This window comes from Camelus dromedarius, chromosome 25, assembly GCF_036321535.1.
Source record: "Camelus dromedarius isolate mCamDro1 chromosome 25, mCamDro1.pat, whole genome shotgun sequence".
Classification (NCBI taxonomy): Eukaryota; Metazoa; Chordata; class Mammalia; order Artiodactyla; family Camelidae; genus Camelus; species Camelus dromedarius.
The window spans coordinates 21,197,020-21,269,108 of NC_087460.1; the positions used below are offsets into that span (position 1 = coordinate 21,197,020).

The 72,089-nt window shown below is 39.2% G+C and overlaps 1 protein-coding gene and 1 pseudogene across 3 annotated transcripts; one reads left to right on the top strand and one right to left on the bottom strand.

Annotated features, from left to right (window-relative positions):
* The first annotated feature begins 19,099 nt into the window (after positions 1–19,099).
* On the top strand, positions 19,100–30,178 carry LOC105090579 (ALG10 alpha-1,2-glucosyltransferase). 3 transcript variants are annotated; one of them, XR_010377837.1, is made up of 4 exons: positions 19,100–19,419; positions 20,695–20,892; positions 22,576–28,032; positions 28,468–30,178. XR_010377837.1 is itself a non-coding variant. In XM_010981932.3 (3 exons), exons 1-3 carry the CDS (start codon positions 19,249–19,251, stop codon positions 23,629–23,631), a joined length of 1,425 nt encoding a protein of 474 aa, XP_010980234.1. In that variant the 5' UTR covers positions 19,100–19,248; the 3' UTR covers positions 23,632–30,178. The 3 variants fall into 3 exon arrangements, 2 of the variants coding, with proteins under 2 accessions (XP_010980234.1, XP_010980236.1); XM_010981932.3 differs by having other exon boundaries at positions 22,576–30,178; XM_010981934.3 differs by having other exon boundaries at positions 19,272–19,393; positions 22,576–30,178.
* A 12,829-nt stretch (positions 30,179–43,007) lies between these two features.
* Positions 43,008–45,004, bottom strand: LOC105090581 (MAPK regulated corepressor interacting protein 2-like; annotated as a pseudogene).
* Positions 45,005–72,089: the final 27,085 nt, after the last annotated feature.

Genomic DNA, 72,089 nt, shown 5'->3' on the forward strand with positions numbered 1-72,089 from the left:
AGAGAGTAGCATCTCCTGGAGCTTTATGACCAGATGGACCACGCTACTCAGCACCTACCGATTCTCAGGGGCCTCAGAGGGAAGGGGACACATGGGAGGGGATGCAGGCCCCATACTCATTGACGATACAAATTCCCCTTCCTGGATCCGCCTTTCACCCCCTCTTCATTCATGCAGAATGTGAGAACACAGTGATAAATTGTCAAATAATATCCATTTTGAATCAGCGTGATTTGTGGATTAGACAAGTAGTTTAAACAAATTAGGAAGGCTGGTTTAAAAAAATTGCAGTGGCCAAGGTATCAGATAATGAGGGAATAAATTAAAGCTGTGATGTAGGTCTGTGGAGGCCAGGATGAGTGTAAGAACTACAAAGAAAGATGAATCACAACTTAGAGTCAAATACGTAAGTGAGAAGAAAAAATAATAAGTCACTTTCAGACTTGACATTATGTAGCTCACTAAATATTTTGGTGTCATCTTACCTCTATGTTTTACAGAATTAAAGTAAGTGGTCCTTGAATATTTTAAATTAATGTCTTGAGAAATAAATTTTTGCAAAAGATGGCCAGTGGCATTTTTGTTTGATCAACTAATAGCCTAAGTAGAAAGAAAGGATTTGGGATTGAATGAGTGAATTATATACCTGCCCTAGGAGTTTTTTCCAGTCCAATAGAACTTGGGATGCTCCGGGTGGTAAACAGAACACGCTGACAATCTGGTACCTTGTCACAGGCTGTGAGCAGCCAAGTCCAAGGCCTGAGCTCCTCCAGACGGTGCACCAACACTACCCTAGCAAGCCTGTTACTCGTCAGCGCCCCTGGTTGCAGAGTAAGCAGAACCAAAACCAGAAACGGAAGCAGCGTTCAAGAAAACGCAAGAAGCCTGAGAGATAAAATGGTTGGAAGCCAAGTGATGGGAAGACATGTGTGAGACAGAAACGAATGAGCTGTTTGAACATCGATGACTCAATGAAAAGGATCGTTCCATGAAATCAGAAAACGTTTCCATAGCCTTCAGGTAAGAGGATCCTTCCGGACGTGCGTCTAAGTGAAAGAAAGAGAGAAAACAGTCATGGCGGACTGGCGGGCAAAGGAAGAAGACAGACCTTTTCCTGTCTTCATTTCTATCCGTAGATTTTTGGAATCATCCTACTGTAGTGGGCTTGGAAGGGAACTATAACTCGGAAGAAATGTGGAAGACGTGACTTTTGGGAAGGGAAAGTCATGATAGCACAGGTCAAAGTTACAGTACATCTTGAACAAACACAAAACAGAAGAGAAGATTCCAGCCTGTGGCAGTGGGAGGCAGGCGCTGCAGCAAAGGCCGGGAGGGGCGTTCCTCGCAGCCTCAACAAGCCGAGAACGGCAGTGTTGTAGGCGTGAAGGGCAGTCAGCACACAGGACAGAACAGTGTCTGGTGTCCTTGGTACATTCAGAATCTCAACTCCCAGTCCTAAAACTCTTAAGTTCTTCAGGTGCGGTGGATGCAGGTCATTGGACTCTAGACTTTGTACTCAGCCGAGTGCCGAGGGCGCTACAGCTGCCTACAGCTGCCAGTAGCCAGGGTGCACCTGGTTTCATCACTCACCCGAAGCCAGTTTGGGCAGCTCTGTGCCAATTTCAGTTTAAACGGTAATATCTTGGGAGAGGGAGACATTAAAGTCTACTTTGTAACATGTAAAAAGCTCTGCATAAAATATACCCAAATATCAAATATTGGCTATTTCTTTGCTTTACACATTTTGTGAGGATTGGTAATTGGTGATTTTTTTTTATCTCTCAACATCTAATTAAAACATAGCTGTGGAAACGTGCACAATTTGAGGTGATAATTCAAATATACTTTTTGAATTGTTAGTTAAATACTATGTCCCTCCAGTACTAATGTACTAATATACTAGAAGATAATGTAATGTAATGTACTGATACTGCCAATCAGTATTAGTGTGCTAATACACTAGAAGAGAGTTTATTCGAACTATGGAAATAAGTGAAAGTCTGAGAACAAATTTTAAAATCTGTCCTGTTTAATTTATTAGTATAAACTATTTCTCAATCATATTTGAAATCACTTATAAAAAATTAAAAGAAAGACTGAATAATGTTTTGAAGTGGTTGTTGAGCAGAATTACTGGGGAATATAGGGTGAAAAGTCTGCTGTAATTAGTCACAAAATAGCTCTAAGTTCTCTGGAGGCCAAGGGGGTAAAAAAAGAAAGTACAGCATTGTAACTTATAGACGTTTTTCATTCTGTAAAAGAAAACATATCCATTTGTTAAAAGATCAACATGCTTTTAGTTCTAAACTCTATAGAAGTTTTTATAAGACTATTATAAAAATAAAATGAGTAAAATTATAGTATATTTCATGTAAATTTTACAAAGAATGAATATTCAGTCTACTTGCATCTGTTTCTAATGGCAACTTCAAATCTGAGTCAAAAAGTCAATTTTGAATCTGTGCACTGTGAAGGCATTTCCTCAAAAAGCTAAATAAATACAATCTAGGTCATTTTCCAAGAAGTGTATGATTTAGAATATAGCATTAAACAGCATTTTTCAAACTGAAGGTAGCAACCTGCTAGCAGATAATGAAATTAATTTAGTGAATTAAATATCATTAAAATTAGATTCAAATACAGTAGAAAATGACATGGCTTTAAAATTTCTGTTTCATGCACATATGTAGTATTTTGAGTCATGGAGTGAAATATATGGCTGTAAGTCATAGCCATTAAGGTTGAATATCACAGACCAAAAATTTGGGATAATTCATTTTTCTTGGACTTCCTTCTCCATCTGACCAAAAGAGGTAATTAGGCTGGTAAGTTGTGATTTGATACAATAACCAGGAAATATTTGCTTACTTGTTTACAAATATGATAAATATTATAAATTTGAACTTTAGCTTGCTATGTGAATAAAATTGAAGCATAAACACTGATAAAATTTATGTCATTTTAAAACTTTGAAAGTAGAACAATAGAAAATTTTAAGCACCATAAAATTAAAGACATAGATTTATTTAGACTTAATTGCCATTGTAAACACAGTCAAATTAATTTTCCGTTATTTTATCCCTGAAAATTGTAGACATTTCAGAGCCATCATGGAATTTTGCTACCATGTTGCTAACTATACACATTTTTTAAAAAGGACAATCTTCCCAGAAGAACAGTATTTTTCAAAGGAGAACTAGGGATTAGCATATTATAATCTGTAGACTCATGAAATGTTCGGTCACACTGCGAAACAAACGCATTTATTTTATGGTTGAGTGAGCCCATTAATTAAAATTGTCTTATGAATTTCCCAAACTCCTGCCTGCAGAAAAGGGAACAGCTGTCTTACACAAAAACAAGCAACTTGGCTCTGAAATGTTTATAACTATCTAGTTTATTCCATAGGGAAAAATGATTTTCTCTCACCTATGACCTTACTTTATAAATTAGAAAAAAATAATGTTAATATTTAAGTTCTAACCTAAACTTGTTTCTCCACCTTCAGGCTCTTTTTATGATACTAATCACCTTTGAATGTTGAGATAAAGTGGTTAGTAACCAAAATTACTTAAATTAAATAAATTACAGCTTTGCAAAGACAGCGCTTGGCAAGGCTATTATTCAAGTAGAAACAAAGAATTTGGAACCATATAAAAATTTCAGAATTATGCTTTAATTGGTAAATATTAAGTTATGAGAAATTCTTATGTCAAAATTATTTAGAAACCAAAAGTTTTAATCTCCCGATCCATAAACAGAGATTTCAGCAAATCAGTGAAAGAGATTCTGCTAAGGTTTCCTGTGAAGGAAGGAAAGTTCCTGATGTGTGACCCTCTAAATTGAAATAAGTTGAATGTTAACGAATCTTACAACTTGGAGAAACTTAGAGGTGGTAAGAACAATGTTTTCTCAATCTTGGCTATACAAAATCATGGAATCATGTGGGGAGAAGAAAAAACAATGCAGTTGTCTAGGCCTCACTTCCAGAAAGTCAATTTTATTGGTCTGGAATAGGGCAGGGCATTGACACTTCTGTTTATAAACCTCTCCAGTTGATGTTAATAAACAGCTTAGACGGGTTGATGCAGGGATTCTCAAGCCTAAGTCCAGCCAACTGGTACCTGTGTGAGCCCATGTACCAGCTGTGCACAATAAAAGGGGAAAGATAAGGATGGTGGAGTGATTTCCTCAGTAAAGTTGATTTTATTCATATTGTGGGTATTCATTCTTTGAGAAGATATTGGTAATCATAAATAACACTTATTTGTTGCTATTTTGTTTGTTCACTTGTTTAATTTTTTCATTTATGCAAAATAAAAATATTTGCCAACACTTTATGAATCTTTCCAATTGATTTTTCTCTCTTTTGGAAGGACGAGTCTGTGAAAACCAGAACAGTAGGAAATACTGCTTTTACTAAAATCATTAACTGTATTAAACCCAGAGATATTAAGCACCCCATTAAGGTTACAAGTTCAGTTAGGCCTGCAGTTGAGCCCAGAATTCCATTCCTGTGACTTTTTCATCACTGTTTTGCGGTAGCCTTTAATGAGGATGACTCCTTTCTTTCTAAGGCTTAAGGCCAACAACAGGTTTCACTCAGACTTTCTCATCCTAGAGTTGAGCCCATACACCAAGCAGGCTATTTATAAAGACCTTATTCAGTTGTTTCAGTAAAAGATCTGTTCAACTTTGACACAAAAGTGGATTGGTCTGATTTTTGTTTTTAAACTAAAAAAAAAAAAAATCAATTAAAATAAAAAGAGAACAATCAAAAGTCCACTGAAATGACAATGGATGTTAACAATAAAGCAGACTTTTCAGATAAAATTGGGGGTTTTCAGTACTGTATTCCAGTCCCTCCTCAGTTTCCTCATTTCTTGTCTCCACGTGTCCTCACTCCAAGCATCTTAAACACTGGCAGTCCCACATGCTCACCGGGCTGCTTTCACACAGCTTGTTTTTTTCTGTACAAACTACCTTCACTTCCTTGATAGTCCTCGCTTCTCATCTTTTGCATAAATGTATTTATCACAGACTTATTTCTGATTAACCTTATGACAGGAAACATTTTTTGATAAGTCAGTGTTAAGTCTCTCCCCTATACTAACTTCCATAAAAATTCCTATCTCTATTTTCAATATAATGCATTGTAAGTCATCTATTTTCCAGTTGGACTAAAAGCATCTTGAGGTAAGCATGGATTCCTTCAGTACCTGGACAGTGCATTGCGTATTTTCCCATATTTCAATCCAGCAAACGTTTCTTTGTCAACTAATAGAGCAGTAAGGAAGTCTTCACACTTGACTTTGCCTGTGGATAGAAATCAAGCATCCCAAACTCCCAAAATTCTCTCCATCTTGTCACATCTTTTCTAACTGTTCCCTCTTCCCTCTTCAACTGTCTACATCCAACCCGTGTGTCAAACTCCATTTCTTCTAGGAACTTATGTCTAGAACAGGCTATCCCTGTTAATCTGTTTTTCCTCTAAACTCCAGAAACACCGAAGTCTCCTTGACTCATTGGTTATATAACATATAATGTTTTTCATTTAACTATTTGATGATTTTTTTCACTTCAGTGTGTCTAATATTTTCAGATAATTTTCAATAGTGAGAATCTGATAAAATTTGCTCCCCAGGAAAAAATGCCCTTAGGCAGACATATACAAGATATTTCGAACCCCTAAAATCCATTCATTTTTCTTCTAGGGGGTCCAGGCTGAGAGGAAATGCACTGGTATAAAAGATTCTTGAGGACTTAAAATTTATTACTAGCCAAGTTGCTCCAAAGCCTTATGCAAACACTTGATAGATACCTGTGGAATTAATTAAATGGATTCTCTCTGAACTGTAGGGACATAATTATTGTATGGAAAGCAAGTGCAAAAAGAGATTCTCTGTTATAAGAAAAGTTATCTCCTTTAAATGACTTATTCATTTGCTCATTTCTTCATTCAACAAAATTATCTTGAATGTTGTGTTGCCAGGCATCCTGATATGTACTGGGGATGATAGGGGGATAAAAGCAGAAGAAAGTCTCAGTCCTTGAAGAGTTTCCAATGGAAAAAGACTAAGACTGCAAAATAGATTGTAATGATGATGTGCCACAAAAGAAGAAGGAGGAAGAGGCGGGAAGGAGAGAAAGATGAAGAGAAAAAGAGAAAAGAAAAGAGAAAAGGAAGGAAAGCAATAGCAGAGAAAACCATGGAAGTTTGTTACAGTGGAATCAACCTGGGATTTCTAACCAAGAGAACTGGAAAATAAATCTCACCATAAAAAAGAATAAAATAATGCTATTTGCAGCAGCATGGGTGGAACTGGAGATTGTCATACCAAGTGAAGGAAGCCAGAAAAAGAAAGAAAAATACCACATGCTATCACTTATATGTGGAATTTTTTTTAAAAAAAGAAAAAGACACAAATGAGCTTATTTACAAAACAGAGACAGACTTACAGACATAAAAAATAAGCTTAACAGTTATGGGGGGGAAGGGGATGAGGAGGGATAAACTGGGAGCTCAGGATTTGTAGATACTAAAGACTGTATATAAACTAGATACTCAACAAGGTCCAACTCTATAGCACATGGAAATATATGTATTGCAATGGCCTATAATAAAAAAGAACATGAAAAATAATACACCTGTATAAATGAATCACTATGCTGTACACCAGAAATTAACACAACACTGTAAATTGACTATACTTCAATAAAAAAATAAGAAAAAAATCTCAAAAGGCATACATGTATAAGAAAGTGATTGTAGCATTTTTTTACCCTCTGATTTGTTTAGTTAATTTAGCAAATGTCTCAGCAGTATTTCCAGCTTGACTCTAATTATTCTGAGAACACCATCATTCTCAGCAAAATAATTTCAATTCTTTATTCATTGAGCAACTAATGAAGCTTTGTGTTTCCATATTGTAGAAGTGAAAATGTTATAAATTAATTTCAGTAATAGTTAAGGTTGTTTTGATATAAGCAACATCAATTGTCTTTGACTAACTTAAGCAAAAACAAAACTAACCAACTAAACAATAATATAGTGGCTATTACTAAAATATTTCAGTAAATATCTGTTTGCCTTGAAGAAATCAAGGAGGAACGTCAAGGCCAGATCTCTATCAACAATAACACAGGGGGAGGGTACAGCTCAACTGGTAGAGTGCATGCTTATCATGCTGAGGTCTTGGGTTCAATCCCCAGTACCTCCATCAAGTTAGTAAATAAATAAACCTAATTACCTCCCTCAAAAAAAAAAAAAAAACAACAACAACAACAACAACAACAACAAAATAAACACAACAGCTTGCAGAAATGAGATTGGAAGTTGGTGTGCAGAGGTGGCCAAGCAGGGAAGTGGATGGGGAAGGAAAGGACAGTTGGAAGCATTCTATTGTCTGAATGGGTAGAACTCTGAGGTGAATAAATCTGCCCAGAGGAAAACTAATGAGAGCTGCCTCAAGTCATCAGTATGGGGGACTATTTGAAATTATATTTAAGAATGTATTGCAGAGGGAAGATTTTAGTCTTGTTACTAGTTTATTCTCTATAAGTTAACCTTTAAAGTTGATAGTACAGATAGCAGCAAATATATTTCTACAGAATGAGGAGTAGTCATAAAAGCAATAACACAAGCCCTACCTAGAGCTGTGATTCTGTAATGCCATTTGCAGCTGTGTAATGGGAGAACTCAGCCAGTGGGGGGAGACAGACAACACGCACTCTGAGGATCAGAAAAAACTGGTTTATTCCACACTGGTGGTGGCCCAGTGGAGTCACCTCCAAAGGCTGAGCACGGCTCCAGCTTTGACCGCCTTTTATACATGTTAAGCTTTCAGGTACTAGGGACCTTCCGGGCTATGTGCAGTAAGTTTCTCAGCAGCTGTTGCTGGCTGATCCAAGAAGCAAGCAAGATTACAGAAGCCAGCGGTGTGACAGTGCAAGCAAAGGGTGTTTTATCTTTGCTTAACTCTTCCTCAGCTAGAGACTGCAAAGGAGAGTTTATTGAAGTTTCACACACACACACACGGTCTCTAGATTTTGTGAGGTTCCCCCGTCAACTGAAATAAACGCACAGCCTTCAAGATTTGCAGATACTGACAGGTATATATAAAAGAGATAAACAAGTGTATAGCACAGAGAACTATATTCAATATCTTGTAGTAGCTCACAGTGAAAAAGAATATGAAAATGGATATATGTATATTCACGTATGGCTGAAGAATTGTGCTGTGCACCAGAAATTGACACAATATTGTAAACTGACTATACCTCAATTTAAAAAAAAATTAAAATTTTAAAATAAATAAATAAATAAATAAAAAGTTGAGAGTTATGTTTATTTGGTGAACAATTCTGAGGACTCGAACCTGGGATGACAGCTTCTCAGATTACTCTGAGGGACTGCTCTGAAGAGGTGGGGGAGGAGCCATGATATATAAGAGTTTTACAACAAAGACCAGGTAGTTGGAACATTAAAAGATTACAAGTAAACTGAAGAAAACCAGACATCTCAAGTTAAAGAATTTAGTGATTTTCTATGTATGGGAAGTGAAGGAGCAATAATAAAATGGCTGCATTTAGGCCAACAAATTCTTGGCTTCATGCTTACTGCTTGCTTCTAGGATAATCAGCAAACCTGCCTGACCCGGACACTCTCCCAGCCCCAGGCCCAATGTTAAAGCTGAAGTTGTTGGTTCTACTGTTTGATTTGACCTTACTCTGATAATTAAAATTTGCAATCATGTTTGGCATCTGAGTCATTCCCCAGGAAGGGAGTCATGGGGTGATACCCTCAGGAGAATGATCAGCCCCTCCAGAGCTCCTCCGCAGCGCGATGAGTCTGACCAGATAAAGAAGGGCACAGGCTGGTGACCTTCCAGGCCACCGGGAGGTCCCATGATACCTGACCCACCTGTTACCACCTTTCATGCTCAAACCTGTTCATCTATGTAATCACTGAGCCCCAACCCCAAGACAAGTTCACAGTTGTGAAGGCACCAGTCTGCTGGGGGTCCCCTTTGCCCGGCAAAGCAATCAGCCTGCCTCTTTTCTTCTAAGCTCCACGACCTGGTGTCTGAGTTATTTGGCTTGTCAGGGACAGGGGCGGATATTTCAGCAACAGAGGGAGAAAACAGTTGGGCTCACTGAATTCATTCCTTTGACAAGCACCTAGCTATCCAGGGCCAGTGTCCTGTCCTTTCTCATTCTGAGTCCCCTCAGAGGGCACCACTGTGAGTGGCTGCAGAGGCTGGGCTGCAGGCCTGTCCTCACTGGGGGGTGGCGGCAGCTGCTGAAGACTTGATGGCTTCAGTGTTCCTTGTTTACTGTTAGGATTTGCAGTATTGTTCATTCACACCCTGAACAGCTGACTATGGACTGCTTCTGAAATAAACATATTCTCTAGCCTCACTGATACTGTGGAGAGAAACAGAGGACAGCCATGCCATGCTTTCCTTTTAGCGCTAAGCCTGAAGCATTTTCCCAAAGGATCAAAAAATTAGAAATTATATTTAGGTGAACTGAGAAAAACATTTTAGTGCTATATATAACCTTTTCTAATATTTCATCTCAAAAAAAGATAGAAATCCTAACTAAAAAGTACTATTTTAATGGTTTGGGGCATAAACGCAAAAAGTAAATTTACTTTGTTTGTTGATTTGTAGAAGTAACAGTGTATCTGAAGCCCATTTAAAATTTCTTGTTTTCAAACCTATTAGATAAAATTTAAAAACAAACAGCTAAATGTAAAAGGTGCTAATGAGAATTGATCATTATAATTTTAAAAACATGTTAATGGAGTGCTTTATTAAAACTGATGTGTTTATGGACTGAAATTTGATAAACACTGTAATTGTTTGCAATGTACTGTTGTAGGAAGAGTCATGCAGTTGAATGAAATAGAATCATTTATAATGGGAAGTAACATAAAATAAAATTGAATAGGGAGAAATATAGAGAACACATTATCAAAGATTGAGAATATTGGCTAGATATTTGAAAGGAAAAAATATTTTGTTTTTATAGTATTTCTTATACCAAAATAAGTTTAGGTGAATCAAAATTGGATTTTTTTTTTAAATGTATTACTTTTGTTAAGCATTTTTGCCTTTTCTTTCCTGGTGTAGAAAATAAATTTTACCAAATAATAACAAAACCATCTTTGATTCAGGATTTCTTTGGGATGCAGTAAGACTACTGCCTAAACACTGTGTGGCTTTGTTGCCAAAAGATCACCCCTGTCCCTCAGGAGCCAAATAACTCAGAGACAAGGTCTTGGAGCTTTGAAGAAAAGAGGCAGCTTTATTGCTTTGCTGGGCAAAGGGGACTTCCAGCAGGCTGGTGCCTTCAAAACTGTGAGCCCCACCTGGGGATGGGGTGGGGTGGTTATACAGCCAGAGCTCAAACAATAAAGCATCGATAACCATCAACAGAATCATTTCCCATCAGAAGACTCAGAGTGGCATCATGATGCCTCCAGGTGAACAATTCCATAGAGGCTAGTGGTTGTCACTTTTTCAGTCTCTTCATCTCGTAAGCACTCAAGGCATGGTCTTCTTGTTATTTAGCCTACTTTGTAAGGTTACAATTCTGTGACCCTCTCCCTGAAGATGGACTCAGAGACCAAGCATGATTATAGCTTTTCATCACTGGAATAAAGTAGAAACGGTAAAATCAATAGCTTTAGTTTTACCAATGGGCTTGGAAATGTGAGTAGCACCCAGTCAGTCAGGTCAGCTGACCCTTGTAAGGGCAAGCAGAAGAATAAGCAGTCTGTTAGCCAAAGTGTGGCTATTTTATCAACTCCTCCTTCACAATCAGCATTTCCTGATTGGAAACTTATGTTTTAGTTTTTCTTTTTCCTAAGAAGGCAAACGTAGGTAAACTTAGACCTGCCCAGAAATTACTGTTTTCATAGTTTATAAATGACACAGATAGACATTTCCCAAAATGTAATTACTCCTATAGAGTTTACCTCAAAGCTGTTATTTTGTTTATATTTACTTTTCTTGAAAGCATTTTTTACACCAAGTTCCTTTTCTTGTTGACAAACTTATGACAGGAATAGTAAAGTCTTATTTGACCTTGAGTAACGCAGGTAGAAATATTATACTTAACATCGCTGACTCTAAAGACGTGTTTATATTATTAAACCAACAAGATTAAGCTAGCTTCAATACCAATACTACTACTGAATACTTTTTAGATAATATGAACTTGAAATTCATTTGGGCCAGTTTCTTTTATATTTTTGAGTATATAAGCCCTTAATTTCCTTTAAGTCAATTAAATAGGGCCCTTTCATCATTTAACTTTGCCAATATCATACATCTATGGCACACAAACATGTGAAACGGACACCTTATCATTTCCATCTTAAACTTTTAGCCATGAATCACATATAACAATGTAAAACCAATTAGCTACAAAATAGGTTGGATTTAAGTTGGGCTTTTAGCAGACAGAACAAGTCAAAGTTGCCTGTCTAAATGGCTAAATGTTTTTAGTAATATTTATGAAAAAGAGAAAAATTTCTATCGGTCCTCAACAAGTTCCAAATTACTTATTTCCTCTTTTTTGAGATTTGCATTTTAAAAAGATGGTGAGATCAGAGTTCCTGGAGAAGACAATGTAGAATATTGGTATCTCAAAGGCATAGAAAGGCAAGTTTCTCCTAGAAAGACTTTGTTGCCTTAAGTCCAGGGGAAAACAAACAAACAAAGAAAACAACTCTTTCCTCAATACTCATCTCAAGACAAGCAGGGGAGGTTTGGAGGGAGGTGAAAGGATTGGTAGGTTTTGTGTTATTTCTGGGCCACACATCTGGTCCTGTAAAGGCTAGATTCATAAAATAAAGACAGTTTTGTTTTTCCTCATTCAGCTTAGGGAAAGAAGGCTTCCCCCCCAAATTTCTATCAGGCTCCGAACATCAGCCGTGGCCAGTGTCGTCCCACTGATGGCTATCTACTCACAAACACGACTGAGGCGCCTTCCTGGGTTTGAGAAGTTTTTTAATTATGGCTCTTGATTCAGCCTGCAGCCCCATGCGGTCTCATTTCTAATGGTAGCCTGACAGTCGTAGCTCTGTCAGGGACCTCAGCTTCCCAGACAGCAGGGGCCACTTGAGAAACAATGTGTGGTGGAAGGGAGACCTCCTCTGGCTTGGGAGCAGACATTTTTCCTGGCAGGGGTCTTTCGTGTAAGGATCTCTGAATTGGCTTGTTGCCTGGAATTAATGAGCAAGTAAAAGTCCCTTCCCAGTGAGGAGATGGGGTGCTCAGCCACCAGCAAAAACTGATGCAGGAAAAATGGATGTGAGGTGTGAGGAGGGCCGTGTCCCAGGCTTCGGCTGAGCCCCTGGGATGTGCCCCACCAAGTGTGGGTCCTTGGCTTCACACAGGAAGGAATTCAAGAGCGAGCCACAGCTGAGGAAAGGCAGATTGGCTTAGAGAGATACACACCGCACAGGGCGCAAAGCAAGAGAAAGGCCACGAGGTGTAGGGGTTGGGTGCTCGGATTAAAAGTAGGTACACACTCCACAGACAGAGTGTGGGCCGTCTCTGAAGAGGGAGAGAGATGTGCGGGCACCGTGTTGCTGGTTTTTATGGGCTTGTGGCTTCCTATGTTAATACGTGGAAGCCCAGTCTAAGTCTTCTCCTGGGGGAGGGACTGGGGTTCCCAGGAAGTTGGCCGTTTCCCACCCTGTGACCTTTTGTGGCCAGCCTCAGGACTGCCATGGCGCCTGTGGGTGTGTCATTCACCATGTTAATACATTACAAATGGCTGTTAAATGAAGCTCAAGCTCTGCTAGAAGTTAAATCTCTACATCCTGAGCCTCAAGGCCTCCTGGGGGTTGAATCTCTCACCGTTTTGATGTGAGTTGCTGTGGCAATCCTTGAGTGGCTGTGCCCTGCCCCTTTCCTGTCTCAGCACAACCACTTTGGAAAACCCTTTTTCAGTATTTAAACTAGAAAATACAGAGACTTAGGAAACAGCTACTGCACTCCTCGGTGTAGACTCTATGGAAACGTGTGTTCAGGTTATCTAATCAAGACACACACACATACGCACACATGAAGGTATGCTGTAAGCTTCAAACTCTAGTAGAAGTCTGTTTTTGCCTTGTGCTGAGCATCGAACCATGGGTGCCAAAGGTTTTCTCCCAATATTCCTGCTCCGCCCTCAACTTGCAGCCGTCCTTGCAAGCCTGCACTTCAAAGGCTTCTGTCCCCGGGCCTTCGCCCCACTGCAGCAGTGAACTGCCTTGTCACTCAGTGCCAGTCTCAAGCGGGAAGTGAGCAGGTGGGCTCAGTGTTCGCGGCCCGTCTTCTGTGTGAAGAGGGCCCTGTATCATGAGGCCTCAGAGGTCGACTTTCACGTTGTTCCTGTCACTCCATTCTATGGCCATCAAACTCTGCTTTGCATCTGTGGCTCCAGAGCAAGGGAGAGTCTCCATCCCTCCTGGTGGCAACAGACCTCTGCTTTGAATTAGTGCAGGATGCTGGGCCCCTCCATCAGCAGCAGAAAGCTTTTACTTTCTCCAGAGTCAGTGGGACTTTGCCTAGGTCATAGGATGCGAACATGTCACCTTCCCTGGAGGACCAAGGCTTTCACATCACTTCATTAAAGGGTCCAGGAAAGTGTGCAATGTCTTTATGTTCGTCCCTGAGTGGCGGCCAGTCAACCTCCACGCACATGCATGCCCGCAGGCCCAGTCTCTCACCTGCCGCCAATATTTCTTGCATGATGATATGATTATTGTAAGGATTCATCAATACAAAAAATAACAGCAATGAATTAGTATTGGAAACAAAGACTTTTGAAACTACAAATTCATCCATCCTGAGTGACAGTCTTGTTAGGCTTATATTTGGGTGCCAATCAATAAACAGGACTAAAACATTACTGGAAACAGCTTAGGAAAGGTTGAAAATTGGTCCTGATTTGGCTGAAGTTGTCAGCACCCTCTAGTGGAAAGAAGCCTTTGAAAAACCATTTCCTTAATGACACAGACGTACCTCAAATGTTTGCACAGTTTTCATTATCAGTTATCAAAATTTGATAGTTACAGAAAGTAAAATTTTGAGACAGCAATAAACAATGTAGTATTTCATTTTAGTGTTTTAAATATTTATAAATCCTTTAATATAGTTTGTTGTCTCTTTCAGAAAAGCAATATAAAACACAAAATATCTCTACCTTACTAAAAAATAAAATCTAAATGAAAGTTTCTATATTTAAATTTTATTAATGGAAATTCAGATTATTCTGTTCTCAGTAAATCAATATCATGCAGATAATTAAAGAATAATACTTTAAATGTATGCCAAACTTTCAATTTGCTGCAGGGCATCGAATGGTCAGCCTGAGGGTGCCCTCACGCCTTCTGGCTCTGCCGTGAAACCAGCAAGCAACCTGAGACCCTCTTCAATATTTCACACTAATTTGGCCAAGCATATCTTCAGTAATAATAATTGTGTCACAAATCTCTGTCCAAACTCTGAAATGTTAAAATTAATAAGACCACATTACTGTGCTTATTAAAAAGGTAAAATTATAGATTAAGTGAATGTCTTTCTTTCTAAATAACTTTTCACTTTGGTTGATCTAATGGTACTACAATTTCATTGACATACTAGCCCAACTCATTTAATAATCGATTCGTGATGCTCTTAAATTTTGCATAATTTAAGGGTGAAGGTCTTCATGAAGCTTCTTTTCCTTGGAATGTTTCTCCTTAACTGGTAGCAATAAGGGTAGGACCATTGTTCCAGCTACTCATTTTGTTTTCAGATGAGGAGTAAGGAGTCTCTATGTTGCTTGGAACTAAACAGTGTCTTTTCATAGAGAAAGCATGCAGATGAAGAACTGAAGAAGCCAAAATTCTCTCCATGAGAAAGAAAGTGAAAAAAAAAAAAAAAAGAAGAAGAAGAAAAGATCCTAGAGAGGGGACAAAGTAGGATGGGTGGCCAGAAAAGCAAGGACAATGTTGAGAAATGCAGCGTTCTCTAACTTTAATGTGCATCAGGTTCAACTCGGAATTCAAGAGAATCATAAATTGATTATTAAATAAATATCAAAGTGCAGATTGCTTAGCTCCACCCCCAGAGTATCTGTTTCAGTAAGTCTAAGACAGCGCTTAACAATTTGCATTTCTAACAGGTTCCCAGGTGATGCTAACATTGCCAGTTCAGAGACCACACTTTAAGAACCAGTATTATAAGGGATATTCAGGGAGTTTTGGTTTAGGGTGTATGGTGTGACTTTCCAGATGACCATCCATCCCTGTTTGACAGAGATTAAGGGATTTCTCACAACTTGCAAGGCTAAAACTGGGAAGTCTCCAGTAAACCAGGATGACTGGTCTTCCTACATCATATCTCCAAGATATTTTCAGGAAAGAGCTAAAGTATTGGCTAACACTTTTGTACCAAGATTTTGTGTGTTTTCTTTTTAATTAATTGGTTGATTAATTTATTAATGTTAATTTTTTTTATTGGAATGTTGAGATTGACCTCAAGGCTAATTGCATTTTAGAGGTTGTCATCTACGATTTTAGCCCAAGGTGCAGTATCCTGCTATAGCTAGAACTGGTTGGCACCTAAAACTAAGTAAACCATCACCGTGACTATCACGTGGACAGTATTTTGATTCGGTAGAAAATGAAAGAGCTCAAAAAGAGGAAGAATGTTACTTGGACTATCGCTTCAAAGTGATGGTACTCTGACAAATTTCTCAGTTATCACAATTCCAACTTTTGGGGAAACACACTGTTATGGAACGAGTGTTTCACACAGAGTTATTTATATACAGTATTATGTCAGTTCGAGATGGGCCAAGTTTTAATGGCAGTAATAAATGCAAAACCTATTAAGCTTAAGTTAACAAACATTTATTTCTTGCACATACTGCCTAGTCTTAGAACTCCAAAAGAAATTGCTCTTTTGCCGTAACTTGTTATATCATAATTCAAGAGACAGCACAAAATTTAAAAAAAAAAAAATTCAACTGAGGAGCTATGATAATGGGATTGCCCATCTTAATGATGACTCTTTTTCACAAAATAAGGACCTACAGAAAATAGGGAACATAAGGGGAATATTAATGGTGATCTAGTTTTAAAACATGGCTCTAATAAGTGAGGAGGGTGTAGCTCAAGTGGTAGAGTGCATGCTTAGCATGCAGGAGGTCCTGGGTTCAATCCCCAGTACCTCCTCTAAGAATAAACAAATAAATAAATCTAATTGCCTCCCCCCAACAACAACAAAAAAAACATGGCTCTAATAAAATGTAACTTCATTAAAATCCCCAGAGGTGGCTATGTTAATGTTAGGTCTTGATCTAGTGACAGACCTTGGAAAAGTATTTATAGGTTATCAAAGATGTCATAATCCCAAAGTGGACAAGTGGTAACAATTTCATTAATTTTGTAGACAGTAAAAGTAATTTACCAACAAACTAGTGGAGTATTTTATGATGACCTCTTAGTGCTTCTTAGCATTCTTAGGTAGTATGTTTTCCACTGATGATTATTGTCTGAAAATTATTATTCAGTTATGTGAGATAGTGTCCTGGAATCTAGTTTTTTATAAAGCTCCCCGGCAGATTTTGATGCAATTAGCCCACACCATGGACACTTAAAAAAAAAAAAAAAAAAAAGAAAGCTGTATTTTTGACTTGGTGAATGGAAATACAAAGGAACAGAATGTAAATAAAAGGTTAGTGGCACTAATAAAACATTCAATTCAGTATAAATTGAAGATGATTTTAAACCATAAGCCTATGGTGTTATTTTATGACTCAGTCTGAAGTTCTAATTTCTACTCGTGGCTCTGCCACTAACTTCCTATGCAATTTCAGATAAGTCACTTATTTTAACTTCAGCTTCTTCTGTAAAATGAAGGCAAGTAGACTATTAGTGAAGATCCCTAGTTCTTTAGAATATGGGGTTTTAACTCCGTATTTCCTTGAAATTTCCCAGTTATCTTAATGTGTGGGATATGTATAGGGGTCAGATGTTTAACGTAAGATCTTGGTGGTAATTATCATGGAGAGAAATGTCTGGCCTTGTCCAAAAATGCTTTGCCTTAAAAAAAATGCCCACTATTTCTAGGGAAGGTCAGTAGCCTGCAGAGTACTGACAGGGGTTCAGGACATGCTAGTGCAAAATATGGTGCCTTGGCACATTGAATATTTCGAGTAAGGAATTTGAGAAATAGCATGTGTGGGAAGGACTATCTGATCTTCCAATTAAGCAGGTCACAAAACATAGGGAGGACATTCTTACCTTCCCCTGAAATAGGTCACAAAATCCTTACGTAAGAGGTGACCTTTCTATACCCAGAAGAAAGATGCATCCTGATTTCTAAAGACAAAGGAACACAGAAATCTGAACAGGCCTTGCTAGGTTTCCTTCAGTTTATTACACTCACTTCATATCCTTTGTCCCACCCATGACTTTCTGCTCTCCATCAAGTCTAACAGAAAACCCCTCAGGTTTAAGTATTCCTTCAGGTCTTTATTCCTTATGAAGGCTCCTGTAGCACATAAAACTTACATTAAAGAAGCTTGTATGCTTTTTACTTCTTAATCTGTGTTTCATGATAGATGCCCTAGGTGAGAACTCAGAAGGGTAGAGTAAAAAGGTATTTTCCTCCTGCTACAGAATGTGTATCATGGTTGAGCAAGTCATGGGGTCTGGGGTCAGATATTTGCAGAGAATATCAACCTGTTGAAGACTAGTTCATCTGAACATGATCTCAGATAGATTAAGTACAGCATGGACTAAATGATAAAACAGGAGAGTACAGGGAAAGCAAAGCTACGCATCACATCAAAGTAGGATCCTGACACGCTTTTATTCCAGTGGTTTATATACGGTCATATCACGTCACTTATTCGTGTTGTGCCCCTCATATTAATAAGAAAATGGCAGAGAGGTATTAGGGAACCACTCAGTTTGATTTGGGAAAGTTTCTTAAATTGGAGAGTGTGAATTAGCTTTGACCCAGAGAAAGAGCTGAACTGAAAACCCTGAGGTTTGCAACTCTGAACAAACCCTTGATGTATTCCTACCAAAGACAACATGACTGAGGTTACCCAAGAGATCACTTTGCTACAAAACACTGCCAGCTATGCACAAGGTAAAATTACAAGACATAATTTATCTGCAGCACTCTTCAAATACTTTCACCTCCAGCTTCCAACTTGATACTATACTGGAATTGTGTGATGTCAACGCAGGCTATAAAAGCCTTCAAATTTAAGTATCTAATATGTGAAAGCTATCTGGGGGACTAAAAATATAAACGATACAGAGTGCCACCCATTAAGATGGTCATGCTCATTATTTAGTGGGAAAAAAAAAGAATGCTGCAAGAGATGGTAACAACAATCAAACTTACAGGTACAGAGAAGCCTTCCTTAACTAAAATACCCCAATTTCTAAAATAATCGCTTTCCCCAATTCCCATAGAGTACTGCAATCTATCTTCCAGAGTGCACTAAGAATATTGATTTTTTAAAAATCCTCTTTGAGAGTGGCGTTATTTGAAGTTCTCTTTAAACCTAAAAATTCCTTAGCAAAGTTCATTCAGCAGTAAAGGGCCCCTCTGGACCTTCAAGTTTTAATGTGAAAGTCTCAATCTTTGCTCCACAACCAACGGTCGCTCTCCCACCCTCCAAAGCTGAGGAAATCAAATGCCTTGGAACAAAGTGTTTTAGTAATTCAGAACACTTAAGTGAAAACAGAAATAACCTGGGCAGGAAAATGCGCACGTTTTTTAAGAGCTTGGGGATTGCAAACATGGGGAAACGCCGCCACCTATAGGTAAGGGATGGTATCATCAGAGGGGAAAAAAAACAACAACCCTAGGGAAACCTTAAGGATAAGCAGCTGCTTTCATTTCGAAGCATCAAGCTGCGCCACTCCAGCGTCCGCAGACGAGATCGGCCCCTCCCGGCTGTTCCGACCACTCAGCGCGCCCTGCGCAACGTGATTGACAGGGCAACAGCCCAATCCGTTACCTAAACTCATCCCTTGGGAAACAGTGACCCGATGCTCCCGGAAGCTCGGGGTCCGCGCTCTCCCAGCATCCTTTGCCTTCCGGCTCTGCTCGGGCCCCGCGGGCCAGTCCCGCCTTGCGCGCCCATTTCGAGCCCGAGTGTCAAGCGCGACTCTCCGGATTGAGCCTCCCGCGCACGTTTTCCAGGACTGGGTTCTTGGCCAGGGGGCCAGAAATGGCGCAGCTGGAGGGTTACTACTTCTCGGCCGCCCTGAGCTGTACCTTTTTAGTGTCCTGCCTCCTCTTCTCGGCTTTCAGCCGGGCGCTGCGAGAGCCCTACATGGACGAGATCTTCCACCTGCCGCAGGCGCAGCGCTACTGTGAGGGCCATTTCTCCCTCTCGCAGGTGGGGCCTCCAGCCTGTCCCGCCCAGGACACGCTAGAGAGGGCGGCCCCGGCCCAGCGCCACTGTCGGGGCCGTTTCTCCCTCTCGCAGGTTGGGGTCGCCAGCCTGTCCCGCCCAGGACACGCTAGAGAGGGCGGCCCGGCCCCGGCGCTGGTTTCTCCCACCCTCATCCTTAGCTCCTGCCGCTTCAAACAGGAAAGAAACTGGGTTCTTTATCTCTGTTCCTGTCTCTGAGATCTGTGAAATACCTGCTAAATAAATGAGTAAACAGTAGATCTGTCTCTAGGAAGAAATGCTCTGGGAAATTAACTGATGGGGAACTGAGTTACTGCCCCTCTTCTTGGCAACGGATAGCCTAGTTTTTCTTAGCCAGTTCAGGGGTTAAGAGACATTGGATTACTCCCAGGAAATACAAGAAAACTTCGGTTTAGCTCACCTGTCAGGCACCTCACTGTGCATTTTAGGAATTGGGTAGGAGGGGCAGGGGGGAATCCACAGCCTCTGAGAAGTGATATGTTACATTAATTCCGTCCTTGGTGTTTTTAGCGACCGTCTGTTAACCGGATTAACTGGCAACTAGTGAAGTGCCAGGATGTTTGAATATATATTTTGCTACGTAGATATATAGGTACAGGTACAAAAATAAACATATTATCCATCCCTTTTGGTAAAAGGTATTATAGAGTAGTGGTTCGAAATACAAAATCTGTAGTTAAACCTGCTTTTAAATCTTGGCGCTGTAATTTACTAGTCATGTGGCTTGGATATTTTCTGAGTTTCAGGTTACTCTCATCTGAAAATGACAGTAAAAGGCTAAGTACTTTAGGGCTTGTTGCAGGATTGAATTCAGAGGGCTTAGCACAGTTCCGGGCTCAGTACATGGTAGCAGTCATGGAGCCTGTGGTTTAATCCCTTCAAACACTTTGATCTCTAAGCCCGTCAGAGTTCCAGTGGATGTTTCCAGCCTTTCTAAAACTGGAGCATTTGCAATTTAATCGCCAAAAAATACAGGCCCTCTAAAGAGTATGTCTTGGAAAATAGAAACTGAGTTCAGGTTGTTGCCTACTGGTTGCTGGTACCTTAAGAATCACAGAGCAAGTACAGGTGCAAAACATAAGCAACGCTTCTCTTTAGAGGAGGTATCTGATTTGTCGTAGGATAACTTCCCCAAATGCCTGATCGTTGGTAGAGATGTGTTTGAGCTTAATATCTTTATGTCTGTCTTACTGGTATTACCTCTTGCTCTTGCTTCATTATCGGCCTTTTATTTTTAAGTGGGACCCCATGATTACTACATTACCTGGCTTATACCTGCTGTCAGTCGGAGTGGTCAAACCTGCCAGTTGGATCTTTGGATGGTCAGAACATGTTGTCTGCTCCATTGGAATGCTCAGATTTGTAAATCTTCTCTTCAGTGTTGGCAACTTCTATTTATTATATTTGCTTCTTCGCAAGGTGCAACCCAGACACAAGGTTTGTGTTCAGAATAATTTACTGTAAGCTTATGTACAGTCATCGACAGTTATGATGAATTGGTTTTATGAAATTGATGAAAAATGTATTCAATCCTTAGTATTTGTGTATCTTTTGTAAAGATGAAGCAAGTTCCCTACCCCCATTTTAGAAGATATTTCTAAAATACTTGAATTTCTTAAATACTTGAATAACTCATATTTACTTATAAAATCTATAAAGTAAATTTTCATGAATTAAACCAGTTCAGTAACTATTTACTGAGCTTATTTCGTGTGCTAAGCACTGGGACTACAGACGTGTAAGTAGGGCAATCTCTTTCTTATAAAACTTTTATCTTCGTTAGGGGAAACAGACTTTACCTGAGGAATTTTTATGTGGTTTAAGAATACAGACCGTGGAGATGAATTACCTGGGTTTGAATTCTGTCCATTTACTAATTGTGTAACTTTGGGCAGTTTGCCCCTTAGTGACTCTATGTTTTTGTCTGTTAAATGGGAAAAATACAGAGTCTACATCATAGGACTCTTATGAAGAGTAAAGGAGCTTAATCAATGGAAGGTGCTCAGAATACTGCCTGATGTAATAGTAAAGACTCAGTAAATGTTAGTTATAATAATTATTTTTAACTTAGGTGATTTCAATGGTGTAAGTTATGAGAGAGGGATAAATGTGAAAGGTTATGAGGATACAGAGAAGGAGCAGAGGAGCACTTGTTGCAGCCTAACTGGGAGGGAGAGGTGTGGGTGGCACTGGGTGAGGCTTCTCAGAGAAGGTGGCACCTGAGCTGAATCGACAGATAGGGCTAGAACTGGAATGACTGCCGGCAGGAGAAACAGCATGAGCAGAAGCAGAAAGGCGTTGAGCAACAGGATGCAGGGAATTGCTATCTGAAACCATAAGATTATAAAATACAGAAGTCGTAGGGGAGAGGTCATGAATATCTTTATGTTATAGAAGGTTTTTTGGCCTTTATCTGGTAGGTGATGGACAGCTCTTGATTTTAATTAAGGGAACTGCGTGATCTGGCTTGGTGATTTAGAGTAAGTGGAGGGTGGAATTCAAGGGCATAAGAATACTTTCAAACTCTGAAGTAATCCGTCAGGGCAAAAGAAGATATTTAACTTTAGACCGGGCCCACTATTTTCAGGAAGATCTCTGTAATATCATCACAGACTAGTAAGATCACTGGGTATGGTGGTATAAATGCTATATGCATACGTATATTCTCTCTGGTGCAGAGTTTTGAAGGGATATCTTTAAAAGAAATTGGTGGTGATGGCTCAGTGAATGCTTATGGACGGCACTAGGACATAAGCTCACCGAAACGGAACCACCCACACTGTGTCCCATTCATGCCCGTGTTCCCCGTAGAATTGCATTCAGTGTCTTGCAGACAGTAACTCCTTAACTACTTGTTGAACGACTCCAAGTATTTTAATCCGTAGAATTTTGACAGACACGTGCAATGTTTTATTGGCTTCCGAGCTAAAAAGTATCAGAAAGTGCTCTCATAAATACATACTGTGTTTTTGCAAAGTCAGAAATTAGATTAATACTGAATAATTTTATTTAAGTAAGTAAGATTCAGGCCTTTTTTTTATATATATATATAGTAAATGTCTTCTCTAGCTGAGCAGAAGTAGCCTGTTTATTGTGAACTGTGTTTTCTCTTCCTTGTAGGCCACCTCAAGTGTCCAGAGAATCTTGTCCACAGTAACGTTAGCAATATTTCCCACGCTCTATTTTTTTAACTTCCTTTATTATACAGAAGCAGGATCCATGTTTTTTACTCTTTTTGCCTACTTGATGTGTCTTTATGGAAATCATAAAACTTCAGCCTTGCTTGGATTTTGTGGCTTCATGTTTCGTCAAACAAACATCATCTGGGCTGTCTTCTGCGCCGGAAATGTCATCGCACAGAAGTTAACAGAAGCCTGGAAAACTGAGCTGCAGAAGAAGAAGGAAGAGAGGCTCCCCCCTGTTAGAGGGCCGTTTTCAGAATTCAGGAAAATCCTTCGCTTTCTGCTGGCCTACTCCACGTCGTTTAAGAACCTGAGTGCACTCTTGCTCCTGACCTGGCCCTACGGCCTCCTCGCGCTGCTCTTCTGCGCCTTTGTGGCCGTCAACGGCGGGGTGGTGATTGGCGACAGGAGCAGCCATGAAGCCTGTCTGCACTTTCCCCAGCTGTTCTACTTTTGCTCTTTTACTCTCTTTTTTTCCTTTCCTCACCTCTTGTCTCTTAGCAAGATCAGGGCTTTTCTCTGCTTGGTGTGGAAACGGAAACTTCAGTTTTTGGCAGTGACTTTAGTCTCCATATTTTTAGTTTGGAGATTTACTTATGCTCATAAGTACTTGCTAGCAGACAACAGACATTACACCTTCTACGTGTGGAAGAGAGTTTTCCAAAGACACGAAATTGTGAGATATTTGTTAGTTCCGCTCTACATATTTGCTGGTTGGAGCATAGCGGACTCACTGAAGTCAAAGCCCATTTTCTGGAATTTAATGTTTTTTGTGTGCTTATTTGCTGTTACAGTACCTCAGAAATTGCTAGAGTTTCGTTACTTCATTTTACCTTATGTCATTTATAGACTTAACATACCCCTGCCGCCCACATCCAGGCTTGTCTGTGAGCTGGGCTGCTATGCAGTCATCAATTTCCTGACTTTTTACATCTTCCTGCACAAGACTTTTCAGTGGCCAGACAGTCCGGACACTCAGAGGTTCATGTGGTAATAGCAGGGTTATCTGGAGCTCCAGAAATAGATTTATTATTTAGACTATTTTCATAATGAAAACTGAGTAAGTAGAAATTTTGGAATTTCTTTTGGGCACCATGGTAAGCCTCAGATCATAAGACTTTTTTTAATGTTTTAAATATCAAACATTTTAAATATATGTATATACACATATATATGTGTGTGTGTGTGTGTGTATATATGCATATATATATAAAATCTAAGGCAGTGAAGTGATAAAAAACAGAAAAACTTTAAGACATGCTCCATAAGCCCAAAAAATGATGGGAAAATAAAATTATTTGCAGCTATCTCATGGTATTTCTTTGATACTCTTGGCCACTCAAAAAGCTTGGAAGCTTTTTACACCAAATTTAAGAAACCTGGGTGTGCTTTGTGGTGCTGGAACTTACTCATTCTCTTCCAAAAGAAGTAGCAAAGCCTTTGAAGAACATTTACAGATGATGAGATAATAGTCTTGACTGAAAAGTTGTTTAATATTTTAATGAATGTAATTTTAAGCGTCAGGCAAAACAGACTCACATCGATAGTGCATGTTATAAAGTTAGAGGCTCTTCTGTGTTTATCTAGGAATCAAGTTGCTGATTTTTGTTAAAAATCTAGGAATGATGGAAGTCCTCTCACTGTTCCTACTGTGAAAATATGATGGCCAAAGATAAGTTGTGTTGATGATAACACTTTTTAAAGTGGATTTTCTTCCTGAAATACATCACTGTATTAGTTTCCTATGGATGCCATGGCCGTTAAAGATTACCACGTATTTGGTGGCTTAAAAAAATGTCTGTCACAGTTCTGGAGGCCAGAAGTCTAAAATTAAGATGTCAGCAGTGTTAGTGACTCCTGGAGGCTCTGAAAGGTAACCCATCCTGTGCTCTCCTGCCTTCCGGTGTCTGAAATGCTTGGTGGTCCTTGGTTTACAGGTGCATCATCCCCATCCCTGCCTCTGGCTTCACATGCCTTCCTCTCTGTCTTCTTTCTCTTACAAGGACAGTGTCTTTGGATTTAGGGCCCACCCTGATCCAGGATGACCGCGTGTCCAGAGCTTTAACTTAATAATATCTGCAAAGACTCTCTTTGCCATATGAGGTCATATGTTCAGATTCCGAGTATACCTGTCTTTTGGGGGGCACTTTTCAACCCACCAAAGTTACCAAAGTAGATTTTTATGATAAAACTCATAAAATGTATAGGAAAGAATTTCTTTGCTGAGATATTTTAAATAAAATTGTATCTTTTCTGAGAGGTTAAAAACAAGTGACTTCCAAGGTCACATAGTTGTAAAACTAAAAATAACTGATACTTGATTCCATGATCTGAAAATAGTTCGAATTTAAGGGAAGTTTAGAAATTATTTGATCTAGTCTTATTTTCTAGGTTAGGGGTTGGGGGGGGTTGGTTTTGGATTCCATGTCTGCTATTTTGAGTACATTCTTTGGGTTTTCATCCTATTACAGAAAAGTATTATTTGAATATGTTAACTTTGACATGTAAACTTAGAACTGTGAGTAGAATTTATCTTTTAATCCAGTTTTACGTTTGTAAACTTTTTAATCACTGTGTGAACTGTCTTCAGTGTTGAATTATGCTTTCTTTGGGTTTGACACAATGAGTGGATTTGGAAAACACGCTTCATTTGCAAATATAAAATTGTGTGCAGGTGAAAATTACAAGTGTAGTCTTGAGTAATAAATACAAAATCTTTTATTGTATAAACTCTGTGGGGCCAAGTTGTGCTCTATTTAGTGCTCAGAAAGCAGATTGATTGATTTTTTAATAATAACAGTGACTGTACAATGGATATTTCTACCTAAATTTTTTAAATAAGACAAGAAAGCACGCTCAGACAAATTATGATTTTATAATGGGAGACGGGAGTTCCAGGAAGTCAAAATTCTCCCCAAAATGTGTAAGTTAGGAAAAACAACTTTCTTATCTGATACTCTTGGTGCAAGGCTTTTATTTTTAGGCATATTTCTGGGATGAAAACTTTTTCTCTCTAACCTAGCAAGAATGAGGAGACTGTTCCACCCCATGGACTGAGGGAATCATTGTTCCTGTTAACTTTGAAGTGTTGAGTCCCTGTCTTTTAAGGGATCTTTTGGAATTCTGTGAATTAAAAGGTGCTGTACAGTGTTGCTTTTAGGAACATCCTTAAGTTATGTGTGTTTTGAACATTTTTCAAGACTTACCAAATAGATATTTTTGATATTAGACTTGACTGAGTTTCTTAATTACAAGGTAATTCTTTGTCAAAAAAAAAAAAAAAAAGTGTTTACAGGCTGGGGAGCCTGTGGGCCCTTACAATTATTGTTCTTAAACCCTGTAAGTGGGATTATTCTAAAGAATATGATAAAAATATTTGGTCCATACATTTTTTAGGCCCAGTAATACATCTTTCTGAAATTTTTCTACCTTATATGAAATTGTATAGATACAGAGTATTACTGTTGTAAATGTAGAGTATTGTATACATATAAAGTGTTAGATGGCATTAGTGAGGTTCTGATATACTGTTTCTTCACAATTATTTATATTTCCTTTTAGCGGATACCTATAAATCTTTTCTGATACATCTATATATTTAATTTATTTTGGAAATACACTCACTCCTGAGCTCAAGCATAGCATGTCCTTTTGGCAATAGAAATGGTGTTAGCTGTCTGACCTCTTCCTCCTCCTCTTAAAGTTATTTCTGGAATGTACTTAGCCTATCATAAAGTATCTAATAAAAATAGCTTAATGCAGTGTATTTATAATAAATAAATAGCTTAATGTAGTGTATTTCTAGTTTGAGTTTAACCACCACTGGGCTTTACAATTTTTTTTCTGTATAATTGTCTGAAGACCAGGTGTGGAGAAGAAAAGAGAGCCTCAGTTTTTATTTATACCCTCTAAATGGTGGACTATTTTTTTAGACTCTCTTTTAAGTAAAATATTTCTATAAAGAAATCCATGTTCATTAGATTAGAGAGCATTTATTATCTTTAAAACAATTAGAATTTCATTAAAAAGTGAAACAAGAAAGTAACATCATGCAAATAATATGAAAACATTTTTTCTAATGAAAATGTAAGTACAACTTAGGACAGTGGGCTGTAGAAAAAGCATTTAACATGGGAGTTAGGAGTTCGTTATTTTACTGTGGTTTGGGAGTCAATAAGGCACGTGGTTTAATCTTTGGTCCTCACTTCAAATGAGAATAGTATTTGTCATAAGTCAGTGCCTGGCACCTAACCTTATTTCAAAAAACAATTCAGCCCCTGCCATACATCCATAAATTTATTATTATATAATAAATATTGAGTGGATGTATGCTGAATGAAGTTTTTTAGTACAGAATGAAGTGAATATCCTAGTAAAAGTATAATACATGACCATAAGCTAATTTCAGGAAATAAATGACCTGTTTGGTAATGAGAGCCATTCTAACCCTTTTTCATCTTAAGTCTCCTGACCTATGTTTAAAATTTTTTATTTACTGTGGTGTTTGGTAATTACACAGGTATTTACTTGAAAATATGTGTTGTTTTTATAATAGAATATGATTTCAAAACTTTTGCTGTTTATTTAAAATAAGAAAAATAATTAACTGCCAACCATTAAATTGTAATAGCAGCAGAATTCTTGATCATTAACACAGTTTTAGGGGAAAAGGCAAATTACAACCAATTACAAATATTTCATGTTGTCTCAGGCCGCATTTTACTAATTTAGAGATAACTGTAATTTAGGGTAATTTTTAACATATTTAAATATTGACAAAAAGACAAATATTTCCAATATAATAAAACCTGCATAGCTAAGAAAATTATCATAAAAATGGATAGACTGAAGACACATTTTTAACATGTATCTGTGACTTCAACACTAAAGTATTTACTATTTGGAAATTATTTCTAAGATAAGAAATTTTGTCAGAGAGTAATCCAATAGTATCTTTATAATCATGCTTTTTAAAAAAAGAGTATTTGATTAATTTAATATTAATTTAATTTGAGTTCTGCATCACCATCAGCCCAAAATAGAGAAGGTATTTTTCTGATGAGAGAAATACTACACATTGCATTGATTTTTCACAATGACTGAAACTTAGGTTGATTCAGTTCAGTTGAACTGTATATGTGTACGGGGGGCACATACAAAACGAGGGAGAGAGATGGAAAGTAATAGTAACAAAAATCGCTGTTATTTACTTAGCTCCTACAGAGCTGTAGGCACTGCACAGACTGCTTTACAAACACTGTCTCGTTTGACCTTACTCGTGTTCCTGTTAGGGAGAAGTTGGTTTCTGTTTGACTGCTGGAGGAAACCAAGTCAGGCTGATCTGGTAACTTGCCTGCAGTCAGCTCCTTAAGAATGCGGTGTGACCTCCAAGCCGGTGAGTCTTTGATTGCTACTCTGCCTTGCCGTGGAAGTTCTTCATAAAGAGCAGTAGGGGGTGCAGAGAGAGGTGATAATCTGCCTTCATTTTGCCTTAGCTGTACCATTCATGGCACGTTATTTTTTATATTGGATGTAGTCACTTTTAGGCATGTTATTTTTTATATTGGATGTAGTCACTTTTAGAAATGCTAGAAACTGTTTAGAAGAGAGTGAGCAGATCATGAGTGTTTATAGTTCTGTTGAAGAGAAATGGCTAGAAGAATATATAGGATGTTTAACCTGGAAAAGCAGAGATCCCTTAACTTGATAACATCTCAGAGTTGAGGAATAATTATTTGCAAGGATCGGACTGTTCACACCTGTAGATCAAGGGCCAACAGATTTAAACTTGTGAAAAGCATACATTTTCTAATTTTTTATTTTTCTACAGTGGAATGGACCCAGAGAAAAGTAAGTTCACCTGCTCACTGGAGGCAAGATTCTATTTAACAGGGGTGCTACAGAAGGGATTCATACAGCAAGTAGGGAGAGTAAAATGGCTTTTTAAGATACCTTGCAGCCCTGTGACTTGACATTCCTAAGCTTGGTATGGCTGATATTTTGTACATGAATTGCTGAGTCATGGTGAAGTATTTCTGGTGACTTGCATAGTGACTTTGATACATTTTAAATTTCTGAATAAAAACTACTTTGAACTCTGTTCCCTTGTTTCAGAAACAAATTGGAGGTACAGAATTAGTAGGAGATATTTTAAGCTATATAGTGTTAGAGACTGCTGCTATTAAAGTGTTTAATTGGTTTTTTATTTTGTGATTCCTTTTACATTAATGAAGAGAATGTGCTTTTCCCCTATGGATCCACCGGGCAAGCCCTAGCTGTAAGGTTTTTAATGCAGTGCCCACTAGGTGGTGCCACTGTGCTATATTTCTAGGTGTTTCTGTACTTCAACTTTCTTACGGTCTCAGTTAACATTTTTTAGTTTTAAGTTTTGACCCACAAAGTATTTTATAGCATTCATGTCTGTTTATTATAGTGGTTTTTAAGCTGTTTCCTGAATTGTATGAAGCTAAGGTAAATGTTTTAAAAAATCATGTGTTTTGTCCTCACGTATTAGGTGATTTAACTTAGTGTATCTTCCCATGTGACATTCTTTTCTTCGTGGCTTAGTGGTGTAAATCAAGGTCTTTTCCCAAAAGCAGTGAGTTATGATGATGACAAATTTGAAAACTCATAGAGCATCATGTTGATCACTGTTCTAGGTGTTTTACCCATGTTGTCTTACGTGCCCCTCACAGTAACTCTGTGGGACTAGTACTGTTCTATTTCCACCCTGCACGTGAGGGAACTGAGTAGGGTTCAAGTAATTTGCCCAAGATAACAAAGTAAGCTGGCTGAGCTGGGATTCAAACTCCAGAATCCATGTTCACTATTCTCAGTGGGTGGGGGTGGGGGAAGTGGGAGGAAGGGCACAAAGTCTACCTGCAAGTTTGTAGTGTTTTAGAAAGAAAAATAACCCTGGTGAGTGTGGTTATACTATCTTATAGACGAGGAAAACGAGGCCCATGCTAATTTCGGCTGTTCCAGAGGCAGGTCGTCTTCCCTCTGCCGCTGTGTCTTCCCTTTCTGTTCTGTGATGGTGCTGCAATGTGATATGCATGCGTATTTAAGAATTTAAGGGAGAAAAAAAGGAAACAACCCAGGAGCGGAGTCTTTAGACACGTTAATTTACATTGAAATAAAGACCTGTATTTTAATTAGAATGATTGCAGCCACCAGATGGAGGAGCACAGTTGTTTGAAAATTGATACTTAGTTTCTCCAAGGAAACTCCTATTTGGAAGCAAACTGTTGATTAAATATGGCATACTTTGGATTTTTTTAATTTTGACTGAAAATCTTAATTTTTTTTAATCTATAAATATATGTTTTAGGTACTTTAATGTTTTGTATTCTTTAAGGTATTCTGTAAAATGGAGAGGTTTTTGACTTCTCAAATTATATTATGGGTTCATGTCTTTTAAAACTGATTTTGAAGTAAACCTATTCTTTATAAGAGTAAAAGACAAGCTTTTTTTCCTTTTTAAAAATTTGTTCAAATGTCATGGTTTTATTTTGTTTGTAAATAAATGTGTTTTTTAATAATATTTTAGAATTTATTGTGCCTATGTAACACATTCTCTTATTCTAAACTGGGTACTAGAACATTTTTCTTTCACTCACTTTGTGCTAGCAGCCATTCCACCCTGTGTAGCACACACCCAATCCTACACTTCATGACAGTCTTCTTGAAATAATAGAACTGAATAATATTTTTAAGCTTCTATAATGAGTGCCCATCATTAGCCTGGATGACTGCCTTCATTTTATTCTCACAATAGTGGAAAACAGTTAAACTATGGGCTGATCACCTTGAACTTGTGGGTGCTGGGATTTCTTTCTTAGTGCAATGTTTTCCAAACACTTTACTTGGAAGTACTCAAATCCCAAATTTTGATCCCCGGTGGTAAACAGAAGAGACCCCTGCTTGCCTTTCAGACTTCCAGGTCTTGCTTCCACTGGGCTCTCCCTTGCTTATATGCAGCTCAGAGGTCAGCTGAGGACTCACACACAGATCTAGGGGTTCCTCCTCTGTGACTCCTCCTTTCTGGGATTTCCCTTCTTAATTTATAGCTACTCTTGCAGCCCTAAGCTCCATCCTCTCACGCCTCAAACCAGTGATACTGCAGTTTTCAGACTAGGGTGCGTCCTCAGGGGAAAAGGTATAAACATGGATCGCCCCCAGTGAGATCTCGCAGTCATCAAATCCTGTCCGTTTCTTGCCTGCTTTTGTTTGCTCTTCAGTGCCTTCGGATAGATTTTTTTTTTCCTTTTTAAGTTACTCAGTCGGTAGAATGGTTAATTTGATAAAAGTTCCTCTGCTGTTACCTGCTTAGGAATTGTGTCTTGATTACAGTTGTCACATGTTCTAGTCTCTCTGTTTATGTATGGGGAGTTGGGGTTGTTATATTTGAAGAACTGAAAGGGAGAGTTCCTAAAATTAGTGGGACAAGTAAGTTTTTAGAATATTGACTTCTAATATGGTCCTCTAGTAAATCATAATATTTGTAATTAAACCCATTGACCATTTAAGGGCCCATTATGTGAAAATATTAGCAAAATGTACAAAAGAAACTGACTTCCGGCAAGAAGAGCTTCCCTTCCCGCTAGGGGCTAACGAATGCCAAATGCAGTGTGATGACCACTGAGGAGGGGCGTGGAGCGGGGCAGTTTCCACGGAAGCAGAAGTTGTATCTGGCTGAAATGGCGAAGAACTATTTCATGGGAAAATTGGCGTGTGAGTTTATACTTTATGGAGATCTGTGAAGACACTGAAAAACATTCCTAGCAGAATAAAAGGATGTGAACTAAAATTGCACAGTAAAACTCGCACACTTAGGCAGTAGGTGGCAATAACAGTGGACACTGATGTAGTGTTTGCTATATGCAAGGCACTAGGTCATTTAAAAATATTATTTAAGCCTCAGAATAACTATAAGGCAAATATTATTATGATTCCCATATTATGATTGAGGAAAGTGAGACACGGGGAATTGAACCCATTTTCAAACTTAAGTGGCTTGGCTCCAGGCCCTGCCCTCTTAGGAAGGACACTGTTGCAACTCCATGTGAACGTGTGTGCGTGGCAGCCTACACTTCAAAGGCCCTGAGGTGACTTTCAGGTGGAAAATAGAAAAAGAACGATGTCCTGCCACACACAGCGAGAAGCAAGAACACACGCCCCACACACAGCCCCTGTGGTAGGAGGGCTGGGGGGAAAGATGCTGCCGGGGAGAGGATAGCCGGTGTGCGCTGGAAAGATGAATTTCCCTGCACTCCCTCACTCCCTTAAACCTTGTTGTGGCTGGTGCAGGGACCAGGGAGAAGGCGGTTCCTAATTAGGAACATTAGGGGTTTGAGGCGGCCCCCTGACACATTTGGCCTGAAAGGTTTTGAAGCCAAGAGAGACGAAGTCTTCTCAGGAGAAGCAGCAGGCACCATGTCAGGCTTCAGCAGCAGGTACTATAATGTGTCATGTTTTACACTAGTTTCTTTTATAACCTGTCAGTCTCTAAAAACATGGTGAAAGAAGCAAATTTAAATGAAGAAACCCGTCCTGATTTGGAATGTTAACTCCTGGTAGTGCCTCTGTGCACGTCTGGTGCTGCAGCTGGATGAAGGGGAGGCCTCGGCCTCGGGAGAGCCACGGGGAGGAGACGCCTGCCGGGTCTAAGGCAGGAACTGCAATTAGCCTCACCTGGAGATGTGTGTCTTGGTCACTGGGCTTTGTCCCTTTTTAAAATGAAGGGGAAAGTGACACACGAAGGCTTACCAGGCATTAGCATTCTAGGATCGTATGAGAATATCTACGTATGTTTCCTCCAACCCCCCAATCAGCACCTCCCCCACCTCTGCCTCCCAGCCTGTGTGCAAGCACTGCTGGGGCTGATGAGCATAGAACTTCAGGGACATTGTTAGGAAAAGAAAGAAGAAAATGAAATAGGAAGACTGAAGGGAAAAAAAGGCTCAACAAGAACAAGTAACGTGGAGAGGAAACCTGTACTGATGACTCATATATCAACAATTCACTCTCTCCATTAAAATATTTCATTTGGAAGACTCATTGCTTATGGAATGCCTACAGAATACCGATATGAAAAGAAAGAATATAATTGGATCAAAGTGAGGCAGCATGGCACTTGAGTTGAGCTTTGGAAAAGGAGGTGGTGTCCCCAAAGCCATAGATGGGCAGACCAAAAACGGCTTCACGAGAGAAACTCCAGAAATAATGAAATACCAAAGAAAGACAATCAATTAGTTAAGAAAGGCCAGGCAAACAAGCGTGTTCATTCACAAATTCCTAGGATTGGCCCCATCCAATGGGGAGTTAGGTATCATATAATACTTGTAGGAACTTGGATTTAAAGCCAATTCCTGGAAATCTCAGGATATCCTTCCATTAAATAGAAGTGGCAGGGCATGCTTTCTTTTGGGGTCAATATCTATGAAACAAGGTGATGCAGCAGCACTGATCCATGGGCTGATGGGCCCCAGCACATTATAATCAGAAAAAAAATATGTATTTAAGCAGGCAACTTGCTTTGCTTTTCTTTTCAACTATTATATATGCAGGTGTGTGTGCGTGTGTGTGTGTGGTTTTGTATGAAGCACTTACTTGAAATCCTAGAGTTATGTAGAATTTGGTTAGAAAACCATCATTCTTGTTCTCTATATCAGAAAAAAAGCTTACACTCAGAGAAGCTGCTCATTCTAATTCATTTCACAGTCTGCTGACCCAGAAGTCACTAGATTGTCCACTGCCTGACCCCGTTGGCCTGACTCCCATTGTCATGTTCCACCAGCTCTCCCCCAGTGCCCCTCTCATCTTATTATTATTGATGTTGTTGCTGTTCATATCCTTATTATGATCAAGATGAAACATCCAAGAAATTATATGTTCCTGAAATGCTAGCCCTGCAAGAAGCTTTGGAGTTAACCGCTAACACCATCATTTCCCGGGGTTGTAAGGGAACATGAGAGACCTGCCTGAAATCACATAAATTTTCTGACACTCTGTCCAGTGTTTCTCTTTGTCTTGTTGCTTCACAGTTCAACAGGAGTGTTTTGGAGAAACAGGTTTAAGGAAGAGAACTGTATCACAGGAAGTGATTGCACTGATTTTTGATAGTGTTCAGTTCACTCCACTGAGAGACATTATAGTCTGTCGATCAGGTTAAGTGTTAAATCCCACAATGAGAAGTTCTGATTTAAAATCTAAAAAAAATCCTTATCAATTTACTCTGAGAATTAAATAGGCATACGACCATTGTAAAACATGCATTCCCCAAATTAGACTTAATGTTTATCATAACTAGCCCAATTTACTGTACACCTGTTGCTCAGAGGACTGGACATTATTTTAAATGTTGGACAGATGAATTATTGCTCTATAGACATAGATGAACCAACATTATATCTATTTTCTGTTCTTCAACTTTCAGATCTCTGTCCTCTCAATAGGAAAAATGCACAGCATGTGTACAATTTCCATTGTACTTAAAGATGTTGGCTTTGTGACTCATCCAAGGCTTTAACTTTCTTTGATTTTACCCCAGAAACAGCACAGCACCTATTAAATGTCCCTCAGCACTACTGAGTTGGCAGTCAAAGTGGAAATACAATGCCTTTTCTGGGTTTGAATACCAAACGGAAAATTCATAAAGTAAAAGTTACATTGTAATTTGGCTTCTTTAATGAATGTCAACTAGATATACTGAGTTTGCAATTAAAAGACTTTCTGTCATCTGGGGGACCCTAAATATTGAGTGATGTCTGTGCTGTATTTATATTCACTTTCCTCCCCATTAATAATAAAGTGTTTCCAGCTGGGAGTGAGTGTGGACACAACTTTTGCTTGGTTTCATTTGGGATTCCAGGATCTAAGGCTTTTCTCTCTGGCTGTGTGTGTGTCTTGTATTACAATCTCATACTGTTCTGTCTGCTTTGGGAAGATACTTTATCCACAGTCTTATTTATTATATATTCAATTTTTAGAAAAAGATGTGAAATATGAAGAATGTCAAATAGATGGATTGTAATGTTTGGGAGGCATTTAAAAATTTTAAAGAATACATGTAGGTTTTTTTGTGTGTATGACAAAAAGAGTTATAAATTAAAAGAGTCAGTTGTTTTCAACTGCCACATTGATTCATCACTTGAAAACTGAGTCTCCTTTAAGCCTGGGATTCTGTGAAGCATCTCTAGTAGACTTTAAAAGACGTGACCAATGAATTTTTTCTACTCTGTTCACCTCCAGGTCCATTACCTCTATAGGTTAGTATTCAGATGCATGAAAGACAACCCCCCAAGTTTCCATGACCTCACAGTGTTGAGCCTTCTGTACAAATAAAACGTGAACCTGAACACAATGCCCTAGGGAAGGTCTTGAGTCTCAAAAGCAAAAGAAGTGGCTTCCTTTCTCTTAATGTCTTTTCCTGTAAGTCAGGGATGAAACAGCACATCCCGTGCAGAAAGAATGAAAGCCTCAAACTGTATTCAGGAAAAGATACACACACATACTATATGTATGTAGGTATAGATAGATAGATAGAAGATATGGGTATATATAGATATATATAATATCAGAACATTCCTCTTCTTTTTTTAACTCTTGTGAATTATTACTTAAAACTGGTATATCAGTTATGCTTATTCCATTTTTGTTATGAAAGTTTACCCAATGGACTGTGTTTTATGTTTCTTTACTAAATAGACAATTCAGTTAAGTTCATCTAGATCTCTATTTATCCAAAATCAATTTTCTCTACTGAGATTAAATAAAAATAAAAAATTGAAATATATTTAACTATACTTTGTCATAGAGAATAAAAAAGTTGGCATCCGCCATCATCTGACGGGTTTAGTGGCCACTCCCTGTCCACATTACCTGTTTCTACAGTCTTTATACTTCCTGCTCTGAGGGCTGTCGTCAGGTGAAGGTGGTGCCTTGGTTACAAATGCATTGGAAAAAAAAAAGAATGGATAAAGATGGGGTTTTTTTCCCCCAAATGCGGTTACATAAAAATTTAGAGAAAAAGTCTTTTTTTTCAATAAAATATATAACTCTTTATCCAAAAAAAAGGTCGATTGATTGCATTTCTTCCCTCACCATAGGTAGGACATGGGCAAAGAGAGACAATCAGAAGCAAGAATAAAACCTAAGTACAGCGGCCCCTACTTTCATTTAAAACATCAAATCATATCACTCTTTGTTAATTAATCAACCTCATTTGTGTGGTTTCCAGGAGCTGCTGTAATTCACCCGACCACTGGGAACCTGGACGGGCTGCCTGCAGTCCACAGCCGAGCTTCTTGGGCACCACAGAGTCACTGCTTCAGAGGCAGGAGGATGGCTTCGCCCCCAGCAGCTGTATTCAACACCTCACTGGGGTACAAATGGCGATTCCTTGATGACACACTTTCATAATTTTCTAATTGTATTTGAAGCAGTTTCATGGTGACATATAATCACACCTTTCTAACTCTCCGGGACATCACGGGCAAGTCCTTCTTTATGCCCTAAAATGTAGAGTCAAAAAGCTAATGCCTTATTTCTGGGCGAGGAAGGAATTCAGGAATTTGGTGCACACTGCATGATTCTACCTTTGCTGCAATCTGCATAATTATATTTTCTGTGAAGGAATACACCTTGCTTAAAAATAATGGTCATAGATTATTAATCCTGTTTGTTTCCTGTGAAAAGAAAGGAACGTCCCAGGTCAGAGCTCAGTTGTCTCTACTTTGAGGGCTTCTGAGGATTTCCCCCAACAGCAGGAATGTCCTTGCCTTGGGGACCTGATGCTCACCAGCCTTGGTGTCCCTGAACGAGACCCCATCACAACCTGCACTGACACTTCATTTTGTTGCCTTCATTAGTGTTTCCTGTTAAGAAGACTTGATGCTGCAGTCCCATGGCCTCATCAGGCTGTCACCTGCGGAGAAAAGTTAGTGATCACATTTAGGTTCAGTACAAAAAGCAGAGCTTAGGTGACAGCTGGGTTTACGTTCTAGGTCTGCCACCTACTAGACACATTCCTAGGCCAGTCACTAACCCCTCTAAGCCTTCAGTTCCTTGTCTTTTATTGAACTGAAGTATAGTCAATTTATGATGTTGTGTTAATTTCTGGTGTGCAGCATAGTGATTCAATTATACATAAATATATATATATATATTTATATATTATATATATATATATTCTGTTTCATATTCTTCTTCATTATACACTATTACAAGGTGTTGAATACCGTTCCCTGTGCTTTACAGTAGGACCTTGTTGTTTATCTATTTTATATATAGTAGTTAGTATCTACAATCTCGAATTCCCAATTTATCCCCCCTGATCCCCATTTCCCCCTAGTAACCATAAGTTTGTTTCCTATGTCTGTGAGTTTATCTCTGTTTTGTAAATAAGTACATTTGTGCCCTTTTTTAAAGATTCCACATATAAGTGATATTATATGGTATTTCTCCTTTTCTTTCTGGCTTACTTCATTTAGCATGATGATCTCCAGGTCCATCTATCTTGCTGCAGATGGCATCATTTTATTCTTTTCATGGCCGAGTAGTATTCCATTGTATACATTTCCTTGTCTTTAAAATGAGGATAATGCCTGTCTGTGGTACAATGAGGGTAAATTATTACCTAGTGTTTCTCAAGTGTTAATCTGCATAATAATCACTTGGTAGATCTTTAACAAGCTCACAGTTGATCCCTAACATTGCTGGGTCATGGATCACACTTTGAATGGTGGCAAAATTGTAACTGATGACTGAATATACAAACAGCCAATAGCCAACTATATATAAAAATAGAACTTTGACTCACAACCTGCAGCAGCCTGCCCAGGAGACCAGCCCCTTATCTTCACTAGGCAGCCCAGGAAGCCAGCCAACAAAGTCAGGCCTGGAGGAAGTCAGAGTGCTATCTTTAGTAATAATTCAGGAAGCCAAACAACAACTTCTGCAGCAATCAGACCAAAATGGTTAGGACTTGATCAGTAACTGATAGCCTCTGCAGTTTTTGCATAGACTTCCAATTTAGAACCTACCAGACAAAGCCAAATACACATCCCTAACCAATCACGTGGGTGCGCCATTTCTAGTTGGCCCACCTACAGCATCCATGTGCCAAGAGCCTCCAGTCAGGCCACCCCGAAGCCTTCCCTGTTTCCCCTATAAAGTGTTTCTACTTCTCGACCTGCCTTTGAGTTTCTGCCAAAATGCAAGTGATGGTGGCCGACTCCCTTGCAAGCAAGCTCTGAATAAAAAGCCCTTGCTCGTTCTCATTTGGTTGGTCTTCATTTCTATACAAGTGATACATGAAAAGTGCCTGCTACTCAGTGCGGGCACAGCAGGTCACAGCGCTGGGCTTTAGAAGGCAGTGGAGCTGGAAGCTTCTCTCCTCACCTTGGAGGAGGTCTTCACCCTCCAGCTTTTCACCTCCTACTTTCCCAGAAGGGTGGCTTCCTGGTCTCATTAAAGTTCACACAACCTCTGCCTAGTCCTCCTTTCTGTGGTGATTCCTTCTCTTGTATTGGAAGGAGCTCATCTGTTTTGTTTTGCTTTGCTTTGCTTTGCTTTGCTTTGCTTTGCTTTGCTTTGCTTTGCTTTGCTTTAGCCTCTCCTTTCATTTAGTCACAAAGAAGCCCAGAAAATCACCAATTAACCTCTTTCCCTTTCTTTCTAACAACGGTGGTAATTGGTTGATTACATCTTCCACCCAGGGGAAGGACAAGTCATTTCTCATAAGTGAGCCCATTTCTCCATGACCCTGCCCCCCATGTCCTGGCCCAAAGGTGGTAAAATGGTCAGATTTAGGTTTTGGCTGGAAGGAAAGGAAGGAGAGATGCCAACATCGTGTGCTCCATCCTGGGTTTTTAATGACAGTTGCTTTTGAGTTTGGGTCACTGCTCACAAAACCTCCAGTGGCATTTTGCTTTATTCCAGCACTCTCCCTGTATTTATGACTCCCTTGGGGAATTCACTTGGAAGAAAAGTGGCTGGGGCAGGGGAGAACTTGGATATTCTTGTCTTTCCTAGCCTTGAATTTCCCCCATAGCATTCCAATCTCACCCCCTTCTTCCTACTGAGCATTACTGCACATAAACATGATGACCCTCGAGGTGTCTTAACAGAAGGAAGATAGCATCCAAGGAGGAAGAGAAGGGAAACGGTGACTTGGATTTTCCACAGTCCAAGCTCAAGTGCAAATCCCATGACCCACACTGACATCTGAAAATTTGACACAGTATAAAGAACAATGTAGACACGGCTGTGCAAAAAAAGAATATTTCAAACATAAATATAACTGGAAATGGTTGCCAAGCATGGGAACTGTTAGAAGTGTGTTTGCCTTTAAATGCTTTCATGACAAAGGAGAAAATATATTTTAGAATTTGTATCTTTACCAAGCATTTCCCCCACATCTTGGAATAATTTAAGGTGCTATCAGTGTACTTTGTTATTTGATAGACTCAACATTATATGATCACTCACTGCATTTGTTTTGTGAATGCTTTTCAAGCCACCCTACTTCCTGGCAGGTTGTCCTTTGAAACAGAAAAGGATCTGAGATATTCCTAAGGAGTATCTCTCCATTTCCTTAATAGCACAAAGACAGGCAAAGGGTTGGACTAAAAGCTGTGGTTGAGAAGAGGTTTGGCATTGCTGTGGAATTTTCTGAGAAGACCATTTCCCAGGCTGCTCTGCAGCAGATTCTGATCCAGCTATTCTGGGCTGGGGCCTCTGAATCTGTCTTTCTAAAAGTTCTCTTAGTGATTCTGGAGCCTGCCCAGGAATGGTTTAGGAGCCCCCACAGAAGGATGCCAGCTGGCATGACTGAAATACAGTGGGGCTGGAAAAGCCTGTAGTCCTTTGTAAAGCAGAGCACTTTAATTCAGTTCCACAACACTGAACACCTACTCTGTGTCAGACAGCTGGGTGTGTGCTGCAGACACAAAGGTGAACACCACACAGCTCCTGTCTTCAGTTGGCTCAGAGACTAGAGGGAGAAGGACGAGAGTGAGAGAGAGAAACAGAGAGAGTGAGTGAGAGGGAGGGAAGGAAAAAGAATAGGAGGGAGGGAGAGAGAGAAAGAATAAACCAAACTACCCGCAGAGCGTGGCAAGAAACACGACAGTAAATCCTACTGGATTTAACAGAGGAATAAAGAGGAAAGAAAAAGCTACAGAAGAAGGGGGAGAGTCTAGCTCAGTGGTAGAGCATATGAGGTCCCAGGTTCAACCCCCAGTACCTCCTCCAAGAATAAATAAATAAACCTAATTACCTCCCCCAACCAAAGGAAAAACAAAAAAGAAAACAAAACGCAAATTGGTCGATGTAAATCCAACTATAGCAATAATAATATTTAAATAAAAATCAGTTCCTCTAAATCAAAAGGCAGAGATTACCTGGCTTGATTTTTAAAGTATCCAACTATATGCTGTCTAATAGAAACACATTACAGAGTCAAAGATACAAATACTGAAATATTTATGAATATATTTTAATAAGAAAGAATGCAAAATTTTAATAAATAAATGTTGTTTGAGAGGGAAGAATATATAAATAGTTTAAAGTTACAAAATATGAAAAAGAATATATCTATACTCATGACCGGGACGTTGAGCTGTCCACCAGAGACTGACGCATTGTAACTGACAGTACTTCAATTAAAAAAGAAAAAAGAAAAAAATATAGTTTGAAGTTGGAAAAGCTACAGAAGAGAAAATGGCTTAGGACCTGCCTCGGGAGGGTCACAAGAAATACGGTGGTGCGATTCCCAGCCACCGTGTGGAGCCATATGTAGGGGCCACCGTGGTCGTGGTTGTGGGGCTGTGACCAGCATTTGGGAACCACAGGTGTTCCTGGGCAGGGTGAGAAGCCCCCTGCGAGCTGATGAAGCAGACAGGAAGTAAGATCTCTGGCGATCGCAGGGCAAGGGAACGTACGAGGGGAACGTGGGCTTGGGTCCCCATCGTGGGACCTTTTTAACAAGAACAGTAACAGAAGAAGCAGGTTGTGTGGAGGGTTTTAGATGACAGCTTTTTACTAGTCTCACAGTTGAATCCATATCACTGTTTCAGTTTGGAAGTACAGAGTTGATACCAGTGGCAGGGAAAACACTAAAATGTAACCAGACTGTATTTATCAGGAAGCAGGGTACAATGGTGCCTTGCCTGGGAGCCACATGGCCCCTGGAATCTGATCACAGCCTCCCGGACACCTCCTTCCACATCTGCCCTCTTGAGTCAATCCTCAGCCTCGAGGACGGTAAATGGAATGTCAGAGCTCATCAGTCTCCTCTCACAGCCCTTCACTGCCCCCAGCCACTCAGTCCCCACAAGCCCTGCTTCTCAGGTCTCTCCCCTCTGGGACCCCCTCGCACACTGGCCTCCATCTCCCTCAGCTCCAGCCCCAATGGCTGGCTGCCCGGCTCTTCATCCAACTCCTCCATCAAGCTCCTGGCTCTGGCCTTTGCACTTGCCTTTTTCTCCATCTGAAACTCTGTCCTCCAAATAACCATGTGGCTTACACGTTCTCTCCTTTGAGTGTCTACTGAATGTCACATTGTCACTGAGACCTTTCTCAGCTCTCTGCCCCACTGGATGCTGCACTTTGCTCTTTTCTCACCCTCATTCCCTGTCCTCCCTCATTGCCTTCATTTTCTTCTCATCTAATATTATTTATTTGATTTCCTATTACGCCCCCTGGAAAAGAAGCTCCACAGAGCAGGAACTTTTTTCTTCTGCTTAGTTTTCTGAGATTTGCTAGAGCCTAGAACAGTTTTTGGTCTATGACAGGACTCAATTATATATGTTGAAGAAACACACAAACTCATGCTCTAAACTACTTGAATGGAGAGACCACATTTGACTCGATTCCATGATTCCATCTGGGAATGATTCCTGGCACATAATCAGTAAACTCACAAGAGTTTTTGATGAATAAATGAGTATCTTTGTCAACCCTTGGATACAATGTAGGAGAAGCTGCTTAAACATGCAGCAGAGTATTTACTGGATTTCTTCCATATAAATATAGTTACTTAAATGGCTTCTCAGCCTAAGGGGAAAAATGATCAACTGTTTTTATTGGCGAGTGATGGAAAAGTTCCTTGTTTATCTGAAAGAGTATTGAAGTCAGTCCACTAGTACAAGTCGAAGGGATTTTTGTTGTTGTTCCTTTGTATTTTACCCTTTAATGACTTCCTTCTTTTAGGCTGTTGAAAGACAATGTTACTGCCCAACTCTGGCTTTAAGGTAGAACACTAGAGCTTACAGGAAATTCCGATGCCTGGTGCACAGAACCAGAAGTCCTCATTCAATTAGTTTGGGTGCATCCTGAGCATTGATAGTTTCCAAAAAGTCCCAGAGAAATGGGAATGAGGAAGCAGGATGAGGAACCACAGTTTCAGAATGATTGTGTCTTCCTGCATCCCAATGTTCATAGCAGCACTAGTTACAATAACCAATCTATTGGCTGCAACCTAAATGTTCATCAACAGATGAATGGATAATGACGATGTGGTGTATATACAATGGAATATTACTCAGGCATAACAAAGAACAAAATAATGCCATTTGTAGCAACATGGATGGACCCAGAGATTATCATACTAATTTAGTTATGTAATAATTAGTTAAACTAAAGTAGTAACTAAATTAGTTAAAGTTAGAAAAAGACAAATATCATAAGATATCACTTATAGGAGGAATCTAAAAGATAAATGATACAAATAAATTATTTACAAAACAGCAAAAGACACACTGACATAGAAAACAAACTTTTCGCTACCAAAAGGGAAGGCTGGGGAGGGATAAATTAGGAGTTTGAGATTAGCAGATACAAACATCTATATATAAAATAGATAAACAATAAGGTCCTACTGTATAGCACAGGGAACTATATTCAATATTTGCAGCAACATGGATGGACCTAGAGATCGTCTTCTGAGTGAAGTAAGCCAGAAAGAGAAAGAAAAATACCATATGGTATCACTTATACGTGCAATCTAAAAAAAAAAAAAAGACACTATGAACTCATCTACAAAACAGAAACAGACTCACAGACATAGTAAACAATCTTATGGATACCAGGGAAAGGGGGTGAGAAGGGATAAATTTGAGAGCCTGAGATTTGCAAATGTTAGTTAGCTATGATACATAAAAATAGATTTAAAAAAACAAACACGTTTATTCTGTAGAGCACAGGGAACTATATTCAATATCTTGTAATAACCTTTAATGGTAAAGAATATGAAAACAAATACACATGTGTATATGCATGACTGGGACATTGTGTTGTGCACCAGAAATTGATACATTGTAACTGACTGTACTTCAGTTTTAAAAAAATTTATTGGTTGGTGAAATGTGAATGCCTGGAAATCACCAGTTCACAGGGCCAGCAGACAGCAAGAAAATGAAACTTTTGAGAGAAGAGAACTGATGGATCAGGGTCTTGGAGGATGAGCTCTAGATCACAGGGAGCGGTCAGACTTGAGGGGCAGGGCAGGCACTGAGCATAGATAGAATTATAACCACATTTAGAGATGAGAATGAGGAAAGGTTCTCTGGTAACTAAAAACCAAGGCCATCTGACCCCAAAATAAGCCTGGTGGTATCGATTAGAAGACTTAATAAGCAAATAATATAGAATGGTAAAGAGTTGGAGCAACTTTTGTGATGAATGGGAAAAAAATTAATCTAGGAATGGACTGACAGATTAGAAAAATAGAGATGGTTTCAACACTAAATACTTTGAAGTTGAAGAATCAGGTTAGTGGGAGTAAGGGAGTCGACGATGTACAAACACATACGTGAAGCTGTGGTCAGAAGGTAGGACTCCGGAATTTAAGATCTCGGAGCCAGAGTAAATGCTCATTCATTGATGAGGATAAAGATGATACTGATGATAACAACCATTCTTTAAGCCCACTAAAATGTTAACTATATCTTGTCATAACAACCATTACTGTCAGCATGTTCCAGGGGAGCAATTGAGGCCCTGAGGAGTTTTCTATAACACTCTTTAGGTTTATCATAGAACTTAACAAGAGGACTCTGAAATTCACATAGAGTAGGAAAGGGCCTGGCATTCCCAAGAAAATTTTGAAGAAAACTTTGAACAAGAAAATTTTGAACAATGGAAAAGAATAAACAATCCATGGACATGTGAAAACCTAGTCTGACATTAATGACATCGTGAACCATAAAAATAAAGTTAAACCAGTCAGTAAATGCTGCCAGAACAATTAGTTGTTCACACGTAAAATAAATAAAAGCAGATCTCTACCTCATGCACAAAAATAGTAGTCTGATTTAAAAAGACTAAAATATGAAGAACTAAATTTTTAAACTTTTAGCAAAAAGACAGATGAATGAATATCTTTGTGGTTTTGCGGTAGGGAAGGATTTTTTTTTATTTCTTTAGGGAAAGATTTTTATTGATTGATTGATTGATTGATTGATTGATTGCAGTGTCTCAACTTTCTTAGCCTGGAGCTCCTCCCTGTCAGCCCCACAGGCTGGTCCCCGCACACAGTGAGCAGGACTGAGGTCACACAGCTTCAGCCCCTGGTCCCTGGCAGCCGTGAACAGCTGGGCCAAGGCGTCAGCAAGTGCAGAAGCCCAAATGCTGGCACTTCGGTGTGGCCGGCGCCTGGCCAGGCCCAGAGTGAAGCGGGGCCTGCCGCCGTGGGTGGACAGGGCACTGGGGTCCTCTCCTGGCAGAGGGTCCAGCGCGGGGCAGGGCCAGGCCCTGCACGGGCAGCATTCCTTCCGAGGCTGCGACTAGGCGCAGCTGGTGATTCCGACCAGGAACTGCTGTGCCCACCACTCACCCAGGTCGATGGGCACGGGGTTGTGAAGCCGGGAGTTGGGCATCCTCTCCACGGACTGCACTGGCGCCAGCCCGCTCTCTCCGGCTGGGCCACCACCAAGCTGCTGCTCCATTTGCTGCCAGGCTCGGGATACAAACCGGCCGTTCTCCTCGTGGGCCAGTGTGTGGGTCTCCTGGGTTCCCTCGAGGGAGGGGGATGGAGCAGGAGGCCGCCGGCCATTCATCCGATTGAACACCAGCCTCGGGCCGGTGCCAGGGTCCTCGCAGCTGCGCCCTCGAGGTCTGCGGGGTCGTCGGTGAGGGATGCCGGCTTGTCAGGAGCGCTCCGAGCCTGCTCTCCACCTGCTGCTGCGCGGGACCCGTGCGGCGCTGGGCGGCCAGCTTGCTGGTCCCTTGGTGATAGTGGACATGGTGCGGAGGGGCTGCAGCGCGCCCTCGCCCTCGCCGCCCGCCGGCCGGATTCCGCGCCCTCTACCCAGCTGGCACTTTTGGAAAAAAATTTTTCAAACCGGATCCCCCAGCAGAAAACAAGGAAAAGACGAATAAATCTGACTACATTCAAACTAAATTTCATTATAAGAGAAGACACTATAAACAAATTTCAAAGAAAAGACACAAAGGTAACCAATATAACCAAAAATGTATTATTATCCAGAAAATACATATCAATGAAAAAGATGAGCAAAGCAATAGAAAAATGAGCAAAGATGCCTAGAGATGTCCAGGAGGCATGTGGGATTAGTACTAGAGACATCTGGGCTGGAAATAGAGTTTCTTCGGGCCACATCAACCTATTGATCATATTTGAATTCACAGGACTAGATGAGCTTATAGAAGGAAAGCATGTCAAGAAATTAGAGATTTGGGCTGGGACATAAAGCAGCCGAGGATTACTGATCCTCACTCAAGTTCTAAATAATAGCTTCTTAAACCTTATTCACATATTGATTATTTTGTCTGGCCTTTTTGATCATAACTTTATACCTCCTAAAGATGGGGTCTAAATACAAGAAATAAAAACTAATAAAACCAGATTTTACTGGACACTATGTCAGAAGGTGGTCAGATACACCTATTATTTCTATTTAGAACAATATTACCTTCAGCCCCTCTGTTTCATATACTGCCAAGAAGGCAGGGTTGTAGGAATGAAATGCAAATTTAAAAATATGAATGAAACAGGATTTAAATCTTTAAGAAAAGGGCATCTAAGAAATAAAGACTTTTTTCAATTGGTGGGGTTAGGAATTATCTCCTCTTATACATTAGCAAGCTCATGTTCGCAGATACATCTCTAAATTTTAACACAAAAAAGAAAAAGAAAAATGTTTCATCCACAGAGACTTCCACTCACTATATTTCTTCTACTTGGAAACAGCAAGCAAATTATCCACATAAACTGCCTTGCTTCATTCATGTTATAGCCCTTGTAGATTCCTCAACTTGTGCTCCGGATTCCTTCTCTTGACTTCTCCTTCCCCTTATTTATTTATTTGCAAGTCTTGTCTTTTAATGAAACAAGCATGACAGAATGTAGAAATCTAAATGAACATTTCTCCCTCGAAGCAGTTACACCCTTAACTCCAAAAGCTACCCTTGTTGGAGACATTATTTGGAACTCCTCTCTGGGGAATGGAAGGCCTTAAAAAAGGCAGTTTATGAGCCACATTAGAAAAAACTTCTTCTATAGGTTGAGCTGTTTGAAAACAGGGAATCCACACTCAAACGATGACATTGAAAAAATGAAAAAAGTGCCGCAGCTCTTGTGGAGGTTCCGGGAAGGCCTCTGGCAAGTCCTAAGCAACAGCATCACTCCTGGAGGAACGTGTGCCCTCCTAGGACAGCCACTGGCAATGGGAGGGCGTTCGTTTGGATGGTAAAGGTCTGCTGTCTGTTTAAAAAAAGAAAAACACACCGCCTGCAAAAAGCCACGCTCCTTTATGGTCACACTTGTATTTGATTTAAAAAATACAACAACACTCACACATGGTTCTTGTATGAATTCTAATTAAGAGACGTTACATTCGGAATGGTAGCGCTCACAGCGGTAATTTTCAGGAGACCCCTAACGGCTTCTTTGCCACTTCAGGGGTGCGCAGGGTGCAGCTGCTTACCTGAATGTGTTCTCAATAAGTGGCTGCTGCCGCTCTAATTTTCCTAGCTGTAGCTGTTACAGGTTAACTGACCGCAAGCTCACCTTCCAGACTTTCTTTGTCAGCCCAGGTTAATTACAAGGGAGCCACTCCCACAGTCTTACGTTGAATTGGGAAAGGGCCGGTTAAACGAGGATAACAGGCCAGTCCTTGGTAAAAGTTTGCAGTTTTCCTTCCCCAAACATCTTTTTTTTTTTTTTAATAGAGACCTTCCATTTTTATCCTGTGTTCCTCCTCTGCCATCTCACCCTCTCGCTCTATCTGCTGGGTTTTGGCCACATGCACCTCATTCATTTTTATCAGCTGCAGCTATAAGATGGACGTTTGTTGATGGCGTTCTTCCTCATGCATCTTTTTTAAAGCACCTTCCTGGGAGGTTTTGCTCCTGTTTTTTTGCTCCTGTAGTTTTTAGTGGCCGTTATCCTGACAGCTGAGCACGAGGGTTCAGGCTGAGAGGTCCCCTCACACCCTGGAAAATGTATGAGCTCTTTCTCATCATGCACAGCTCTTCTGTTTGAAACAGCAAACGATTCTTCGGCGTTAGCGCGGGCGCGGGCGCGGTACCCGTGCTCCTCCTCGGCGGGCTCTGCGGGAAGCATAGAGCTGCCGGGCCGCATGCTGGCGACCGTCTCCTTCCCCAGGACGTGCGTGCTCAGGAGCCGGCTGACGCTCCGTTTCACTTTCTCTCTCCTCTCATGGGCCATAATCTTTTTGGTCCGAGCCTTGATGTCCTCCCAGCACTTCTTCAGCCGTTTGAAATCCCGCAGGGACACGCTGGGCTGAGAGCTGCTCTCGTGGGCCAGCGCCTGCCAGGTGCGCTGCTTGAGGGCAGGGGTTCGCGCGTCGCTCTCCTTACGCTCCAGCACATACTTGCACTTTTCTACTAAAGCGAGCAGGATGCTCTTTTCCAATTCTGAGAAGTACCTGGCAGGTTTTACGGGTTTTTGTTTTGCATTTTCCACTATGTTTCTTCCGGCTGTTACCCAGCCTGCAGCGGCGGCGCGGCGGCCTCGGCGATCCGGGGAGGGGCCAGCGAGATGCGAGCTCGGGCGGCCTCGGCTCCTCTCGCAGGCGGGGCAGCCGGGAGGGCCGCGGGCTCCGAGCGCCGGGCGGCGGCGGCGCGCCCCCTGCCGGCCAGGCCCCGCCGCGCGCGCCGCGGCCACAAAGCCCGGGAGCCGCCGCCCCCTCGCGGGCCGCCTGCCGCATGCGAGTCCCTGGGCGCTGAGTCTCTTAAGGACTGACCCTGCATCATGAATTTTTTTCCCTATGATTGGACCATCTTTATTAGTATACAGATGTGCTCTAGAGCTATACTGTCCAATAGAGTAGCCGCTAGCCACATCTGCGTATTTAAACCAAAATTCATTTTTGAAAATTGAGTCCCTCAGTCATGCTAGCTGCATTGCCTGTGTAGCTGTCGGCTTCCATGTTGGACAGGCAGATGCAGAATAGAAATCGCTTATAAACTCTCTTCTGATTCCACGTTCTTCTCCTCTAGCTCCTTGCTCCATTTCTCTTATCCTCTTTCAAGCAGATTTTCAAAAGCTCTCTATGTGCTCTCTCCCTTTTCCTTTGCTTTTCAGCCTACTCCAGACTGGCCTCTCTCACCATCTCGCCACTGAAATCACTCTAGTCAAGGTTACCGGTGACTTCCATTTACCAAATCCATCTTAAAGACTCTTGTAGAAGCATTCAGCACTGTTTTCTGCCTGTTCACCTGCTTCTCTTAGTTTATGAAACATATTCTTGTTCTCCTCTTACCTCACACTTTCTCATGCTTGTTTTTTGGTTTTTTATTTTGTTTTGTTTTGTTTCGTTTTTTTGTTTTTTTTACAGACTTCTCTCCTTGACCTGCCTCTAAGTACTGGCATATATATCCCAGAGGTTAGTCCTGGACACTTTCCCGCTCTTCTCTTTCTTTCTGTAGGTGGTCTCATTCAATGTACTGTTTTAAATACTATCTACATGTGAATAATCCTCAAATTTATGTTTCTGATTTAGACTTCTCTCCTAAACAGACTTAATATGTCCAAAATAGACTTCTTTCTCCCATATTGTTCTTCTCCCAGTCTTCCCCATCTGAGTAACTGGCACCTAGGAGTTATCCTTAAAACCTGTTTTCCTCCTTATCCGCCATATCTAATCTGTCACCACGTTTCTTTGGTCTCCAAAATATCATTTGGATTTGTCCCCTGTTTTACACCTTCATTTCTACCAGCCTGGTCTCAGTCACCATCATCTCACATGGCCTACTGAAATAGCTTTTAATTGGTCTCTGCTTTCACTTGACCATCTTCTTCAGTCCATTCTCCTACCAGTAGCCAGAATCGTCTTTTTTAAATGTAAATGAAACCATGGCAGTTGTCTGCTTAAAATCCTTCAATAGCTTTCCTTTGCTCTTAGTTGTAAGGTTTAGAGTCACACCTCATGAGTTTGTTTCTATCTGTCCAGTCTCATCCCCACATCAGCTTCTGCTCCCTTTGCTCAGGATGCTGTTGCCACACTGGCATCTTTTCTTTTCCTCCAAAACACCAGCTCTGTCCTACTCTAGGTTGTATTTGCTTTCCCCTCTGTTTGGAACGCTCCTATTCCATCTCTTAACACTGCAGTTTCTTCTAATCATTCAGATTTCAGCTCCCTAGATGGCCATTTCCAAACCACCCAGTCATAGCACGTGGCCAAACCTGAAAGTCATGTTACTAGTTCACTTGTTAGTCTTTTCTTACTAGAATGTAAAGTCACTGGAAGTGGAACTCTGTCTTACCTCCACTGTACTGTCAAACAGTGCCAGACACATACCACGTGCTCAGTCAAGTTTTGTGCACTGTGCAAAATGTTTGATTCCCTTAAACTTCTAAAGGGGAAAAGTACATTAAAGATTGCATTGTGGTCATTGTGACACATGATTCTGGGTATTTGGTTCACAAGTACATTATTGATACCATTGTAAAAACTTAAATAGGATCTGAGCATGAGTGTTTATTTCCTAATTTTGATTATTATATTTTGGTTATGCAGAAGAACGTCTTGTCTGTAAGAAATGTGCTCTGCTATCAAAGGGCTGGGAGGGAATGTGTAATGTACTTGTCAGTCAGTTAACATTATTATTTGAGAGATGATCATGGGCTTTGGTTTACAGACTTGAGGTTCAAATCCTGGCTTTCACTGATGTGTGATTTTGGATGCATTATTTAAATTCTCAGAAGATCTTAAGAGCCACTTTGCAATGCTGTTGGGAGGGTTAAATGTAAGAGTAGCTTGCTTCCCACAGAGCACAGCCTCAGTCAAGCTTGCCGTTGTTCCTCGGTGTTCTCATCTCTCAGGATAATTCAACCCATTAAATATTTTGACTCTGTTGAGGAATTATTAGGGATCCTTTAATAAAATAATGAATGCTAAAAAAAGCTTGCTTTTGTTCCTTCTGTTCTGTTAAAATTCAAATATTAAAAAGTCCTATTCTCATGTTCAGTGCTGTGACTTCCTTTATAATATAAACAATTTTTTTTCATTAATTACTTTTATAATAGCTGATAATGTAGGCTAACTGTGTACCACATATGTTATTTCTGTCTTCAAATTAGAACTTTAGAGCCATATTCAGTAAGGTAGTTTTTTAATATCCTAAAACTGTATACTTTCCAAATAGAAAGTAGAGCACTTCAATATGATTTCAATTAAAATGTGGATTTATCTTGATTAACATGGTTAATTTCTGTTTTCTTGGGAAGTGTCAATGTATCTGTGGTATTTAAATAAAATGTGTTAGTTTGTATTATTACTGATGTAAACGCACACAAAAACTGCTTAGCGAAGTAAGTCATTACTTAAAATTGGTGACTTATTTTGTTTTCTCTCTTTTTCCTTCCCTTTACTCCCCATTGATGGACATGTTATTAGTAAACATCTTGACCAAAAATCAGAGACCTCAACGTTAGATGATGCACAGCTAAAAGAGAGAACACCTGTGCTCTCTAAAATACTTCGGAAATGTGTGGTCTTGTCATTAAAAACGGAAGAAGAGAGGTGAGGGCTGAGTAGAGAGGGTAAAACGCACTCCTCAAGTGGACCCAGGTTGCACGGGGCAAGCCAGGAATTCTGAAAGCGCCTGGGACAAGGCCCCTCAAAGCACTTAAAGAGTCCGCTGGGGAGGGCGAGCAGGCAGGTAAGGTACTATAATTCAGCACGCAGACAGGGAGAAGACCGGGACCGCGGCAGCGGACACAAGTCGGGACGAGCCGCGCCTTGTGGGCATCCGGCTGGGGGCGTCTGCGCAGGCCCTGCTGGCCTTGTCTCTGCGTGTAAGGAACAGACTCCATAGAGTGCTTTCCCATCTGCCACCAGCTCAGTTCCTCCCAGAACAACTTGAGCCATGTTAGGAAAGCCTGTTAAGAGTCACCTACAGAAAATGTGCCTGCACAGGGTCAAAATAGAAATGTCTCTGTAAATCTTGATGTAGACTGATGGAATTCCTTACTGGGACCGTGATTCATACATCCATCACACTTCTCGCTTATGGCTCTCTTTCCCTAGACCACCCTATTCAAGGACAAGGACTGTGTCTTATTCTTGCCACACCTGTGTCAGCCATCATGTCCAGAATACAATAGATGTTCAACAACTGTTTGATGGATGACTGGATGAATTAAAATGTGCAAATAAAAACAAACAAACAAAACTCTAGCCAAGGTAAAAGAGCAACTCTCTCACTTTCTTGCTGGTTAACCTTGGAATAATCCACTTCAATGAGACTCAATGATCTTATTCATTAAAAAAAACAAAAAAAAACTACCCTCACCGGCATCGTATGATTATTATAAAGATTAAATTAAATTAAACATATGAAGTCCTTTGCAAACTGTGAAGGACCATAGAATAGTGGCTGGTTACTACCATCCACGTAAGTGGTAACTTGGACTGGCAACAGAGGTCATGAGCAAGGTCATACGCTGCTTCAGGAGCATGGCCGCCATCCAAGATCCAGTTACCCACGAGAACCTTCCACTGGGTCAATATTATCCAGAAAACACAGACATTAGTGTTAAGCAACACAGAGCTTAAAAGAAAATGTAAAAAAGTATTCAGTATGAGAAATTCATAAACTGCATTTGATTTGGACAAAAAGAGTGCTAACCTCCCAAACTTACTCATCAAAAATTTTGTCTTAATGGAAACTGGCACTTAAAATTCCACTGGTTTCTCATATCCTAGGAAGGATGCTTAATTGAACAACTTTTTAAGTCTTTAGATTAAAAAAATTCTCGCAGAGGACATTCAATGTCTAACCATCGTTGTATCTCTTTAAAAAATCCAAATTGGATTTTTTTCAGAATCTTTCAGTGTGAAAATAGCGTCACAACTCTATGTTCTTTAGTCTTGTTATCATGAAAATTGGGTTCATTCCTTCAATACTTTACATGCCTCTTAGAGCAAATATGCAGTTACGTTAAAACATCCTTTTCAAGAAATTGAATGTAGTTCCCTATGCTATACAGTAGGACCTTGTTGTTTATCTAATTTATATATACTAATGTGTGTCTGTTAATTCCCCAACCCCTAATTTATCCTTCCCTTCCCCCTTTTTCCCTTTGGTAACCATAGTTTGTAAATATACATATATATGTATAACTGAATCACTTTGCTGTACACCTGAAGCTAACGTAACAAGTACACTTCAATAAAATTTTTTTTAATTTAAAATTTAAAAAATTAATTGAAGTATAGTTGATTTGCAATGTATAGCACAGTGAACTATATTCAATTTCTTATAATAACATATCATGGAAAAGAATCTAAAACTACATACAGATATGTACACATCTGTATAACTGAATCATTTTGCTGTACACCTGAAACCAACATTGTAAATCAAATACACTTCAATAAAAAATAAAAATAAAACCACATCCTGTTCTAGCCTCTCCTGGCAATCAAAAGGTGTAAAGACTGTATTACAAGCAAAAACTAAATTTCTTATGGCTAAAGAAATAAAGAGTTTCCTGCCTGGGATTCGCTGGAGGATTACTGATGAGGGAAAATAAAAACCAAGAAAAAACCACCCCAGTTCAAAAGATAACAGTCAACTAGTGACTGAAACACAACCCAAAGCAGTATTTCTCTTTTGAAATAAATGGATTTTTTTCCAAATTCTGTATACCCTTATGTTATTCTAATCAGATTCTGCAAAGACCCACAAGCACTGTGATTTACAGTTGAGATCTTGGGAGCACTGTGGGAACTTCCGACTCTCCATATGTCAGTTACAGTGACTTTTCAACCTGAAGACCCACCTAAGATATCATGGACCCTTTCTATTTTCTGTCGTTGCTTTTAGCATAACCAGCCGTCATTTCTTTCCTCCTTGGCCACAAGGTTCTATCCACCCTTCTCCAGGTCCCTAAATACCCCGTGGAGCGGTCTTTGTCCTGCAGAACATTTCTCTTGTGTGTCCTTCCCGAAGTCCCAGCACACTCCTGACTCCAGTACAATGGCCAGGGAGGGGCAGCTGGTTAAGCTGTCAATGGAACTCGTTTCCTAATTGACTCTAAAAAGAGGAAGTCTCCTGTGCAGTTGAACATACCACAGCTTCCAATCTACCAGCGCCTCAAAGGTGCACGACACCTGAGTGGGCTCGTATCTCTGCTGTTCCCCTCGCCCTGCAGTTACCATCACTACGTCTTTTATCACAGGCTGCCCCTGACAGGAACCCTTCCCAATGACAGGGCAACAGAGGGAGGGGGGCGCTCTGAAGGTGAAAGTGTGTGTAATTTAAAACTCCGCAGCCAAAGGAAATAACAAGAAACGTGGAACTCGAGCTAAAAAACTTGTTCTACAGAAACAATTATTTTTTCAGGAGCTCAAATGCTTCCTCTTCCTGGGCTATTTAGTCATTCTGAGGAAGTTTCTCTTTTCCCTGTTCTTCTTAAACAATCTCACAGAGGCAGAACACGTGCCTGGCATACACAAGGTCCCAGGTTCAATCCCCAGTACCTCCATTAAAAAAAAAAAAAAAGAATTCATATTATTTATTTTCTCAAGCACTTACTCCACAGTAACATGAAAATGGTGACCTCACACCAGCAGGGAGAACTCCTAAAATTCTGAAAAAAAAATCTCGCACTCAAATTCTTTTTTTGATATCAGGAAATTAAACACCAGATGAAAACAACAAACTGTATGTGGCAAAAATCTGACTTTGTGTGCTTAAGCACTAATGGCAGTTTTACTGAGCAAGTCAGATGATCTTCTCCAATGACAAAATCCTAAGAGAGAGTAAGATATTCTTTTATCCAAAATCCCTCTCTCCCTACTTGGGAATATTTTAATCTTAATTATTCCTCAAAGTCCTTGCAATCATGCAGAGTAAACTTTTGTTGAAAAAATGAGACATTTTCCTGGTGTATCTACGACGTTGAGCAGCAACGGCTAAGAAAGAAAAATTAAGAGCCTTGTTCAAGTGCAGAGCTGTGTGGTCATCAAAGACTGGCCACTCTCAACCGGGTCTACTTGGAAGCATTGTTAAAAGAGTAATGATAACAAACATATACATATTTCCACATATGGGCAGAAGTTCACCCATCTTTTGAATTTTATATATGTATTTTTTAACGTTTATCTATGTCTACTTGAAAGAGGAGGCAAGAAGAAATCTGACCGGGGAAAGTGGATTCCCAGACACCCCCTTCTCGATGGGTTTAGAACCCTTTTATTGTTTTTCACAATCAACTCACAAATGATAGTTAGTATTCCAGAGAATATCTCATTATCCAACTCAAAACAAATTCGAAGCACTAACTGCAAAGGTCAACTGCAAATCTATTCCAGACCCCAGGTGAATCACAAGTCTGCTATCGGCCTGGACAGATCAAAGGAACAGAGCTCCAGTCCAGCCCATCTGGCTGGTGCTTCCACAGTCCTCATCGGGGCCCTGCATACTGGGGAAGGAGGCTGAGACAGGGGGTCTGGGAGAAAGTATGGCTATTGAGATCTGATGATCAACATTCTCCTTCTCAGAGCTACAGGGTCCTCGTGGAACACTGTGGTAAATAATCAAAGGATCCCGACAGGGCCTCCAACCACCCCTTCCCACCTTTCAGGAAGGACCACACCCAAACACCTTATATTGCAGATCTCTCGAAATAATCTCTCAAAGCACCCCATTCCGTTATTAAGAGTTTTTATCACCAAAACTCAATCTTGGATTACTTCAAGTCAATCTAAGTTCTTTCTCGCCTGTTGACTTATCAAAGATAAAAATTTTTTAGCCTGTGCTCTCCATTATTTTTTGTTACTTATTTTTAATACTGGAAAGAACCTCAGACTTCTTTTTTCCTGCCAATAACTATGCATGCAACCTCGAGTAAATCATTTCATTTTCCTAGATCTCAATTTCTTCATCTACAGAATAAAGTATCAGGACCTAAATGTGTGGATTCCCAAGGCTTTTACTAAGTTAATGTTCATCCTGTAGCTATGGATGGGCTCTTGTTCCTTAGACTCTGTTCCACCTCCTAAATATATGCCCATCTGCATTTTCCCTAAATTTCTAGTCCTTTCTTAGAAGAAGAAGAGGAAGAGGAAGAGGAAGAAGAGGAAGAAGAAGGAGAAGAAGAAGAAGAGGAAAAGGAGGAGGAGGAGGAAGAAGAGGAGGACGAGGAAGAATAGGAGGAGGACGAGGATGAGGAGGAAGAGGAAGGAGAAGAGGAAAGAGAAGAAGAAGAGGAGGAAGAGGAGGAAGAAGAGGAAGAAGAAGGAGAAGGAGAAGAAGAAGAAAGGAGAAGAAGAAAGAAGGAGAAGGAGAAGAAGAAGAAAGCTGCAAGTAACAAGAGCCCCAAATGAGAAAACATCAGTGCTACGCACCGACCTGCTCTGTCGCAATGACCACCACTGGCGAGGGTGGGAGCTAACACAGCAGCTGGCGAGGGTCTGGACCACGGCAGGGGCACCCTTCCTTCTCCTGGTATCAGGGGCAGTGACAGCCACCAATTTGTCATTAGCAATAAACCTCTCTAATGTTTAAATAAGGTTCTAGGTGTTGGACTGTTGCTGTTATTATTTTTTGTAATGGTTGGATGGTAGGCTGTTACGGAAGAGATGAAAAAATTCTGTGTACATGGGCTCATCAAACCCCCTCAGAATGTGCTGGAATGAATAGAAGTTTGAGAAAATTTCTACTCATATCACTTATAATAGCACTGAGATACAGGTAAGTATGTATTGAACACCAAGGTTTATTTCAGGTTCCTATCTCAAATCCACATGCGCAGGACACACTAAACGTTAGCATTTCTCTGTTTAAATGACTGCATGTCTATACCCTACCCCTTTCCCTAAAAACTATTTTCACGAACATGGTGCCTAGTCTTACAGAACAATGGGGAAGTGGCTCAATGGTCTATCATTCTCTTAGAACCCTTGTTACTTAGATGATGGGAATAATCATAACTTAGTTATCTTCACATCTGCTTGGGGAGCATCCATGTCCCAATTGCAGGAGTCAAACCCAAACTTTTCCAACTGTTGGAAAATCCACACAATAAATAGTTCACTCTACACTCTGTTTTTCTTGCTAGTTACTAGAGAAGAAAGTGTGCCCCAATTCAGATTAATTAGTGTTAATATCCAGGAACCACTCTGAGAAGAATCCTACACTTTATAGAAACCATAAAACCAAGCAAGATAAAGAATCTGATTGCTAACACCAAGATAAGAAGTTGTATGGACCCTCGAGTGATCTTATCAGTTGACTCCCAACGTCACTGGTGGGGCTGCTCTCAGGAGGCTGATGTCAGATCAAGAACAGCTGAGCATCAATGACCAGGAGAAGGTGAGCCAGGAAGGCCCAGACAGTGACCTCCTTCCACTGGGGAGGGCCTCTGGCTAAATGTGGGAAAACTCCTCTCCTTTAAATGACAACTCTCCAGAACTGTTTATTCTGCTTTTTACAAATACTTTACAAAGAGGAGGAGTCATCACACATGGACTGGGTGAAGGGAAGAGAATAAACATGAAAACTAACCCTTTACCAACCAGTCAGAATCGTGGAGAGGACACGTGGGCTTCCAAATCAAGATCTTCAAAGAAGGTACCAAGGGGACCCCAGATCTCAAGGAGGCTACATTAGTGCTTTTAAGCCAGTAGAGAGGACACATTTTTCACAGCATCCATGAGCTACTTCAAAAACTAACTAGTCTTTGGAGCATTAGAAGAAATCACAAAATTGCGAGCTTCTTCATGACAGCAGCCACGTTCATCAATTTTCCATCCCCTGCACTTCCTGCAATGTCTAGAAGTTCGTAGTATCACTAAATATCAATAATGAAAAAAAAAGATTGAATAAGGTAATCTTAATTTCTGCAAATCTAAACAGCATTTACAGAATACCTAGAAATGATCTCCAATCTCTAGAATATTATCCTTGAATCCACCATTTAACATTCACAGCAAAAAGAAAATTAATTTACAAGTATGAGTATGTTTACAACTTTTCAATTTGCCTATTTTAATTCATCCTCTCAGTTAAGAAATTTGAGATCATTCCAATATAGAGTACATAAAAATTATTTTACCATCTGAGATTCAATAAGGCAATTCCCACTGAACAGATATTTCAGATGTAAACTTCTGACTATTTCATAGGCTCCATATGGAAAGGAACTCATGAAGGAATTAAATACTATTATTTACCATAACTTACTAAGGAAGAACAAACCTGACTCCATATTAGATCTGTTTCTTTGGCTCTGACCCTGTGCTCTGTTTCCTGGGCTGAGTCCTGCTGGTTCTGCACCTTTTGTAGAGCTTGAAAGAGACAGGACAGCCCATTCTCAAGGCTCTGACCTTTAAGGGAATAATAACACTTCTGCATTCATATTGAGATAAAAACTTGTAGAACAGAAGATAATACTTGTCTTGTTGGAGGTTTACAGGGACACCATGACCTGACCCACATGGACAGCTGCAAGAACAAAGAATTCTGACACCAAGAAGTTTGCAACAACCAACCACACTCCCTCCCCTTTTTAGTGTAAAAGGAGCCTGAGTTCTGACTTGGGGAAGATGGTTCTCCAGGACATTTGTCTGCCATCTTCTCGGTCTGCTGGCTTTCCAAATAAAGTCACTATTCCTTGTCCCAACACCTCATCTCCCAATGTACTGGCCTGTCGTGCGGCAAACAGAATGAGTTTGGATTCAGTAACACTAATTGCCAAAACCACTTTCTGGTAAGGATTGTGAATTCTGCCTAGATATAGCCAAAGGGTTGACGAAGGAGGGGTGGGGAGGAACAGAAGAAATTTCAAAGGTTCATTTTGAAAGTTCCATCCAGTTCTTATGATTCCATGGCTTTTTTAATCCAAGAATCTGTGTCTGTAGGAGAAAAGGCACAGAGCAGAAAGGAGATGATTTTTGCTGAAAAATGGAAGTTTTTACTCTAAGGTGAAGGTTACTTCAGAATGTTCTAAATACCAAATGTTGGCAGCGCTAATAATCAAGGAAACTGTGTACTCAGTGCATCTCCAGGGAGTTCCTGGAGGTCCGCTACCTAGGATCTCATGGGTGGGCGCCCTGCGCTGGCCGGCAGGCCCACGTCCTGTGTGTCCTCGGTAAATGTTCAGTGACTAAGTTCAAGAGGCTGCCACCCTCAGCAAGTGAAATGATTTCTAAAGTAATTTAAACTCAGAATTAACACCAAGTCCTTTGCAAACAAAATAACTAAAACAGGCAAAGACAGACTTGAAGTGTATCCCATCACAATTAACTGGGGAAAAAATGGGTACCATTTATTCTTTTCAATGTAAATTATTTGGTTTTTTTTCTTTTCTTTCTTTCTTTCTTTCTTTCTTTTTTTTTTTTTTTGCTCTAGCTGGGTTATGGGACGGCTTGGAGAAAGCAACGATTTAGGAGATTACAGGGTCAGCCTCCATCACAGGGTGGGAGGTAAATCTTCCCGTTAAAAGAAGGCAGTGCAAAGTTCGGGGGGCCCAATGTGAGAGCATCTTCCTCCTAGAAGCTGAAAAGGCCCTGGACACCCTGAGAGCAGGAGCAGAGAGCTATCATTCCTGCAAAGGTCCAACAGCTTGACTAGAACTGCAGGAGGTCTCTCGGTGCTTTGCTGGTAATTATCTAAGTGGGAGAACAGCACACAGAATGGCTGGGGAGGATATATGACCCAGGTTTCTTGGAAGGGGGTTAAAGCAAGGACACCTGAACCTTCAGGGTCCTGCTGGTTCCTCTGACACCACTGCACATCACGCCCATCTAATAAACATGAACTAAATTTGTTCAGGAAGCTTCATAAAGCACTCATTTCCTTTACACACCCTTGTTCAGAAAGGCATTTAACTGGCTTAAAAAATAAACAGGGAAAAACAGATTAAAAAATGACCAAACTTTATATAGCTCTTTGATTTTTTTTTATATAAAGCTGCTTAGAGAGAAAACAATCCAGTCAGCTACATGAACAGAACTCACATCTTCAATCATCACGCTAAACCCATGCTCATCTTAAAATTACCACAGATTTAACTTGTATACGAAGAAAAACAACTATGCTCCAAATTACTAGCTGTCATAATTTTTGGAGTATCATTTAAAAAATAAAAACATCCCAGTATACAATTGACTTCTATTAAGCCGACTATCAGGGGCAGGACTAAATCTACATTTGGTAAGTAGATAAACTTGTTTTTTCAAAAACTGAATATGTAAACAAGTTTCTTCTGTACAGCATGGGGAGCTATATTCAATATCTTGTAGCAACCTATAATGAAGAAGAATATGAAAAGGAACACATGTACGTGCACGTACGACTGAAACATGATGCTGTACCCCAGACACTGATACATTATAAATTGACTATACTACAATAAAGAAAAGAACAAAAAAAAATTTTTTTTAAGTTCACCCTGTCGTGGTGGGACAAGGGCCTGCTGGAATTCTCATCCTCTAACCTGGAGAAATAGGTGCCAGAAACAGAGAATTCAGCAAAATGCTGAACACTGCAGACCTTTTTCCTTGTCCTAACTTTTTCTGTTATTAAACTATAGGATGTAGCTTTCTTAGTTCTCACAAAACTTGTGGCATTTTACCAACTTGTATATATAAACTGACTTGTATGTATAACAAAGGAAGAAGATCTCAAGTAAAATGTGGACCCAAAGTAACTCAAGACAACCTGCCCTCTTATTTATCCTGAAAGCAATCATCTGAGGAAGAACTAGAAGTTGGGGGCTGGAAAACGCTGTTACTACTGGACTATTAGGAAAAGTTCCCCAGATCTGAAAGGGCTGACCTGGAGATCGTCATTCTAAGTGAAGTCAGGCAGAAAGAGAAAGACAAATGCCATATGATATCACTCATATGTGGAATCTTAAAAAATGACACAAATGAACTTATTTACAAAACCGAAACAGACACACAGACAAAGAAAACAAACTTATGGTTACCAATGGGAAAGATGGGGAAGGGATAAATTAGGAGTTTGGGATTTGCAGATACAAACTACTATATAAAAAATAGATAAACAAGTTCATACTGTACAGCACAGGGAACTATATTCAATACCTTGTAGTAACCTATAATGAAAAACAACATGTATTATAATGAGCATTTATATAATAGTGTGTGTTGAACTTTAAGATGCCATTAAAGACACTATCTACAGTGGACATTGGTCATCTCTGTCTGTTTGACATCCACGTCTCCTTCCTATCTTCCTAATTTTCCTATGGACATCTTGTATTTCAGAAGCTAAATAAACAATTGCTCTCCCCGTCACAGCCAGGGGTGGGGACATGACTGGCCTTCCCTGGACTTTGAATGCTGAGTCAGAAATAAAATTATTTTGAGAGAGTTCAAGATGATCTCACAAGCAGAAGCGTATGTGCCAGACCATTCCCACTGTGCGATCTTCATCACGGCTTCTGTTCCCTAGCTCTCAGAGCCTGCCTTGGCTCTTGCCCACTTTAAAACTTGTTCTCAATTTTCCCATTAATTCTCTGCACTCTGCTATCCTTCCAACCCTCCCCCTCCTCCTCCTTTCCTCCTCCTCCTCCTTCTTCTTCCTCTTCTACTTTTCCTTCTCCTCCCTCCTCCTCCTTCAAGAAATGCTGTGTTGTTTTCTATCACTTATAAAAAACAAGCCCAGGCTTATACTGCTGGATCAGTTAGGATCCCAGAAGAAAACAGAATTCCACTTAGAGGATTCACCTGAAGAGACTTTAATGAAGAGACAATTTACAGAGGTGTGGGGAGAGTTCAAGGGATCAAAAAGAGATGTTGAGGCACCCAGAGACTTAGCACACTAGGCCTGAAGGGAGAAGGAGAGGAAGTAGTATGACTGGAGCCCAGCAAGTGCTGACACCAAGCAGGAAGGAGCTACCCAATGGGCAGGAAGAAATGCTCCAACCTTTTCTCCTCTTGTTCCCCAACCTCCTGTCTATGCCTCCCATTGGCTGAGCTCTACCAGAAGCCTGTCAACAAGGGAAACCGGGTAAAGCAGTATGCAGGGGTCAGCCTTTCAGGACTCAGTCGGAACAGAGAAGGGCAGAAAGTGGATCTGAGCAAGAGGGTGTCAGAAGACAAACAGAATGAGCAGCACAATAATAACGGGGCAGCTTGATCTCTTTAAAATTTTCTATATCACTTAGTAATTAACTCTGGACATACAGCCTCTAATGCTATTATTCACAGTTCTTATCTAACATTTTTAATTTGTATTTTGTTTATCAAAATTGTTGAGACAGAACATCTTTCTGAAATCCAGGCCAAAAACGAGTTGAAGGCAGCTTTTATAACTTTTCATTATTAAAAATTTATTTTATGACACTATTTAAAAAACTAATTATAAGTTTTTATAATTTAGTTTCCATTTCAAACCTATATTTTGAAATCATGTCATGTGAACTTATATAAATTTTATAAAATAATTCTGAAAATGTAAAATAGACTGTGTATATAATGAAGCATGATTTTTAAAGAAAAAATCAACTTATCAATATTGATTTACCTCAAGTGATTTTTAATAAAACTAAAGTTATATGGTACAGCCAAATGATGGGTATTATACATATGTGACATTATATCAGTTCAAACAAAAAGAAAGCAGTAATTACAGTATTAATGTCAGTCATAGCAGAATTCAAGACAAAAAATACACTAAATGGGATAATTAGATAATAACAAAGGAACATTTTATGTTAATGAAAAGCACAATCAACAAAGTTATTAACAGTCATGAAACTATTTGTCTCAAATGAAACAGATAAAGTAAAAAGGGTAAATAAACAGTACAATAAATGTGGATGACTTAAATATCTGTCTTCTTGACATATTAATCAAGGAAAAATTATTAAATCAAAGTGCTGAATAACGTAATTAATAAGGTTGATTTAATAACTACAAACTGAACTCAGTACTCAACAGAGAAGACATGTTCTGTTTTAAAGCCTATGGAAACTTTATAAATGTGATCATGCATTAAGCCATAAACAAAACCTCAGTGAATTCCAACAAAAAAGACATCATACAAGACATGTTCTCTGACCATACATTTTTATAACTAGAAATGATTTCAAAAATGCAAACTGAAAAACAAACATTCTGAAATGAAAAGAGAAATGACTAATAAACAGCTCTTAGGACAAATCTGAAGTATAAAGTATTAAGAAAAGGGCAATAATGAGAACATGTCTAATCAACACCAATGGGACATAGCTAAAGCGTTTATGTGAGGCAAATTCAGAACACAAGAAAAACAAATGAACCAAGTATTTAATTCAAGATATCAGGAAAAAGCAACAAACAAATACAAGGAAAGCAGGGAGAGGGAAACAATTTCAAAAGAAATAAAAACAAATGACCTGAAAAGCAGACAAATGATAAATAGACAAAGAAATGTAAGAGCTGTTTAGTCTTTGAGGAAAAAGATAAAATAAAATAGGCAACCTACTACTTAGTCTAGTAAATCAAAAGAACAAAACATATATAGATAATAAGAAGACATAACCACAAACATACAGAGAGATTTTCAAAATTACAACACTGTATACAACTCAAAGCAATAAATACATTTTTTAAATCCCAAAGAAATGAATTACTTTCTACAAAAATGCAAATGAACAATATTGATTCAGAAGAGACAAATGAGCGTAACAGACCACCAAAGTCTGGAAGATACATAAAAAGCTATTAAAGTTTTATATATAAGAAAAACATCAGGTCCAGAGAGTTACATGAGCAAGTTTTTTTGAACCTCAAGGAATATACAATTTTCATGCTATCTGAACTGTTTTGGAGCATAGAAAACTATGGACATTTTCCAAATCCAAATTCTGAAACCTTACAAAAGGAATAGATGGATGGTTGGATGGATGGATGGATAAATAACTGTGTAGCAAGTAGGCAGGTGGGTGGATATATAGATAACTCTCATTCTTTAATATAGATGCACAAATACAAGCATACTCTGACCAATTCTCACTTCTTCTACAATAACCACCCTAGTCTCAGCTTCCACCATCTGTCTCTTAGATTATTAAATAATTTTCTAAACTGATCTCTCTGCTTCTGTCCTTGCTCATTTCTCACACACCTACCAGAGAGATCTTTCTAAAACATAAGTTATAGCATTCTCTGCTATATTCATTCCTCTGCTCATGTCTGTCCAATAACTTGCTATTTTCTCAGAGTAGAAGCCAATGATCTTACAGTGGTCTTACAAAACTCATCCCCCCACACACACACCCCTGTGTCTCTGACCTCTTCTAACACTCTCATTACTTACTCAGTTCCAGCCAAACTGGCCTCCTGCAGTTCTCATAATATGACAGGCACACTTCCACCTCACAGTCTTTGCACTTACTGGTCTCTATGCCTAGACAATTCTTACCTCAGATAAAGGCATGACTCACTCTTTTACCTCCTTCAGATGTCTGCTCAAATGTCCCCTTCTTGGTAGAACATCAGAGGACCCTACCACAAACATTCTTATCCTAGCCTCGTTCATTATTCTCCACAACATTTATCACCATCTGACCTATTGCATGTTTTATTCATATATTTGATTCATTTTATCTGTCCCCCATTAAAATATAAGCTCCACAGGGGCTGGAATTACATTGTTTATGCCTGAATCCTTACCACCTAGAACAGTGCCTGGCACATAGTAGATTCTTAACAAAAATTTGAGGAAAAGTTGAAAAAAACCAGCAAGAAAAAGAATGAACTCTCCCCACAAAAATGGGCAATTTGCTAGAAAAGTAAAGAATACAGATAGAAATCCAATAAATTTATGGGAAAAATAACCTTACAAGTAATTTTTAATGTAAGTTTAAACAGTGAGATCACTCTTATGATCTATTAAATTATCAAAAAAAAAGTTAAAATAATAAAAGCCAATGTTGAGAAAAATGAGAAACAAGGCATGTTATCGAATATCGCTGGTTGTGCTTCAATTTTGGTACAGCCAGTCCTGAGGACAGTTTGACAATATGTATGGAGAGCCTTTTAAAGTATTTTTTTCCTTTGTCTTAATTTCTGGAAAATTTGTTTTAGGGAAATAAGAATATTCACTAACATTTGACTAGAAAAATAATTATCACTCTATAATCATATAATAATCATATTCCTGTCTGTAAAATGATATAAAGTATGAAGAGATAAAAATGATTAAAACACCTGTCCCTGTTCTTTCCCCAACTGCTATGGGGGGAATTCTTTCTTTGTCAGCTTGTACACTGGACTTTAGCATTGCAGAATCTATAAAATTGGTAGCAAAAGTGGAGAATGGAACATAATAATTTTAGAGAGGAAAAAAAGGCTAGAAGTTAATAATTGCCTTACTTGGTATGATGGGATTATGACTGTTACTTTATGATATTTCTTACTTTCCAATTCTTCTACAATTAACTGGATTTTTTGGTAAATGATGACAAAATTAGGTTTCTAAAAAATGAGAATTTAAATAGCACCACTATTGTGGACAAATGGAATTTGTTGAAATTCATTGGAATACTTTCAAGTTAGGGATTAATCTGGAATTTAGACTGCAAAAACATTAAAAGAAAAAAATTGGGGCTTTTGTGTCAAAATGGTGACTGAGGACATGGATTTTATTCCTCACCCTTCTGAGGTCACATTAAAATAATAATGAATAATTTTTAGAAAAGTAAATAAATGAGTATAATCCCATAAGAATAAAGAGGAAAAGTAGAGGGAAATTTTCATAGACAAGAGATTCTTACAAATTACTGGAAGATGAAAAGATGATTGAAAAGTGTATTTAGTCAGCCTTTTATATCCTTGGGTTTCACATTTACAGATTCACCCGATCAAGAATCAAAAATATTCACACCCGGGGGAAGGTATATAGCTCAGTGGTAGAGCGCATGCCTAGCATGCACGAGGTCCTGGGTTCAATTCCCAGTACCTCCATTAAATAAACAAACAAACAAACAAAACTAATTACCCCCCCCAAAAAACAACAAAATTCATACCCAAACAAAATAATTCCAGAAATTTCCAAAAAGCAAAACTTGAACTCCCTACGTACCAGCAACTATTGTCACATCATTTACATTGTATTTACAACTATTTACGTAGTATTTGCATTGTATTAGGTATTATAAGTAATCTAGAGATCCTTTAAAGTATATGGGAGGAACTATGTGCAGATTATATGCAACTGAGTATGCCATTTTTAATAAGCATCCTTGGAGTTTGGTATCCATGGCGGGAGCCTGGAAACAATCCCTCTGCTGATACCAAGGGATGATTGTATTTGTGAAAGGACAAAAGGAGACCCCACTCCTGAACACACGCAGAAGGAAATGTAGCAAGGGAAAAGACTGAAACCAGGAGTGGTTCAGTCAAATAGGACCAAGGCTGGAGGATGAAGACAGTGGCTAAAAATTGGGGGATCATTTCTAGATGCATATGCTTAACAATCCATCTCACACTCTTCCCCCATGCATAAGAGCTTATAGTCAAGCACTTAATGCAAAACAAAGTAATTTGAGAGTTCTTCTTCTAAAGAAATTGTTCTGATTATCTATGGATTACTTTGGGTGATGTGCATATTTTAATAATATTAATTCTTCCATTCCATGAAAATGGGATACTTTTTCCATTTTTTTGCATCATCTTCAATTTCTTTCATCAGTGTTCTGGAGTTTTCAGAACAGGTTTTTTTGCTTCCTTGGTTAAGTTTATTCCTACATGTTTTTACGTGCCATTTTAAATGGGATTGTTTTCTTCCTTTCTCTTTCTGATAGTTCACCATTGGTGTATAGAAATGTAACAGATTTCTATATATTAATTTTGTCTCCGACGACTTTACTGCAAAATGTGACAGTTTTACTTCTTCCCTTCCAATTTGGATGCCTTTTATGTTTTTTTCCTGTCTGACTGCTGTGGCCAGGACTCCCAAATCCATGTTAAAAAGAAGTGGTGAGAGTAGACATCCTTGTCTTATTCCTGATTTTAGAAGGAAAGCTTTCAGTTTTTCCCTATTGAGTGTGATGTTAGCTGTGGGTTTGTCATAAATGGCCTTTATTATGTTGAGATATGTTCCCTCTGTACCAACTTTGAGAAGAGTTTTTATCACTAATACATGTTGAATTTTGTCAAATACATTTTTTGCTTCTGTTGAGATGTTCATGTAATTTTTATTCTTCATTTTGTTAATGTGACGCATCACATTGGTTGATTTGTGGATTTTGAGCCATCCTTGCATCTCTGGAATAAATCCCACTTAATCATGATATATGATTCTTTTTATATATTGTTGAATTCAGTTTGCTAATATTTGGTTGAGAATTTTTGCTATGTTCATCAGTGATATTGGCCTATAATTTTCTTTTTTTCTTTTCTTTTCTTTTTTTGTAGTGTCTTCATCTGGTTTTGGTATCAGGGTAATGGTGGCCTCAAAGAATAAATCCAGGAGTGTTTCCTCCTCTTCAGTTTTTTGGAATACTTTGGGAAGCACAGATTTTAGCTTTTCCTAATCTGTTTGGTAGAATTCTCCTGTGATGCTGTCCAGTCCTGGACTTCTGTTTACTGATAGATTCAATTTTACTACCACTGACTGGTATGTTCAGATTACCTTTTTCTTCCTGATTCAGTTTCAAAAGATTATATGTTTCTAGGAATTTATCCATTTCAACTAGGTTGCCCAATTTGTTGGCCTATAATTGTCCATAGTATCACTCATGATTTTTTGTATCTCTGTAATATTGGTTGTAATTTTTCTACTTTCATTTCTTATTTTGTTTATTTGGGTCTCTTGTTTTCTTAAGGAGCCTGGCTAAAGGCTTATCAATTTTATATTTTAAAAAAATCAGCTTTTAGTTTCATTGATCTTTTCTTTTCTTTCCTTCTTTTTTTAAGTCTCTATTTTATTTATTTCCATTCTGATCTTTATTTCTTTCCTTCTGCTCATTTTGCGCTTTGTTTGTTCTTCTTTTTCTAATTCCTTTAGATGGCAGATCAGGTTGCTTATTTGCGATTTTTCTTGTTTTTTTGAGGTACACCTGCATCCCTATAAACTTCCCTCTTAGAATTGCTTTTGCTGCATCCTACAGATTTTGGAAAGTTGTGTTTTAATTTTTTGTCTTGAGGTATTTTTTATTTCCTCTTTGATTTTTTTTCATTGATTCATTTTTTAAAAATAGCATGTTCTTTAGTCTCCACTCCTTTGTCCATTTTAAAATTGGGTTTATCTTTTTGTTGTTGGGTATAAGGGTTCTCTTAATTTTCCGGATACTAGATCTTCATCAGATAAATGATTTGCAAATATTTTAGCCAATTCTGTAGGTTGCCTTTTTACTCTCTTGATGGAGTTTGATACATAAAAGTTTTTAATTTCAATGGAATCCAACTTATCTATTTTTTCTTTTGTTATTTATGCTTTTGGTATTATATTTAAGAAAACCATTGCCAAATACAAGGTCATGAAGATTTACTCCCATGTTTTCTTCTGAGAGTTTTATAGTTTTACTTCTTATATTTAGGTCTTAAGCCAAGTTTGAATTAATTTTTATATATGGAGTGAGGTAAGCATCCAAATTTATTCTTTTGTATGTGAATATCCAGTTGTCCCAGCATCATTTGTTGAAGAAAGTATTCTTTCTTATTGAATGATCTTTGGCACTTATGATGAGAAGAGAAATACCACTTCTCATGCTTCAGAACCATAAGTCTTTTATGAATATGGTATGTCCCTCGATTTGTTAAGATTCTCTTTGATTTCTCTTTTCATCTGTAAAACTCTTGAACATCTTTTATTAGCTCTATTTCAAGGTATTTGATATTTGATGGTTTAAGTTTTTCTGAACATTTATCACTGGTGTTTAAAATCTAAATTATTTTTTATATCTTTCCTTGTATCCCCAATTTGTCCAAACTCATTTATTAATTGTAATACATTTTCCATAGTTTTTTTTTGGACTTTCTACTTACATAATCATATCATCTGGAAATTATGACAATTTTATTTCTCTCTCTTCTCCCCCTGACCCAATCACACTGCGTAGGATCCTTACTCATTACACAGAAGGAGGCTCCAGGCATCTTTGTCTTGTTTCTCATCTCAAAGGGAAAACTTTCAACAATTCACCAAATGATATATTTGTTGTTGATTCCTTGTAGCCAGCCTTCATCAGAGCAAGGAAGTTGACTTCTATTCGTTGTTTGTGAAGAGATTTTTTATCCTGGATAGATATTAGTTTTCTAAAAACACTTTGTATCCATTGAGATAGTTGTATGACTTTTGTCTTTGATTCCATTAATGTGGATTTACATTGACAGGGTTTTTTGCATCAGGTTTGATGTTAAGCCAGCCTTGCATTCCTGGTATGAACTCAGCTTTACATATAAATATACACACACACACATATATATATATATAGTTGGATATACGTTGCTAACATTTGATTTGGATTTTTGCATCAAAGTTAATGAGTGAGTGTGGCTTTTAATAATTTTTTCTTTTAATGTTTCACTTGAGAACACTGTTAGATTTACAGAAAAATCACAAAGATAGTACTAGCGAAGTCCCATATACCCCCCCATTTTCATTTATTACTAACATCTTACATTAGTATTGTTGCATTTTTAATAAACCAATCTTAATACATTATTATTAGCTGAAGCCCATGATTCATTCAGATTTCCTCACTTTTCCCTGATGTTCTTCCCCTGATCTGGGTCCCACATTACATGTAGTCATGCATCCTTTGGCTCCTCTGGACTGTGATGGTTTCTCAGACTTTCCTTGTTTGTGATGGTCTTCATAGTTTTGAGGAGTGCTGGTCAGTGTTTTTAGAATGTCCCTCTGTTGGAATTTATCTGATGCTTTTTTCATGATTAAACTGGGGTTATAGCTTTTGGGAAGGAGGACCACAGAGCTGCAATGCTGTTTTCATCACATCATATCAAAGGTCCATGCTGTCACTGTGATTCATCACTGCTGGTGTTGACCTTGATCACCTGGCTGAGGGAGTGTCTGCCATATGTCTCTATGGTGAAGTTACCCACACCAAGCACCACCACCCCCTTTTCATAGGGTGCTTTTGGGAAGGAAAAAGCAATGGGCTTAACCCACACCTAAGGAGAGAGTAACATTCCTTTATAACCTTCCATTCTGGTTCTTGGATGCTGGCTTCACAAAATGGCTCACAGAGCACTCCCTTCTTTTCTGTTGTCTGCAGTGGTTTGTGCAAGATGTTATTTTTTCCTTAAATGTTTTCTAGCATTACTGGTGAAGCGTTTCCTTTAAGGGATGTTTTTTGAAACTTTTAGTTTCTTTGCTATATATAAGAGTGTGTAGCGGGGAGGATATAGCTCAGTGGTAGAGTGTGTGCCTAGCATGCACAAGGTCCTGGGTTCAATCCTCAGTACCTCCATCAAAAAATAAAATTAATTAATTAATTAACAAACCTAATTCCCCCCCCAATTTTTTTTAAAAAAGAGTGTGCAGATTTTCTATTTCTTCTCATATCAGTTTTTCTAAGTTGTATTTTCAAGGATTTTCTAAGAATCTTTCTAAATCTTCTAATTTTTTGACATAGTTTTTTTTTATAATAAATTCTCGTCTTATTTTGGCAACAGATTTTTCTCCACACACTATACAGCTCACCCATTTAAAGTGTAAAATTCCGTGCTTTGAGGGGGTATATTCACAGAACTGTGCAACCACAGTCAAATTTGGAACCCTTTTACTACCTCATAAAGAAACCCACACCCATTGGTAGTCAACCCCCAACTCTCCCCTTCCTTTGGCCTGTGGCAACCTGTTTTCTGACTCTGTAGATTTGCTTATTCTGGACATTTCATATAAATGGAATCGTGCAATATGTGGCTGTGATTGGCTTCTTTCATGTAACAGAATGTTTTCAAGGTTCACACATGTATCAGTATTTCGTTGTTTTCATCATCAAATAATATTTCATTCTATGTGTAGGTCACGTTTTATTTATCAGTTTGTTAGCTGATGGACATTTGAGTTGTTCTACTTTTTCATGCTGATGTGAACTTTTGTGTGTAGGTTTTTGGGTAGACTTGTTTTCACTCCTTCTGATGACATGCTTGGAGTGGAATTGCTGGGTCATATCCATCTCTGTGTTTAACATTTAGAGAAACTACCAGATGGTTTTGCAAAGTGGTAGCATTCCGTTACATTCCCACCATCAGCGCCTGAGGGCTCCACTTTCTCCTGTACCTTGCCAACACCTGATGTCTGTCTTGCAAGTCTAGCCATCTTACTAGATGAGAAATAGTATCTCGTGGTGGTTTTGCTTTGCATTTTTATAACAGCTAATGCTGTTGAGCATATTTTCATGTGCCTGCTGACAATGTGTATATCTTCTTTGGACAAATGTCTATTCAGATCCTTTACCCATTTTTAATTTGAGTTATTTGTCTTTTTATTATTGAGTTCTTTATATATTCTAGATACCAGTTCTTATCTGATATACGATTTGCAGTATTTTTCCCATTCTGTGGGCTGTCTTTTTACTTTCTTAATGAGGTTTTCTGAAGCATGAAAGGCTTTGATTTTGCTAAAATTCATTTTTTTAATTTTTCCTTTTATTGCTTGTGTTTTTGATGTCATATCTTAAGAAACTACTACCTAACCTAAGTCACAAAGATCTACTCCCATGTTCTGCTGCCTGTTAAATGTATGCTCCATTTTGAGTTATGATGTGAGTTAGGGTGTTGTGTCAGGGGTCCCCAAGACCACCCTCAGGCTAGATTTCCTACAAGGACTCACAGATCTAAGTAGTTGTTCTACTTAAGGTTATGATTTATTACAGCAAAAGGACACAGATTAAAATTAGCAAAGGGAAAAGATACATGAGTGAAGTCCAGGAAAAACCAGGTGCAAATACCGGGTGTTCCTCTCCCCCCACAAGGGGAGCTGCAGGAGAAGTGCTTCATTCTTCTGGGCAGTGATGGGGGACAACAGATGCATTGTGCTGCCAACCAGGGAAGACCACCTGAGCCTTGGTGTCCAGGATTTTTACTGGGGATCAGTCATGTAGGCTTGTAGCACATGTGTGATTGACAGCTGCTCAGACTCTGGACCCAGAGCAAAAATAGCTTTTTGCCATAAATCAGTTGTTAGCATAAAGTATTGGTGACATTGCAATAGCCCAGAGCCTCTGACACACAGACTTTCTTCAGGCAGAATATTCCAGTGGCTGAGAGTCAGTTCCTTGGAGCCAGCCAAGGGCCAGGCCTTTCCTGGGAGTGTGCAGGGTTCGGTCATCCCAGGCCTGCTGGCTTGACTCCTACACGGGGTCCAGCTTCATTATTTTGCATGTGGTTACTCAGTTGTCTCAATACTGTTTGTTGAAAAGACAAAATTTTCCCCATTGACTAGCCTTCACACCCTTGTTGAAAATTAATTGACTGTAAATGTGAGGGTTTATTTCTGGACTCAATTCTATTCTACCAATCTTTATGTTTATCTGATAGTATATTCTTATAAACTCTTAATATCTGTAAATTGTCTGGAAATGGCCCTCTCTTTATTTGTAGTTTTTATAATTCATGCCTTGTCTGGGGTTTTCTTGATCAGTATTGCTGGGCATTTGTTTCTTTATAAAACAGCTTCATCTTAGTTGATCACCCTCTATTATAAGCTTGCTTTCTGTTTCATTAATTTTTGCTCTTATTCATTTCCCTCTATTTTGGGGAGAGTTTATGTTTTTATAAGTTAGTGCTGAATATTAGATTATTATTATCTTAGGCTTTTTTTGTTTTCTAATGTATGGATTTTTTTTTACCTTTTAGCAAACCTATTCTACATTTCATGAGTTTGAATATGTAATATTTTCATTTTCATTCATATTGCTATGAAGTTGAATTCAATTCAACTTGAATTGGAAAATTTGCCTTTTTAAATGGAAATTTTCCTTTTTTTTTTTTTTTTTTGTTATTAGGAAAGCAAAAAAATCTCCAAAGC

Coding starts and splice junctions, on each gene's coding strand:
- LOC105090579 (XM_010981932.3), top strand. CDS start 19,249: ATGGCGCAGCTGGAGGGTTACTACTTCTCGGCCGCCCTGAGCTGTACC. Junction 19,420..20,694: donor GCCATTTCTCCCTCTCGCAG/GTGGGGCCTCCA, acceptor TTTATTTTTAAG/TGGGACCCCATGATTACTAC. Junction 20,893..22,575: donor AGGTGCAACCCAGACACAAG/GTTTGTGTTCAG, acceptor TCTTCCTTGTAG/GCCACCTCAAGTGTCCAGAG.